Source organism: Sus scrofa, chromosome 2, assembly GCF_000003025.6.
Source record: "Sus scrofa isolate TJ Tabasco breed Duroc chromosome 2, Sscrofa11.1, whole genome shotgun sequence".
NCBI lineage: Eukaryota > Metazoa > Chordata > Mammalia > Artiodactyla > Suidae > Sus > Sus scrofa.
This window is the reverse complement of record NC_010444.4, coordinates 126,531,045-126,598,008: the sequence shown is the minus strand read 5'-3', so window position 1 is coordinate 126,598,008 and position 66,964 is coordinate 126,531,045. Positions and strand designations below refer to the sequence as shown.

Below are 66,964 nucleotides of genomic sequence, written 5' to 3'. Positions count from 1 at the left end.
TCTTTTTGGGACCAAATCTGCAGCTTATGGAGGTTGCCAGGCTAGGGGATCTAATCAGAGGTACAGCCGGTCACCACAGCCACAGCCACAGTAGTGCCAGATCCGAGCCATGTCTGCAACCTACATCACAGCTCATGGCCACACTGGATCCTTAACCCACTGAGTGAGGCCAGGAACCTGTGTCCTCATGGATGCTACTCAGATTCATTTTTGCTGAGTCACAGCGGGAACTCCCTAGATTACTGAAGGTAGCAGGTAGCTGAAATTAGACAGACAATAGCATTAAAAAAGAGGATTCGATAACTTTCCTATGAAAAACCAGGTTATGGGGTTCAGGTATGGATGGATTCAGAAGTTCAAACAACTTCATGAAGTCTCAGTCTTTCTCTTCATCTCTTGGTTCTGCCTTCCTCTAACTCGAATCTCAGGCAAAATCTACTATGTGGTTTACACCCAGCAGCCCCAAGTTGACCTTACTCTTCTAGAGAGCAATCCCAGGGAAAAGATCATTTATTTCCCAAATGTTGCAAAAAAAGTTCTGGAATCTTAACAGGCTGATTTGAATCAGCCAACTATTCCTGAACTAATCATTACAACCAAAGAACTAGAGTATATGGACTGCTCAGATCTGGACATTAGGACACGGACTGAAGATAGGGAGGAAGGGTTTTCCAAAGGAAAGCCAGGGAGCTATCCCTAGAAGAGTAGGAGTGAATGCTGACAGGTAAATGGGAGATGTCCACTTCTCTAAGAAGGTTTTGCCTGCTAATACTTTCAAGTCCATTTTTTTTTAATTACCTTTTTTTTGCCTGCTGTACAGCATGGGGATCAAGTTACTCTTACATGTATACATTTTTTTTCCCACCCTTTGTTCTGTTGCAATGTATCTAGACATAGTTCTCAATGCTATTCAGCAGGATCTCCTTTTAAATCTATTCTAAATTGTATCTGATAATCCCAAACTCCCGATCCCTCCCACTCCCTCCCCCTCCCATCAGGCAGCCACAAGTCTCTTCTCCAAGTCCATGATTTTCTTTTCTGAGGAGATGTTCATTTGTGCTGGATATTAGATTCCAGTTATAAGTGATACCATATGGTATTTATCTTTGTCTTTCTGACTCATTTCACTCAGTATGAGAGTCTCTGGTTCCATCTATGTTGCTGCAAATGGCATTATGTCATTCTTTTTTATAGCTGAGTAGTATTCCATTGTGTATATATACCACCTCTTCCGAATCCAATCATCTGTTGGACATTTGGGTTGTTTCCACGTCCTGGCTATTGCGAACAGCGCTGCAATGAACATGCGGGTGCATGTGTCTCTTTTAAATAGAGTTTTGTCCGGATATATGCCCAAGAGTGGGATTGTGGGGTCATATGGAAGTTCTATGTATAGATTTCTAAGGTATCTCCAAACTGTTCTCCATAGTGGCTGTACCAGCTTACATTCCCACCAACAGTGCAGGAGGGTTCCCTTTTCTCCACAACCCCTCCAGCATCAAGTCCATTTTTTTTTTTTTTTTTTTTTTGTTGTTGTTGCTATTTCTTGGGCCGCTCCCGCGGCATATGGAGGTTCCCAGGCTAGGGGTCGAATCGGAGCTGTAGCCACTGGCCTACGCCAGAGCCACAGCAACGCAGGATCCGAGCCGCGTCTGCAACCTACACCACAGCTCACGGCAACGCCGGATCGTTAACCCACTGAGCAAGGGCAGGGACCGAACCCGCAACCTCATGGTTCCTAGTCGGATTCGTCAACCACTGCGCCACGACGGGAACTCCTCAAGTCCATTTTTTAAAAGAAATATTATCATTGATAAGTCCTAGGCTACTCATAGAAATTATCTACTCATTTATTGGACAGAGGGAAGCAGGACTTAGCCTTCCCAAAGCCATCATGATTGTCTCCTAAGAGCAGAGTCTTAACAAACAGTTTTGGCTCCGAGAGCAAGTCATTCTGTGACACACACCAATAGTTAACCAACTTAGCTCCCATTTGCAACCCTCTTTTCTCTACTTACTTCCTAGGATTGATGTAGAAGTAGCCAATCAAATATAACTAGGAGTCCTTGGGTGAAACTTCTAAGAAATCTTTTAAGAAGAGATATCATCAGCTGCCATGCCCTGTAGATTTTCTACTTTTGTTCTTTGCTTCTTCCTATTTCTTCTGTCCTGGAACACACACACAGTGAGCGGAGGTGCAAAAGATCTTGCACTGCTTAGGAAGAAAGCTACAGGCTAAAAGTAGAAGACCCAAAACATAAAAGGAGCCCCAGTCCCTTGTGGAATCACTGAGCTATAATCCCAGTCTTGGGATTATCAGTGGGACTATCTGTCCCTAGACTTCTGGTCAAGCAGGATGAAAGCCCCTTTACTTGCAGCCCAAAGCCATCTTAATAGATACACAAACTTCCAAATCATTCAGTAATTCATGATGTGGTTTTCAGAAAGCTTTTATTAATTAGGACACCACCTGGTGGCTCCATATATTATTAATTATTCTTGTTAACCAGGTTCTGAGATCATAGCTTCTATACTTTTAGGAGATGAATGCTATCAACATAGGCAGTATAATTAGATAGAAAGTATAGTTAGGGGATATAACACATTCAGAACATTTGGAATCAAACTTAGCTCCAACCTGTAAATTAGTAACTGTGCAACTTTAGATAAGTTACTTAATATTCATTTATCCACAGACCTCAAGTGTAAATCCCTAGTATTTTTATGAGCATCCAATGTATTTAGAACATTGAAGGCACTCTCTATGTTGTATCTTTTTATATACATTGCCTTTTTGTAAACACTGTTTAAGATTTATGTCTCCTACATTTTAGTATCATGGAGGTAACTCTAGTTAACACATATGGCTCAGCAATAGACACAGAGCATATAGACAGAGATGGTTAATTGTTCAGTTCCTTGTCTTCTTGTTTGTCCTTCTACTTCCATAGGGTGGAAAATATTGGTTTCAAGGACAGTTGTCACTTCCAAATTTTTCTTTCTTTTTTTTTTTTTGTCTTTTCTAGGGCTAAACCGGCAGCATATGGAGGTTCCCATGCTAGGGGTCGAATCAGAGCTATAGTCGCCAGCCTACGCCACAGGCACAGCAACGCCAGATCCAAGCCGAGTCTGTGACATACACCACAGCTCACGGCAATGACAGATCCTTAACCCACTGAGCAAGGCCAGGGATTGAACCTGCAACCTCATTGTTCCTAGTCAGATTCGTTAACCACTGCACCACGATGGGAACTCCCACTTCCAAATTTATGCCACCAGTTTCCTTATGAAACTCTTGCCAAAAAAGCAAGGCTTTTGTTTATTTTAACCTCTAAATGTTTATGAATCACAACTCTATCCACGTATCAACTACACTGTCAGAACAGCGTGCCATCTTTGCCATATACCACATCCTTTCTCCTGCAAGTGGATGCCACTCACTTTCAAGACATTCATTCTGATGTTTGGGCTGATCTCTTAAATGTGCATTTACTTGCTTTGGCAGAAATTATTCTCTCTTTCACTGTAAGAAAAAGCTGGATATGAAATCAATAATTATGATTGACAACATATATATTTCACACAAAAAGAAATGTCTCCAGAGAAATATATGCCACTTAGAGTCCATAACAAGCTAAGTAACAGGTCACCAGGTTTTTTTTCTTTTTCTTTTTTTTCTTTTTAGGGCCACATCCACGGCATTTGGAAGTGCCTAGGCTAGGGGTGGAATTGGAGCTCAGCAATAGACACAGAGCATGTAGACAGAGATGGTAACAGCCACAGAAACTCGGGATCTGAGCCATGTCTGTGACCAATACCACAGCTCACGGCAACACTGCATACTAAACCCATGGAGCAAGGCCGGGGATCGAACCCACAGCCTCCTCGTTCCTAGTCGGATTCATTTCCGCTGCGCCACAACGGGAACTCCCAGGTCACCGTTTTGATCATTACGATACTCATCTTAGAGCTAACTGGTCTATACCCTCAGACCCACAATCCCAGTAAATGCTGCTTACCAGGAAAAGGACTAGGATTCAGGACAAAGATAAATACTCTTAGCTAAAATTTATTTTACATACACTGTGTGCTGAGTCATTGATTAAGTGTTTTTCATTTATTATTTCATCTAATATTCACTTTGATATGGGTTACTTTTGAAGGGAAACATTTATTTTTTTTTTATAGTTATACTACCTAAAAGTGGATCTTCTAAATAATATACTTCATTTCACCTGTTTTTTCATTTGATAAATAGACTCATACCAAACACTTTCTTTAGAATCTTACTCCTTTTGGGCAAAATTATATTTGTAAGTTTTATCCACACAGTTGTGTTTGACTCGGATCGTTCATTTCTAGTGTTGCACAGTGTAAGAATACGCCGTAATTTGTCACTATGTCAAATGAAGACATTTGAACTGTTTTCAACATTTGGTTGTTATGAAAAAGGCTGCTATGGACATTCTTGAACCTGTATCCTGTTACATGTATGTATGAGGATCTGTATGGTGTAGATCCGAGTCAGTTTGCTGGATCATAGGATTTGTATATCTTAAACTTTAATGGAAAGTGCCAAAAGTGTTATGTAAAATAGTTATGTTAATTTGTATTCCCACAAGCAATGGGAGAGCTCTTGCTATACCACACTTTAACACTCAGAAATGTTAGTGAAGTTTTTTTTGCACGTAGTTTATGGATTAGAGTTTTGTTTTTTTCATCTTTTAAAGTTTATTGAAGTATAGTTGATTTACAGGGGGAATTGTTAGTTTTTAAGATGTTTGTCTATCTGGTGGCAATTTTTGACATTTTGATGTTAATTTGCATTTCCTTGATTACAAATGAGTTGAACATTACTTTCTATGGCCATTGACTACTTACGGTTTTTCTTTTGTATAGTGCTTCCCAGTGACTTTTGCATGACTTATCTTGGGTTCTGTTTTTTAGATCTTGATCCGCACTTTTTTTTCCCTTTTATTTATTTATTTATTTATTTATTTATTTATTTATTTATTATTATTTTGTCTTTTTGCTATTTCTTTGGGCCGCTCCCACGGCATATGGAGGTTCCCAGGCTAGGGGTCCAATCGGAGCTGTAGCCACCAGCCTATGCCAGAGCCACAGCAACGCAGGATCCGAGCCACATCTGCAATCTATACCACAGCTCACGGCAACGCCGGATCCTTAACCCACTGAGCAAGGGCAGGGACCAAACCTGCAACCTCATGGTTCCTAGTCGGATTCGTTAACCACTGCGCCACGATGGGAACTCCCTTTTTTCCCTTTTAATATAGTCTATTTATGAGTTGTCAATTGTATGCATTGCAGATATATTTTCTCATTCTGTGCCTTATATTTTCACTCCCTTTATAAGGTCTTAATTTTAATATAAAATGTCAATCAATTGTGTCTAAAGCAAGTTTCTGCTGTGGTGCAATGGGATCCACGGCATCTCTGCAGTGCTGGGATGTAGGTTCGATCCCTGGATAGTGGGTTAAAGATCTGGCATTGCTGCAGCTGTGGCATAAGTTGAAACTGTGGCTTAGATCTGATCCCTGGCCCGGGAACTCCATATGCGGTGGGGAGGCCAAAAACGGCAAAGATAAAAAGATGAGGGAATAGAAGACAATGGAAAAGAAGCGAAGAGAAGGGAAAAGAAGGGGAGGGGAGGGGAGGGGAGGAGAGAGGAGAGAGAGAAAAGAGAAAAGAGAAGAAAAGAAAAGAAAAGAAATCTTTCCTTATCCTCAGGTCATGAGTATATTCTATTTTTTTTCTAAAAATTTTATTGAACTTCTATTTCCAGTCAAGATGGAATGACAGGCCTGGATTAGCCCTCTTGTCCACAAGAATGGAAAAACTGGACAAAATGTACATAAAACAATCTTTGTCAGACTATTGAACATGGAGCAATGAAGGACAGTGATTTCTGAGAGGCTGAAAGAAAATGAGATGCCATCTATAACTGCCCCAGCTTGCTACCTTGAAGAAGCTTCTAGGACAAGCAAGGAAGGAGGAAACCAGGTGGAGACCAACAGACTCCCTGAAGTGAGGAGGCAGAGCCAAGATTCTGGGGAGTCCAAAGCAGCTAAAATTTGGAGGACAGGGGGTTCAGAAGGAGTGTTACACAGAGAAAGAACTCAAGAGATCTACAGAGAAGCCCCTAGAGTGTTTGGCGCAGTGCTGATCCGTGTATGCCTAAGAATCACCCCCGTCTCCCCTCAAGGAAATCAGTGATTCTAGTTTCTTAGATATCCTTCCAAAGATATTCAATGAATATATATATATTCCCCCTTTACTCAAGTGTTATATGTCATGCACTGTTATACATCTTAGTTTTTTATTTGTTTGTTTGTTTTGTTTTGCTTTACTTTCTTGGGCCACACCTGCGGCACATGGAAGTTCTCAGGCTAGGGGTCGAATGGGAGCTACAGCTGCTGGCCTACAGCACAGCCACAGCTACAGGAGATCTGAGCCATGTCTGTGACCTACCCCACAGCTCATGGCAATGCAGGATCCCTGACCTACTGAGCAAGGCTAGGGATTGAACCCACATCCTCATGGATACTAGTTGGATTCGTTTCCTCTGCGCCACGATGGCAACTCCACACCTTACTTTTTTTTTTAACTTAAAATATAGCTTAGAGATGTTCCATATCTGTAAATAAGGAGCTTTCTCAACATTTTAAAATAATGATCTAATCATTAATTTAAGCTGTTGTCTATTGATGGTCATTTAAGCTGTTTCAAATCTTTTGTAAGGAAACATAATGGTGCAATTTGATACATATACTCTTTTGTAAATTCTGATGAATATTCAGTGGCCTGCTGGGGCAGGATCATCTGGGCTTCCAAGAGCCATTTATTCAAAGTTCGGATATTTCAAGAGATTGATGTTAGGAGAATAGCTAGAAATTGATCATGGTGGAAGTATTTACACCATTAAAATTAGCAAAGCCGACAAAAAAGTGTTCCCATTCCCTTTTTGGGGGGGCAGAGAGGGGAGAGTTTGTTGTTGAGTATATATGGCTTCCACTGAACTCATTCCCAGGAGTGGAACTGCTGGATCAAAGGGTACATGCATTTATAATCTTGATATACATAAAAAGTCAAATTGCCCTTTAGACATTTTGACTAGCAACATATTCTTGAATTCTCATCAACACAGTGTTATCAAAATTATCGATCTTTGCCAATCTGATGGGTATAAATAATTTCTCAATGAGGTTGTAATACTTATATCACTTATTGAAAATTAACATTTTTATATGTTGAGGGTTTTATTTCTTTTAATAAGAAAAAAATCTATGTATACTCTTTGCCCATTTTCCTCTTTAGTTTGTGGGTTTGTTTGTTTGTTTTTTTAATTTGTGAAGCCTCCAAATATTTTAAGATTAGCCCTTGTTCTGAGATATGAGTTGTTTCTATCTTTTCTCCAGAATATTATGTGCTATTTAAAAATGTTATGGGGAGTTCCCATCGGGGGGCAGTTGTTAACGAATCTGACTAAGAACCATGAGGTTTCGGGTTTGATCCCTGGCCTTGCTCAGGTTTCGGGTTTGATCCCTGGCCTTGCTCGGTTAAGGATCCAGGGTTGCCATGAGCTGTGGTGTAGGCCACAGACACGGCTTGGATCCCACGTTGCTGTGGCTCTGGTGTGGGCTGGCAGCTATAGCTCTGATTCAACCCCTAGCCTGGGAACCTCCATGGCCCTAGAAAAAGCAAAAAGACAAAAAAAGTTATGGTAGTTCTTGCAATGCCGATTAATGACAACCTTTTTACATAACTAAATTAATCATCACTCTCTCTTTATGGCTTTTAAAAATAACAGCTTTATTGAAAAGTGAATTGCACATCATGAAATTCATCTTTTCACAGTGAACAATAGGTTCTAGTATATTCACAGAGTTGTGCAACAACCATCACTATTTCCAGAACATTTTCATCACCCTGAAGGAAACCCATTCTTTTTGGTATGGATTTCTTATTGTGGTTTTGGTTTGTATTTCCCGGACAGCTTATGATGTTAAGCATCTTTTTATGAGCTTATAGCCCACTTGTATATCTTCTTTGGAGAAACGGCTTTTTACATCTTTTGCCCACTTTCAAACTAGGTTATTTGTATTTGCACTGTTGTAGTCTATGAAGTGTGTATTCTGGATATACTCAGTTCCTATCAGATATATAATGTCTTTTCACTTTCTTGATGGTATACTCTGAAGCACAAAAGTTTAATTTTGATGAGGGTTGAGGTCCGCATTGTTTTTTCTCTTGTCACTAGACTTTTGGTGTTGTTTCGTGATCAAGGTCACAAGGACTTACTCTCATTTTTTTCTTATGAGAGTTTTCTAGTTAACGCTTATGTTTAAGTCTCTGCTCTATTTTGAATTATGCTGCAGATGATGTGAGATAGGGGTGCAACGTCATTCTTTTGCATGTAGAAATCCAGTTTCTGAGCACCGTACATTGAAAAGACTGTGCTTTCACAATTGAAGAGTCTTGGCATCCTTGTGGAAAATCAACTGACCATAAATGTTTACTTCTGGACCCTCACTTTGATTCCACTGATTGCCGTAGCTATCCCATGCTAGCATTACACTGTCTTAATTACTGCAGCTATGTAGTAAGTTTTGAAATCAGAGAGGGTGAGCCTTCAAATTTTGCTATTCTTTTTTTTTTTTTTTCTTTGCTATTCTGGGCCACTTGAATTTCCACATGAGTTTTAGGATCAGCTTGTGAAACTGTGCAAAAAAGCCAGCTTAAGTTCTGACAGGGATGGCGTTGAATCTATAGATTAATTTAGAGAATACTGTAATTTAACAACATTAAGTCATCTGATATAGGAACATGAGATGTTTTTCCATTTATTTAAATCTTATTTAATTTCTTTTATAGCTTTCAGTTATGAATCTTGTACTGCTCTTAAATTTATTTAATTTATTTAAGCATTTTATTTTTTTGATGCAGTTATAAGTGGAACTGTTTTCTTAATTTCAGTTTTGCATTATTCATTGCTGTATATAGAAATAAAGTTGATTTTTTTATGTTGATCTGGTATTCTGTCATCTTGCTGAATTTAATTCATTCTAGCAGTTTAAAAAAAATTATTAGTACTAAGAGTTATGATTCCTTAGGATTTTCTATACAAGATCATGTCATCTGCTAATAGAGACAGTCTTACTTCTCACTTTCCTACCTGGATGCCTACTGCTTCTTTTTCTTGAATAGTTGCCTTCGCTAGACTCTCCAGGACAATAATGAAAAGAAGCAATGACAGTGGACATCCTTGTCTTTTTTTCTGATCTTAGGGGGAAAGCAATCAGTCTTTCACCAGGTTAACTGTGAATTTTTCATAAATGGCCTTTATTAGCTTAAGTTCCTTTCTTTCCCTAGTTTTTCAGTGGTTTTGTTTTTTTGTTTACCATGAAAGGTTGTGGATTTTGTCAAATGCTTTTTCTGGTCCATTGAGAAGATCATATGATTTTGTCCTTTCTTCTTTGTTGAATCTATAGATCAAATTAGGGAATATTGTAATTTCACAACATTAAGTCATCTGATATAGGAACATGAGATGTTCTTCCATTTATTTAAGTCTTAATTTCTTTCAATGTTTTATAGCTTTCAGTTACAAATCTTGTACTTCTCTTAAATTTATTTCTTTATTTAAGCATTTTATTCTTTTTGATGCAGTTATAAGTGGAATTGTTGTCTTAATTTCAGTTTTGCATACAGTGTTACACTGACTGATTTTTTTTTAGATATTAATCCAATTTCATATTCGTATAATAAATCCCACGAGATCATGATGAGTAGTCTTTTTTACATTTAGCTGAATTCGGTTTGCTAGGATTTTGTTCAGGATTTTTTCTGTATGAACTACAGAAATAGCTGTTGGAATTTTACTAAATTCAAGTTAATCTTAAAACTGGATTGGCACCTTTATGATATTGAGGCAACCTATTCAAGAACATGGTATGCCTTTCTATTTCCTCATATTTTTTTCTGCATATTTCAGTATTTTAAAGTTTTCTTTACGTGACTTGCAAAAATTTTGTTTCATTTATCTTGAAGAGTTTTAGTCTTCAATTACATCTTCTATCTCAGTAGTTACATTTGAATATTACTAAATTTTATATTTAGTTTTATAATGAGTTGATAGACTGAATTCTTTCATTTATTGTTTACAGTAGTTTTTCTATTGGTTTTCTTTTTTTCTTTTCTTTTTTCTTTTGCTTTTTGGGGCCAGAATTGTGGCATATGGAGGTTCCCAGGCTAGGGGTCTAATCACAGCCTATGCCACAGCCATAGCAACTCGGGATCTAAGCCACGTCTGCAACCTGTGTACACCACAGCTCATTGCAATGCTGGATCCTTAACCCACCAAGCGAGGCCAGGGATTGAACCTGCAACCTCATGGTTCCTAGTTGGATTCATTTCTATTGCGCCACGACAGGAACTCCAATTTTCTTATTGTTTTCCAAGTATAGCCATAGCATCTAAAACAATTATCTTACCTCCTGATTTTCAATGTTTCATGTTTATAATTTCTTTCCCATTACGTAGTTGCATTGTTTAGTATCACCAGAATATTGTTAAATAATTACACTTACAGCGATTCCCTCTTAAACATAATGCTGGTTTTAGAATATAGTTTTGTGTTTTTTGTTTTAGTTTTTGTCTTTTTGCCATTTCTTGGGCCCCTCCTGCGGCATATGGAGGTTCCCAGGCTAGAGGTCGAATCAGAGCTGCAGTCACCGACCTACACCAGAGCCACAGCAACATGGAATCCGAGCCGCATCTGCAACTTACACCACAGCTCACAGCAACGCTGGATCCTTAACACACTGAGCAAGGCCAGGGATGGAACCTGAAACCTCATGGTTCCTAGTCGGATTTGTTAACCACTGCGCCATGATGGGAACTCCTAGAATATAGTTTTTAAATAATTCTTTGTAGATTGAGAAGTAGTAGAAGTATAATAGTTAAGAGCATGAAGTCTAGAGTCTGGATGACTAGGTTCAAATCCAATCTATACAAGTTTTTTTGTTTTTGTTTTTGTTTTTTTTTTTTTTGGTCTTTTTGCCTTTTATTGAGCCACTCCCACGGCATATGGAGATTCCCAGGCCAGGGGTCAAATTGGAGCTGTAGCCGCCAGCCTATGCCAGAGCTACAGCAACATGGGATCCGAGCTGCATCTGTAACCTACATCACAGCTCATGGCAACGCCAGATCCTTAACCCACTGAGCAAGGGCAGGGATGGAACCTGCAACCTCATGGTTCCTAGTCGGATTCGTTAAGCACTGTGCCACAACAGGAACTCTGTATACAACTTATTAAATGTATAAAACCCAATAGCCATCAGTTTTTCATTGTGAAAATTGGAATGATAATAACCTATCTAATAAGGTTGTTTTGAGGACCATATGAATACTATATTTAAAGGGCTCACAACAGTGCTTGGCATATAGGAAATGCTATGTAAGTCTTTAGTATTGCAATATTATATTTGTTTATAGCAAGTTTGTTCTTGTTTAAAATTGTGAGAATTTAGATGTGTTACTCGTGCTAAATGTTTCAGTAAACATAATTTTTTTAAATATGTGAATTATTTGGACATTAACCACAAAACAAATAAAATGATTATCTTCAACTATATGTAAAATGAATGAAGTTATAAATAAACTCCTCCCTCTTCTCCCTGAACCACATCCTTAACCCTCCTCACAGTTTAGTTCTGTGAGCCAGGACATTCTCTTTTCTAAATGAGCCACTGCATAAAAGGCCTTTTCTCACTGGCAAATTCTGATTCAAGCTTACCCATGTAAACTTGTACCAGAAAAGTTCAACATTCCACACAGGGTTAGGAAAATTAGACGTAATTTTCTAATTGCTAGAAATTAGAAAATTTCCTTCTTGCTCTTTTTATCTGTTCCCCTTCTATTGCCTGTTGAGGTTGCCGTGATCAGGCTTCACCTCCACCCTGTAGTCACAGGCTCATCAACTGACTATTGGTTAATGGTGAAATCCTGAACTATCTTTAGTATGTTGCAACAGTACCACATTTATATTCAAGACTACCAGTGGTTCTCAGACCTGGATAGGATAAAGTCAAAATGTGCTCTTTCTTTCATTCCAATTCTTTCATCATTCTGGCCCTGATTTAATTTAACTTTTACCTTGTATAGCTCCAAATACGGCCCCTTTCCTTTTGTCAGAATGGTCTCTCCACTCTCCCCCATAAACATCATTATCATTTTTGAACTTCTACCTTTGCTTATTCTGTGTTTTCTGCTTTGAGTTTCCTTCTCCTTATTCCGTACCCACCAAAGGCCCCTACTTTAGGATCCCGCTCAGGTCCTACTTTATCCAGATAGCCTCATGTTCACCCCCGACACCAGGAACTCTCCTAGCTCCTGTCTGGGTCACTTTTTTGGCAGTGACATTTTGAACTGCAATGCATTTTACTAAACTCTAAAATCTGTGCTAAATTAGTCTCTCAACTAAAACAATAAATTTCTGGAAGATAAAGATTATGACTTAACTTTATCTGTATATAATGCTCAGTACCTGACATGCTACAAGGCAGATAGAGGAGGCTCTTATCAAAGACCACTGAAGCATTGTCAAATGAGTGAGTGCCTTCATGAGTGAATGAATGAATAAACAAGGGTACTCATAAATATACGTACAAATGAATGAATGGGTGATCCTTAAGGCCCCACCAAGTGGAGGTTAGTCAGAGACAAAACCAGACAGGTCAAAGCCAGCAGAGGACTCATGATGTTCAGAGCCCATGGCAGGGGTCAAAGATGGGCCTGGCAGACCTGAGAGAGAATTTGAATCTAGCTCCCCTTTATGTCCGGAGAGCACTTTCTTGTGCCCTAGATATACAGAACTCACTCTCCTCGACAATGCCAGGCTAAGTAGTAAGAGTTATTGCCCCATTCGTTTCTGTCTGTACTCCTTTTTCCTTCCTGAAGAAGAGGGTCTTTGTCTGAGACCCCCATGGGACCAACACATACAGTCCTCTGGACTTGACACCTTCATCAACAGTTCTTCCAATGAAGGAAGGAAAATGAAGGGATCCCTTCCTTCAAAGAGAATGACCGATAAAATGATCACATTACCATTATCTCTTACAAATCTTCCCTCTGGTCTAATAATTTCCATTAAGACCTCATCAGCACAGCAAGAAGTGTGCGGTCCATTTTCTTTTTAATAGGAAATGCCAGCACACATCTGTGGACGGGCAGATCGTGCTCATATCTCACCCTGGAGTGATACCACGGCATTCTAAATGAAGTCCATTGAGTGTAATAATGGTTTGGAGAGATCCAAGTATAAAATATTATTATGATCTAATTGACACAGAGGAAAGAAGTGGGAACTTGGCTGGTTTTAGCAGAGCCTCAAATAATCTGAAAGAGCAATCAAATTCATTTTGAACTGTGTGGCTTTCATGGATTCCACATGAAAATATAGAGCTTGGACGTAGCATAAGCTACATCAGCTCCTGGAACAATGGGGGAAATTTTCTCTCTCTTTTTTTTGCCTCTTTTTCAATTTAACTTAATGTTTATACTATATTAAAATATAGTTGATTTACAATGTTGTATTAGTTTCAAGTGTACAACAGAGTGATTCAGCTATACACATATGTATATCCATTCTTTTTCAGACTCTTTTCCCAGATAGGTTACTATACAATATTGATTGTGGTTCCCTGTCTGTACAAGAAGTCCTTGTTGTTTATCTATTTTATATGCAGTAGTGTGTATATGCTAATCCCAAATTCCTAATTTATCCCTCCCTCCTCCTTCCCCCTTTGGTAACCAAAAGTTTGCCTTCTACATCTGTAAGTCTGTTTCTATTTTGGAAATAAGTTCATTGCATCATTTTTTAGATTCCACACAGACGTGATCTGATATTTGTCTTTCTCTGTCTGACTTATTTCACTCAATATGATAATACCTAGGTCCATACATGTTGCTGAAAATGGCATTATTTCATTTTTTATGGCTGAGTAATAGTCAATTGTGTATATGTACTGCGTCTTCTTTATCTAGTCCTCTGTTGATGTACATTTAGATTGTTTCTACGTCTTGGTTATTTTAAAAAGTGCTGCAATGAATATTGGGGTGCATGTATCCTTTTGAATTATGGTTTTCTCCAAAAATACGCCCAGGACTGGGACTGCCAGATCATATGCTAGTTTTATTTTTAGTTTTGTAAGGAACTTCCATACTGTTCTCCATAGTGGTTGTACCAGTTTATTTTCCCATTCCCTTTTATCCACATCCTCTCCAGCACTTACTGTTTGTAGACTTTTTGATGATGGCCATTCTGACCAGTTGGAGGTGTAGTTTGGATTTGCATTTCTCTAATAATTAGCAGTGTTGAGCATTTTTTCATGTGCTTTTTGGCCATCTGTAGGTCTTTTTTGGAGATAGGGCTATTTACATCTTCTGTTCATTTTTCAGTTGGGCTGTTCGGTTTTTTGATATGAGCTACATGATCTGTTTGTATATATTGGAGATTAATCGCTTGTTCATTGCTTCATTTGCAAAGATTCTCTCCCATTCTGTGGGTTTCTTTTCATTTTGTTTATGGTTTCCTTGGTACAAAAGTCAAGTTTAATTAGGTCCCATTTGTTTATTTTTGTTTTTATTTTCATTACAAAAAAGACATTGCTGCAATTTATGTCAAAGAGTATTGTGCCTATGTTTTCCTCTAAGAGTTTTATAGTGCTCAGTCTTACATTTAGGTCTTTAATCCACTTTCAGTTTATTTTTGTATGGTGTTAGGGAATGTTCTAATTTCATTCTTTTACATGTGGCTGTCCAATTTTCCCAGCCCCACTTACAGAAGAGACTGTCTTTTCTCCACTGTATGTTTGCATCCTTCATCATAAATAAATTAGCCATAGGTACATGAGTTTATTTCTGGGCTTTCTATCCTGTTCCATTGTTCTATGTGTCTGTTTTTGTGCCAGTACCACAGTGTTTTGATTATTGTAGTTTTGTAATATAGTCTTAAGCCAGGGAGCCTGATTCCTCCAGCTCTGTTTTTGTTTCTCGGAATTGCTTTAGCTATTTAGGGTCTTTTGTGTTTCCATTACAAATTTTAAAAGTGTTCTAGATCTGTGAAAAATGCCATTGGTAATTTGATATGGATTGGGTTGAATCTTTAGATTGCCTTGGGTAGTATTGTCATTTTAACAATACTGATTCTTCCAATTCAAGAACATGGTATATCCTTCCATCTGTTTGTGCCATCTTCAATTTCTTTCAATGGTGTCTTCTAGTTTTCAGATTAAAGGTCTTTTGCCTCCTTTGTAGGTTTATTCCTAGGGTTAGTTGGTTTGTTTTTTGTCTTTTTTAGGGCCGAGCCTGTGGTATTTGGAGGTTCCCAGGCTAGGGGTTGAATCAGAGCTGTGGCCCCTGGCCTGGGCATGGCCACAGCAACACCAGATCTGAGCCACATCTGTAACCATAGCTTACTGCAAAGCCAGATCCTTAACCCACTGAGCGAGGCCAGGGATCAAACCTGCGTCCTCATGGATACCAGTCAGATTTGTTTCCACTGAGCCATGACAGGAATTCCTATTCCTAGGTAGTTTATTCTTTTTGATGTTAAGGTAAATAGGATTATTTCCTCAATTTCCCTTTCTAAAATTTTGTTGTTAGTGTGTAAAAATGCAAGAGATATCTGTGGATTCATTTTGTATCCACAACTTTTACCAAATTCACTGATAAGCTCTAGTAGTTTTCTGGTAGCATCTTAAGGATTTTCTATGTATAGTGTCATGTTATCCGCAAGCAGTGACAATTTTACTTCTTTTCCAATCTGGATTCTTTTTTTTTCTTCTCTGATTGTTATGGCTAGGACTTTCAAAACTATGTTGAATAAATGTGATGAAAGTTGACACCCTTTCTTGTTTCTGATCTTACAGGAAATATTTTAATGAGAGACTACCACAAGCACCTATATGCCAATAAGATGGACAACCTGGAAGAAATGGACACATTCTTAGAAAAGTACAATCTTCCAAGACTGAACCAGGAAGAAATAGAAATTATGAACAGACCAATCACAAGTATTGAATTTAAAACCGAGACGAAAAAATTTCCAACAAACTGAAGTCCAGAATTAGATGGCTTCACAAGGGAATTCTATTAAACATTTAGAGAAGAGTTAACTCCTATTCTTCTGAAACTATTCCCAAAAATTGCAGAGGAATACTCCCAAACTCATACTATAAGGTCACGATCACTCTGATACCAAAACCAAAGAAAGCACAAAAACAGAACGTTATAGGCCAACATCACTGATGAACATAAATGCAAAAAAAAAAAAAAATCCTCAAAAATTACCAGCAAACTGAATCCAACAATGCATTAAAAGGATAATACACCATGACTGAGTGGGATTTATTCAGGGATGCCAGGATTTTTTAATATTTGCACATAAATCAGTGTGATACACATTAACAAACTGAATAAAAAACATACAATTATATCAAGAGATGCAGAAAAGGTCTTGACAAAATTCAACACCCAGTTATGATAAAAACTCTTCAGAAGTGGACAGAAGGAACCTACCTCAACATAATAAAGCCCATAAGTGACAAACCCACATCTGACCTCATACTCAACAGAAATTTTCATTTGTTTGTTTGTTTTTTGGATGCATCTGTGGCATGCAGAAATTCCCAGGCCAGGGATCTTACCCGAGCAACAGCCATGACAGTGATGAATCCTTAACCACTAGACCACCAGGGAACACCAGAATTTATTTTATTTTATTTTGTATTTTGGTCTTTTCTAGGCCTGCACCCATAGCATATGGAGTTTCCCAAGCTAGGGGTCTAAGCGGAGCTGTAGCAGCCAGCCTATGCCAGAGCCACAGCAACGCAGGATTCGAGCCACGTCTTCAACCTACACCACAGCTCACAGTAACTCCAGATCCTTAACCCACTGAGTGAGGCCAGGGATCAAACACGCAACCCCATGGTTCCTAGTCGGATTCGTTAACCAGTGAGTCACGACAGGAACTCCCAGAATTTTTATTTTGGTTTTAAATACACCTAATCCACAGATTTCCGAGTCAAAATTGAGCAAATATACACATCAAGAGAAAAAACCCGGCACAGTAGGACATTAGGTTTTAGTCTGGAGTAGGGGATATGATAAGTCAGGGTAGAGGGGATTCTAATGAGGAAAGAAAGGAGTGGGGACAAAAAGCAGAGAATTCCTCTCCCTTCTTTGGGGAACAGAATGTCAGGGCTGGGGAAATTAAGTTAGGAGCCTTCAGGGAAACTTCAATGTGCCATTTCCATCATTCCCCCAACAAGAGGTAGATGTAATATACAGGTGTTATGTGTATATTATTATATACACATAATTCATATATTGTATGAAACCAATATATTGGCCATAGCCAATTCGACAAGAAATGGGAGACTGATCCCGTCACAGCTATTTGCACATGATTAGGTGGCCTTATCACAATCTCTGCCCCAAGGTACATTCTGTGTTAGAGGGGGACTGGCTGACCAATCAGGTCTTTCTTCTTGGATAGTATGAATTCCAGATAAAGTCTTTGGGTCCCCAAGAGCAGGTTCTTTGGAAGAGAGAGGAGAGCAAGAAGCTGAGTCTCCCTGTAGTGGCATGGCAGAGAAGTGAGGAATAGAAAGATGCCAGCTGTTGAAAGAACAATGTGACCATTCTCTAAAGTTGGGTTGTTTCTTAAAGGACAGCACAGCCTTGGTGAACCTGGACTCTTTAAGGCATCCTGAATGAGTTTCCTTCTTTTCCACCTGAGGTAGCAACACACATATTCAGAATTATTCCCTGCCTGGGGTCTCTGGGGGTGCACAGAGGCTGTTCAAGCATTTCTTGCGCTTATTTTGCCCTTGTGTGAAAAAATGCAGCCCCCCCCAACACACACCTAAACAGTGTGTCCTATATTTGTGGTGGGCAAATAAATTCCTTGGGCACAAGGGTAAGAGTGCCTTTTCCCAGAGAGTGGTGTCTGGCACATAGTAGGACTTCAACAGATATTTGTTCAATGAATCAATGTTGGATAAATACACTCCCCTATAATCTCCTTCTCTCTGTTAGAGTCAGGAAAATATGACTCAGCCCTGCTGTCTCAGAGCCGGCTGATGGCTATGAAAGGTGAGTCCGCAAGCAGGGCAAGATGGAAGGTGTATCTCAGAGAAGATGCTGGGTTTCACCCTGGACAGGTCATTTCTCTGTAGGTTCCTAAATGTCCTGCACAAATCTAGACATAGAGCTCTGGGGTCAGAGTGGGGGTGAGCCAGGCTGGGCTGGACAAGCTTGTCCCTCTCCCTCTCTTCCCTCCCTCCATTTCCCTCTTCCTCTTGCCCCCTCTTGTTCTTGCCCCCTCTTCTTCCAACCTTCTTGCTCTTGAGTGAAGAAAAGGGGATCTTGGGAGTTCCCGTCGTGGCGCAGTGGTTAATGAATCCGACTAGGAACCATGAGGTTGTGGGTTCGATCCCTGGCCTTGCTCAGTGGGTTAACGATCCGGCGTTGCCGTGAGCTGTGGTGTAGGTTGCAGATGCAGCTTGGATCCAGCATTGCTGTGGCTCTGGCGTGGGCTGGTGGCTGCAGCTCCGATTCAACCTCTAGCCTGGGAACCTCCATATGCCGCAGGAGCGGCCCAAGAAATGCCAAAAAGACAAAAAAAAAAAAAAAAAAAAAGAAAGAAAAGAAAAGGGGATCTGATTTCATCAAAGACAAAGTCACATCTACTCTCCTTTCCATCATCAGATACTCTAAAATTCTTTCTCTCTCTCTCTCTTTTTTTTTTTTTTGTCTTTTTAGGGCCACACCCACAGCAAATGGAGGTTCCCAGGCTAGGGGTCAAATCGGAGCTACAGCTGCCAGCCTACTGCCACAGCCACAGCAACACTGGATTGGAGCCTCATCTGTGACCTACCCTACAGGTCACAGCAATGCCAGATCCTTAACCCACTGAACAAGGCCAGGGATCGAACCCCAGTCCTCATGGATACTAGTCAGATTCATTTCTGCTGAGCCACAATGGGAACTCCTAAAACTCTTGCTTTTTTTAAATTCTGGAAATAAACTTTTCCTTGGGACATCCCAAATGCATTACTGCTGAGGTTTTTGCACAACCTCATCTCCTTCTCCTCTCTTCCTTGTCACCTGTGCTCTGGCCCCACTGGCCATTTCACCTTTCCCCAAACACATAGGCTCCCAGCTCAAGACTTCTGCACTGGCTCTTTCCTCTGCCTGGAATGCTTTTCCGTAGAGACCCTCATGGATCAGCCCCTTCTTCTCCTTCAGTCCTTTATGCAAATGTCACCTTCTCAATGAGGCCCGCCTTTGATTTCCTCCTTCCTTGCTTATCCACCTTCCTCCATTTGTCTCCAAGGGGTATATCATAATTTTATGCAGCATGTGTTCAACTTACCCATCTTATTCAGTACCTGTCTCCCACAACTGAGTGTAAGCTCCTTGAGGGCCCCAAATTTACCTGCTTTGTTCTGTACTTTTACCTGGTGTCAAAAACAGGGCTGCTCTCAAGTAACACTTGTTGAATTTTTCTTTTTTTTTTTTTTGTCTTTTTAGGGCCACACCTGCATCCTATGGAGGTTCCTAGGCTAGGGGTCAAATCAGAGCTATAGCCACTGGCCCACACCACAGCCATAGCAATGCAGGATCCGAGCTGCACCTGTGACTTACACCACAGCTCATGGCAACACCAACTGAGCAAGGCCAGGAATCGAACCTGAATCTCCATGGATGCTAGTCAGATTCATTTCCACTGAGCCACGATGGGAACTCCACTTGTTCAGTTTTGAAGGGACATGCAATGTAGTGAGGTGCAGATGTCACGGAGCTACATCTCCCCCTGTGCAGGGCCTCCTTCCCAAAAGTGACTTTGAACTCAGGCACCACTCCTGCCAGGTGGCAACAGTAGGGTGCCACTGGGTAATCACAGGATGGCTGCATGGGATCAAGGGCCACCTGCAGACTTTGAGTGACTCAGAACAAGTGACTGCATTTGTCCTAAAATGAACTCAAAACTGAGTGGAGGTTTGTCCACTGAGGTTAAGGGATCAGCTAGATGCCAAAGGCTTAGCCAGGCAATTCCACTCAAATGTTGTACAACGTGGGAAGAGGTAAATGGTAGCAAAGACAGACGGACATGTCATTGAGTGTTTGAATCCTAATATGTAGTCTCTTCAGGAAGTGGTTATATACAGTCAAGGAGAGACTGTGGACAGATGCAAGACCAAAAGGACCCCCAACACTTCAATGCTGAAATCTTGCTAATTATGAGAAAAACAAAAGGAAGGAAGTTCGATTTTCTATGGGCGGAAATGCTTCATCGTTTACCTCTTGGTCTCAACTGAAATGTAATGTACAGTCCATAATATTCAAGACATCCCTCTATCACCAAAATTAAATTAATGGTGGGCAAAATGACAGAGATATGAGAAAGGAAAACAATTGTTAGTGTTTTTCTAAACTAAACAACTAGCGAAGTTAGCAGAGAGTTTTCGACCAACAATCCCCCACCCCCAAAAGGTGAGATGGTCGAAATGGGCCTGCTTGAAAATTATGACAATCGAGGATTTGTGATTCCAAAGTTGTAGGTACCGGAAGCTTAGACTGAGGCAAGCTGGTTTTAATGATCCATATTTTGTCCTAGAATTGGTTCGTAAATTCCCCGTAATTTCTTTTCATGGAGCACATCTGTACTCTTCATGGAGCATGAACTGCATTAGACTATTTTCTGACTATAAAAACCAGGGCAATTTTACAAGACAGCAGGGCAGGGTGCCTGTCTGGCATGGAATCTGAGCACTAAGCTCATCTGGTGTGTGTCAAGGCAGCACCTCTCCACATTTATGCGGTCGGTGCTTTACATCTGAACGCGTACCTGGGATCTAGAAGACTCAGATCATGATTCCCTTGCAGCTCACACGCTCTTTGTTAGAAGGGCGTGAGAAGAGCAATAGCTGTGAGATGGAGGGGTGCCTCACAAGCTAACATATTAGCAGAGGTACCAGGAGAGGCCATGAGGCAGGAATAGCAATTGAGAGGATAGGGAAATCCTCGAAAGTAGACTAGCACATCCAATTAGTGGAGGAGGTAAAATCTTTATCTTTCTCACAGAGAGAATTCACTCCTCCAACAAACATATGGGGTTTCTCTTGTGGTGCAGCAGGTTAAGGATCCAGTGTTGTCCCTGTAGCCGCTGGAGTCGCTGCTGTGGCACGGGTTTGGTCCCTGCCCAGGAACTTCCACGTGCCATAGGTGCAGTCAAAAAAACAAATAGGAGTTCCCATCATGGCTCGGGGGAAGCAAATCTGAGTAGCATCCATGAGGACGCAGGTTCGATCCCGTGCTCAGTGGGTTAAGGATCTGGCATTGCCATGAGCTGTAGTGCAGGTCACAGATGCGGCTCAGATCCCACGTTGCTATGGCTGTGGTGTAGGCCAGTGGCTACAGCTCTGATTCAACCTCTAGCCTAGGAACCTCCATATGTTGTGGGTGTGGCCTTAAAAAGACAAGAAAGAAAGAAAGAAAGAAAGAAAGAAAGAAAGAAAGAAAGAAAGAACCCACAAACATGGGACTGAGTACCATCTCTGCACCAGGCATGCTGTCAAATCTGGGATGTGCCAAGATGAACAGTGGCAGTACTTGCTCACGAGTTGTATGCAGTCTAGTGACAATGTGTACGCTGCACAAAGGTATCTGGCAGATTCCTTCAGAGGCACTGAGGCAAACTAAGAGATATACAATGTATTTAGACCATGACAGATGTGACAAGAATATACCATATTTAAGAAAACGCAAAATTTTCTAATAGTGAAGGAAAAAGGTTTAAGACAAGACTTCACAGTTCAGGAGCTGACACAAATTGAGAGCAAATTACAAAAAGAGTAATGTTTCAAATTCCGTAACTCTAAAAATCAAATCACTCAAGTAATATATCTACCAAACTTATTTTATTAAATAATGAATTAATTTATTTATTTTTGCTTTTTAGGGTTGCACCCATGGCGTATGGAGATTCCCAGGCTAGGCATCAAATTGCAGCTGTCGCTGCCAGCCTACACCACAGCCACAGCAATGTGGGATCCAAGCCAAGTCTGTGACCTAACACCACAGCTCACCGCAACGCTGGGTCCTTGACCCACTGAGTGAGGCTAGGGATTGAACCCACATCCTTATGGGTCCTGGTTGGGTTCATTTCTGCTGAGGCACAACAGGAACACCCCGAACCTATTTATTTAAAGATTGTTTTTTTTAATAATAAGAGAAGAATTTTTCTTTCTAAAGACATCTCCTGATTGTGGTGATGGCAAGAAGTGACTCTGGATAGTTTTAAGGCTCTCAAATATCCATCAGAACCTCCTACCCTTCAACTCCTATCCATTGAAAAGGAAATGGACTTTTCTCCAATCTCATAAAGAGTTATGCAATATAAGGTCCCTAGCTCTGGCTCCATCCTATTTCTTATCATGAGAGTGTGGCACCCAAGACCCTTCCCATATGGGTATTCCGATGATGTTTAACTATGTATCATGCCTTGGTCAGAGCACAGAAGTGTGATTTTGTGAGAAGTAAAATGATGCCGGGTTGTGCTGGGTTGAATAGTGTCCTCGCAAAATTCATATCCACTTGAAAGCTCAGATTATGATCTTATTTGGAAATAAGTTCTTTGAAGATGTAAGAATTTAAGATAAGGTCATACTGGATCATAGTGGGTCCTAACTCCAGTGCCTGGTGTCCCAATAAGAAGGCCATGTGAAGACAATGACACACAGGAAGACAACCACAGGAGGATAGAGGCAGAGATTGGAGCTGTGCTGCCAGAGGTCAAGGAACATCAAGAACCAGGAAGGTAGACGCTCCAAGAGGCTAGGAAGGACTCTCCCCTAGAGCCTTGAAAGGAGCATGACGCTTGATTTCAGATTTCTGGCCCCTGAACCATGAGAGAATCAATTCCTGTTGTTATAAAGCACTCAGCTTGTGGTACTCCGTTAGAGCAATCCGAGGAAATTAACACAGAGGTCACTAGAAGACTCATGATTATAAGCAAAAAGCGGTAACTATCAGTTGAAAGAATGAATGAGCAGGCGTGGAGAAAAAGGGACTCTCTTACACTCTTGGGGGGAATGTAAATTTGTACAGCCACTATGGAGAACAATACGGAGGTTCCTTAAAATACTAAAAATAGAATTACCCTATGATCCAGCAATTCCACTCCTGAGCATATACCCAGAAGAGGCAAAAACTCTAATTCAATAAACTCCTAGCACCCCAATATTCATTGCAGCACTGTTTACAATCACTAAGGCATGGAAGCAACCTAAGCGTCCATTGACAGAGGAAGTGATAAAGAAGATGTAATACATGTCTATAATGAGATATTAGCCATAAAAAATGAAATAATGTCATTTGTAGCCATATGAATGGACCTAGAAACTGTCACACTAAGTGACATAAGTCAGATAAAGACAAATATCACATGGTATCATTTATATGTGGAATTTGAAAGAGTAATACAAGTGAACTTATTTCCAAAACAGAAACAGCCTCACAAACTTTGAAAACAAATTTATGGTTACCAAAGGGGAAGGGGGGTAGGGATAAATGAGGAGTTTGGGATTAAAATATACACACTACCGTATCTAAAATAGATAAACAACAAGGACCTACTGCATAGCACAGGGAACGGTATTCAATATGCTGTAATAGCCTATAATAGAAAATAATCAGAAAATATATATATGTATAACTGAATCACTTGCTGTACAGTGGAAATTAATACAGCACTGTAAATCTGGTATACTTCAATAAAATTTTTTTAAAAGAAAATAATTACTGAACTCCTACTCTCCAAATATTTTCTACAAAACTTGCAAAATTCACTCTCCAAACTGAAAAATTACATTGGGTAGAATGGCCATGTATCTCATTTTGGCTCAGATAGTTCCAATTTCAGCTATTATCCCAACATAGTTATTAACTTCTGCTCTTTTACTCGCAAAAACTATCCCAACTTAACCATGAATTATATGGTCACCCAAGTTTTGAGGAATTCTCATGGACACGGCAGAGAAACAGTTAATTTACACCCCTGAGTCACAGTCATACCTCAGCCATTCTCCTAGAGGGTCAAACTTTGTGATATTTACAATTTATGCTTTTTTTTTTTTTTTTTTTTTTTTTTTTGGTCTTTTGTCTTTTTAGGGCCACACCTGCAGCATATGGAGGTTTCCAGGCTAGGGGTTTAATTGAAGCTGTAGTTGTTGGCCTACACCACAGCCACAGCAATGCCAGATCCCAGCCGCATCTCGACCTACCCCACAGCTCATGGCAATGCCGTATCCTTAACCCACTAAGCGAGGCCAGGGATTGAACCCACAACCTCATAGTTCCTAGTCGGATTTGTTTCCACTGCGCCACGATGGGAACTCCTGTTTACTTTCATTATAGTTCATTTCAGTGTAGAATGAGAGTCACTATGTGATATGGTTTAGTATTGTGTATCAAACTCAAAATACCCACTGCTTAGCAATTAGGTGACTGGTATTCTTGAGACTTTATATGACACAGAAACCCTTGATAGATTGTTAAATAGATATTTAAGATGTTTGGTGATATTTGGAGCAAACTAATTGCATTTTTGGATAAGCCTGGAAGTCACCGTATTTTTTTAACATTTAAAATAATGAAATACTCTCTTATTCCAAAAATCCTCTATCTGGCATGTTTTCAGGGACAAATTAAATTGATAATGAGGTGTACTCACCTCACTGGGTTGTGAAAATGAGCTAGAACATAACACATATAAAGCATGCAACCTACAGTGGATGGCCCACTCTCCAAACTGGAAATGAAAATATTATTTAGAGAGTAGGAATTTTGAGCCCCCAAGCTCAGTGTGCAAGAATAATCACTTCCTTCATTTATATTTTAAGTGTTCATTTATTTTTTAAATGCTTTTAATTTTTTCTATTGTAGTTGGGTTACAGCGTTCTGTCAATTTTCTACTGTACAGCAAAGTGACCCAGTCACACATATAAATATATACACATTCTTTTCTCATATTATCCTCCATCATCATGTTCCATCACAAGTGACTAGATATAGTTCCCTGTGCTACACAACAGGATCTCATTGCTTATCCACCCCAAAGCCAATAGTTTGCATCTATTAACCCCAAGCTCCCAGTCCTTAAGAGCTCATCTAGGCTGGGTGACAGAAAATGTCACTTGGTAGGAGCTTCCAGCCTTCCCTAGGATTGAGACAGGAGGTTTTGGGGTGCTGCTGTCATGCCAAAGCACGGGGTGGGAAGCCCATTGGGTCCTCGGTCAGCCGTCCATACAGTCAGAGCTAGGGCCTCCCTTGCCCCCATGTATGGACCCTTTAACTCTCCTCCTGGCTCCCTGCTGCCACTGGGCCCCACCTGTGGTGCAGGTGGCTTGAGGCATGGCCTCCAGGCCTCCCTTCCTCCATCCTAGTTCCCAAGTGCTGCTGTAACAAAGGACCCCAAACTCAGTGGCTTAAAACAACAACAAAGTATTATCTTACAGTTCTGGAGGTCAGACGTCCACAGCAGGTCTCATGAGCTCCAAGCAAGGTGTCAGCAGGGCCAGTTCTTCCTAGAAGCTCTTGGGGAGAATCCACTTTCTTGCTTTTGCCAACTTTTGGAGGCACCCAGCATGCCTCGGCTTTTGACTTTTACGTCCATCCTGAAAGCGGGCAGTGGAAGGTCATCACGCGCCTTCCTTCACTGATTCTGCTCACCTGCCTCCCTCTGGAAAGGCCCTTGTGAATGCAATGCACCCACCTGTGTGCTCCAGGATATCTGCCCCCATCTCAAGATCCTGAACTTAATCTTATCTGCAAAGCCCCTTTTGCTATGGACGGTAACATACTCACAGATTCCAGGATTAGAATGTGGACATTATTCAGCCTGGCACACCCCACACACGTAATCTATCCCCTCTCTGGGGGTCTCCCAGGCTCTCCCGGAAAGCAGGGCACAGTCTCTGCTCTGGGACCCACACTCCTCTCTGTGTCCATGCCCGTGGAGCCGCCTTAGGTCTCCCCACTCCTACCCCATCCCAGGAGAATCTTTCTTCAAGTTTGAAGGCAAAAGGAAAGCCCTTCCCTCACCCACCCATCTGTTCAAATGTAGAATTTTCTACGTTCCCCTAACCATTTGGGCTTTCAGAGCACTCACAGGAAGTAACTTCGAGTGAACTTCTATTTTTTGGCCAGTCACCTCCTTTTCCAGAGATGATGGACCAGAGCCAACCATTTGATTAAACGGAGGGAGGTGAAAGGGGAAAATATGAGACAAGTCTGTAAATTTACTTCTCAAAGTACTGTCCAGTTACATTTGCAGAAGAACATAGGCTCCTGTGACGGATAAACACTGAGGCGTGTGAGGGAGGGACCCCAGAGGACACCAGCCGGATGCCTGGCTCCCAAGAAGCCTCTGTCTTCTTCTGGTACCTTCTCACCTGATTTCCATGGCAGCCACCACCTCACCTGGTTCTGAGAGCTGCTTCTCCTTTAAAACATTAGACCAAATCTGCACAGCGCCTTTGTTCGTGTTCCCCTTAGCACACCTGAGACAGGTTGGCCCTTTTACAAAGAGCTGTACTCAGTACCAAGACAGACAGAAAGACAAGAGTCACACAAAATACAAACAGCATAAAAATTTAGATCACGATTGCCCTGGGCAACTAGCTGACCATGAAAATACACTCGACGCAGGAGGTTGCTGCAGCCATGTATGAAGACCGTCTGGCTTTCTTCCTTCGCTCCCACCCTGACTGCCACCCCATCCTGACCCTTCACTTCACGGGAGGGGCTGCATTACTCCTTGACACAGGGCTGTGAACCAGGCAACTTTCTGGTCCAAGTTCAATAGAAGTCCATGTTCCCAATTTGGCCATCCACCCTGGCTCCTCATCTGAGAGGTACCCCAGCCTGAGGACAGCACCATGATGAGTGACAAATGGATGACCTTAGCCTTCATAGTAGGTTATTAACTCTACCTCCTCTGGTGAATTTTAGGTCGTATTCATTCATAGGTAAGGATGATCCCCGATCATACACACACACACACACACACACACACACACACCAAAGTATCTCAAGATTGTGTAATGATATTTTCCCTCCGTAATCACACACTAATGGAGCTGGTAGGTAAATTTTCCAAGAGAGCAAATGTGGACTTTTAGGGGGGAAAGCATAATTTATTATTATTTTCAGACACAGAAGCAACCCAAATTAAAAATGGGCAAAGGACTTAACAAATTTCTCCAAGGAAAATACATAAAGAACAAACAAGGGAGTTCCCGTTGTGGCACAGTGGTTAACGAACCCGACTAGGAACCATGAGATTGCGGGTTCGATCCCTGGCCTTGCTCAGTGGGTTAACGATCTGGCGTTGCCGTGAGCTGTGGTGTAGGTTGCAGATGTGGCTTGGATCTGGTGTTGCTGTGGCTCTGGCGTAGGCTGGTGGCTACAGCTCTGATGTGACCCCTAGCCTGGGAACCTCCATATGCCGTGAGAGCGGCCCAAGAAAATGGCAAAAAGACCAAAAAAAAAAAAAAAAAGAACAAACAAGCATATGAAAAGATGCTCAACATTGTTAGTCATTAGGGAAATGCAAGTTAAAAGTACAGTGAGAACACACATGCACACAAAAAAAATTTGTATATGAACGTTTATAGCGGCATTATTCATAATGGCCAATGGAAACATCCAAATCTCCATTAGCAATAATTAGCATTATTTGAACAAATATCCAAATATTCTCAGCATGACCTGTAACAAAAATCAAAAGGTGGAAACAATTCAAAAACTCATCAATGAGTAAAGAAATTTAAATACGCAAAAAAGGAAGAAAGTAGGAGTTCCCGTCATGCCTCAGCAGAAGCCAATCTGGCTAATATCCGTGAGGATGCAAGTTCGATACCTGGCCCCATTCAGTGAGATAAGGATCTGGCATTGCCATGAGCTGTGGTGTAGGTCACAGACATGGCTCAGATCCTTCATTGCTGTGGCTGTGGCATAGGCCAGTGGCTAGAGCTCTGATTTGACCCCTAGCCTGGGAACCTTCATATGCTGCAGGTGTGACCCTAAAAAGACAAAAATAAAAATAAAAAAAAGGTATGAAGTACAATGTGGATGAACCTCAAAAACATGGTATTAAGTGAAACAAACCAGACACAAAAGATCACATATGATTTCATTTTTATGAACTACTCAATAGAGGTAAACCCACAGAGAAAAACCATATTGGTGGTGCCATAGGCTAGGAGTGACTGCTTAATGGGTACAGAGTATCCTTTTTGGGTGATGAAAATGTTTTGAAACTGGATCAAGATAATGATCTCACAATATTGTGAATGGACTCAATGTTACTGAATCAAATACTTGAAAAGTATTAACTTCATGTTGTGTGGATTTGACCTTGTTCTTTTTATTTATTTATTTATTTTTATTTTTATTTTTTGTCTTTTGTCTTTTTGTCTTTTTGTTGTTGTTGCTATTTCTTGGGCCGCTCCCATGGCATATGGAGGTTCCCAGGCTAGGGGTTGAATCGGAGCTGTAGCCACCGGCCTACGCCAGAGCCACAGCAACGCGGGATCCGAGCCGCCGAGCCGCGTCTGCAATCTACACCATAGCTCAGGGCAACGCCGGATCGTTAACCCACTGAGCAAGGGCAGGGACCGAACCCGCAACCTCATGGTTCCTAGTCGGATTTGTTAACCACTGCACCACGACGGGAACTCCCTGACCTTGTTCTTTTTAAAAAGGGAAGAAGAAATGCAGAAATGGGAGTAAGAGGGCCAGAGATTAAGTCCTGATTTTAGTACTTATTAGCCATTTCACTACAGGCAAGTGACTTAAATTCGCTATGAGCCTCGGTTTCCTGAGGCTTACTTATCTGTAAAATAAGGATGATAATATTGGGACCATCAGCTTCATAGGGTAATCATAGAAACAAAAGGATATACTGCTTACTATGTATTTATATCATGTAACAGTGATAGAATGCTAGTTATCATTGCCACTGAGGTAGTATGTTAAAATGAACACTCAGTAAGAAAATTTAAAGCTTTTTTTCATATTTTATAAAATCCAAGTTGCAGTAAATGTACTCATAAAGTTCCATTTTTTTAATTTTTAAAAAAGTTTTATCGAGGTATAATTGATTTACAATGGTTTTTTTGGTTGTCTTTTTGTCTTTTTAGGGCCGCACTCTCGGCATATGGAGGTTCCCAGGCTAGGGGTCGAATTAGAGCTGTTGCTGCCGGCCTACACCACAGCCACAGCAAGGCCAGATCCAAGCCACCCCTGTAACCTACACCATAGCTCATGGCAACGCCGGATCCTTAACCCACTGAGTGAGGCCAGGGATAGAACCTGCAACCTCATGGTTTCTAGTGGGATTCGTTTCTGCTGTGCCATGACAGGAGCTCCTGATTTACAATGTTGTGACAATTTCTTTATTTTTCTTTTCTTTCTTTCCTTTTTTTTTTTTTTTTTTTTTTCACCATCCCATGGCATATGGAGTTCCTGGGCCCAGGATCAGATCTGAGCTGCAGTTGCAGCCAGGGATCGAACCTGCGTCCTGGTGCTGCAGAGACGTCACCGATCCCACTGTACCGCAGCAGGAACTCCACAAAACTCTATTTTTAATTAATTCGTATATTACAAGCAAATAATTAAAATAGATAATTCTTACCCAAATAAGTTAGGCAACATCCTAATATTTAACTTTGATATCAAGTCTCATTATAGAATTCACCCAAGAGAAGGAAGATAAAATACACCTCACAAATTCTTTCACAGAGAGGTGACAGAAATATGAGTATTTTCAATGTCCAATAGGCATGAATCACATGATTATTTGTGGTATATCGTCTTCTGTGGTGCAAATTTTCACAATATTTTCAATTGAGTAGTGGCAAAACTATGAGTAGGAAGAATATAAACACCTTAAGTTTAAGAAATGTAAACAGGACTTATGGTTGTAATGGCTTAATGTTTAATTGTCCTGTTAGTAAAAAATGTTTTCCCCCAAATTTCAACCTGGCTTCAGTCTAGTTCAAATCCAGATAATGCAAAGTTTGACTTCACAATACTTAAAATAACATAAAAATCGTACACATAAAGAAGTTGGGAAATAGCACCCAAAGATCAAAAGATCTCACTCTTCCTCTGTTTTTCTTTCTTTCATACCATAAGCAGTCCCGTGGGAATTTGGGAAGAATCTGGTAATAAACAAGGGAAGTCTGATGAAATCATTAGGATTTTTATAACACATTTATGAGGTTAGCAAATAGTCTCTCCTCTCTGTTTTTATCTCTCTGTACCATCTCCCCAAAGTACACTAGCTGATACTTTCTTGAAACATTTTAGAGGGTAAAGTACAAGAGAATTGAGGGTTTAGAGGATTTCACAAATTATTTGGACTATATAAATATAACTCTATTTTTCTTTAGACTCCTATAGTCATTTCATGCCCCTGTGAAATTCTGACCATCCAGTGATAAAAGCCTGTGGGAAAATTATTCATTATCCACAATTTAGTAATTTGCAATAAAATCCTCTAACACAAACTAGACACATGGAGTTGTTGTGAGCTTCAAGAAAAATTATAACAGCTCAGTCTAGCCAGCATATGTGTTCTTATTGTTGTGATTCTGGCTTGTGATTACTAAACACACTTGAAGTGCCCAACAGCAAACACTTTAGTCCCTGAAATTCTGTAAGCTCATTATAAATTCTTGAGTTGAAGGCAGGCCCAAAACACATGCTTCTGAATACCCAAAGATCCACTGTAGCTGCAAGTAACCAAGCACACCTTGTAAACTCCATATTTTTTTTAACACTAAGTCACATATATGAATAGTTCATTTTCTCATTTTTAATTAATCTGAGACTGACTGTTCCAAGAGAGACTGCTGGCTAGTGTGAGACAGCAAGTTGACATCGCAAAAGCTTAATATTTTCATTACTGTTATAACAATTCTATTAGCCTTTTTCACTATTAAAAATAGTTTGCAGCCCTTATTACTAGTTGTAAGGAGTTCTACACATAAGAAACTTAGTCTGTGTATGGAAGAGGTCTAACGTTATTGAGTACTTACCAGCTACTAGATTCTAGCTGAAAGAGAGAGATGATTGATACTAAATTATACATATACTATATGTTATGTATATATCATATATTTTACATAATAAATTATATATATTATAGAAACATTATATATCACATATTATTTATATTTATATATATAACATATAATTACATATATATGTAACTTCATTTAACCTTCACCAAAATCTTGTGAAGGTATTATTATTACTTTCTTTGTAGCAATTAAAACACTGAATCTCAGAGTGCTGAAGTCAATTGTCCCATAGTCAATAGGCCAAATTGGGGCTCAAACCCAGGGTCTTCTGACTCCAAGGGCAAGGCTTACAAACCCAAGCAGATGTGTTAAACCTAAGGAACCTAGCATCCTGACATCAAAGAAGCCTCCCGGGTGGTGACAAGAGAAAACCAGAACCAAGTCTGCTCCTCTAAAACGTATTTCCAAGTGCCTGCCATGTGCCTTGTGCAGGGTGAAGAGACAGACATGGTGCCTGCCTCCACAGAGCTGATGCTGCAGAGGTGAGCTGAGATACGGAGCCCGAGTGCCTCACGTGACTCCGGAGAAGTGTGGACGTGGCAGTGATAACACGCCACAGGAGAAGGGCCTTCTGGCTCCCAGGATGGTGGGGAGGAGGTGAAAATAAATCTTACCACTCTGTCAAACGTAATAAGTTTAACATGAGACCTTCCATTGATTTAACAAGCATTGATAGAGCACCAACCAAGTGCAAGGCACCAAGCTGAGCCCCCACCTTTCATAAGAAACTCCAATATTTCATGCTTCTCCTGTTACAGACACACAGGCATCTCCTGAGAGAAAGTTGCACTTCCGTTGAAAGATCACAAGTATTTATTAAAGATCTCATTGATTATTCTAAAAGTGGCATGGTGATAAGAGCCTTCTCCATGTGGGGAGCCTGGGTGGAACTGAGGGCGCAAGGGTGGGGTGTTTCAGACCAGATTACATGCAGGCAATGACCACAGAATTGAAGCATTCAGGCCCTGTCTCCCTCCAATGCATCTAACTGTGGAAACTCAATCAGGTCCAGAAATGAATCAATTTCCTTTGCCTGTGTCCTTAAATTTGATGAATAGAGCCTTTACTTAGAGCTACTGAAGCTGCTATTCATCTCAGTTAGTTGCTAAATAAAACGTTGTTCTTGGATGTAATTCTGGCGAATATGACTTTGGAGATTTTTTGTTTAACTATGTAAGTCCAAATTATTCCCCAAGTGATTCTACGTTTGAGCTATTTTTGTTCCACAGGCTCCATATTTTTTTCCATGTCAGAGACTAGGAATCTAGGAAGACCAAGTTTCTTGTTGACGGTGAAGAGGATAAACTCGAGTCTAAGTGCAAATTTTTTGTGACAAACAGCTGAACCCTTTCTGTGATGCTCATTAAGAATTACTTTTCTATTCAATGACATTTGATAATCTGGGAAGAGTTGTAGAGCTTTAGACATATATAGTTTAAATGGATGAAGAAAGACAAAGTTTAAATAAACAAATAAACTTGTGTCTAATGAGAGACCCAATGGTTTTGATTTGAAGGACAGTGTCTAGTCAAACTTTCTTCATATAATAGTTCAGAACCCCGCAGTCTTCTACAGATAATGACTTGCCCATGGTCATGAAACTAGTAGTGGTAGAATGTATTTGGGTCCATGAGTCCTTTTTTCCTTTCCTTTCTTTAAATTTCTAGATAAATGTTTACTTTTATCTAAGTGAGGCAGGCTCATAGTTTAGAAAGTCAAAGAGTAAACAACCAAAAGGCATCACACCAAAACCGCCAGTCCCTGACCCACCCCTCACCACAGCCCTAGTCTCTGCCTTCAGGGGGATCTGTTCTGAGCTGCTGCTTCCAACATTTATACATCATCATTTCTCTATATCATAAGTTTCTCTCCATAAGTTTTTATTATGAAAAATGCCAAAAAGCATATATACATGTACACATAGAATTAGTTATACACACATTTTGGATATTTCTTTAGAAAGCTGCAAATATCGGGATTCCCATTGCTGCTCGGTGGTTAACGAACCTGACTAGTATCCATGAGGATACACACTGGATCCCTAGCTTCGCTCACTGGCTTGAGGATCCAACGCTGCCGTGAGCTGTGGGGTAGGTCACAGATGTGGCCCGGATCCTGAGTTGCTGTGGCTGTGGCTGTGGTTGTGGTCAGCAGCTACAGCTCTGATTCAACCCCTAGCCTGGGACCCTCCATATGCTGCGGATGGGGCCCTAAAAAGACAAAAAAAAAGTTGTAAACATCATGACACTTCACTCCTAAATACTACACAGCCATACAAAATGTAAAATTATGCTTTCTTTGCCTCCCTTCTTTTAGACATTTCCATGAGATTTTCCATTTTGGTTGTGGAGGATTTAGTTTTCTCACACCATCATTCTTCTGTTTCGCAACTCCCATCCACCCAGTATCATTATAGTACAATTTCTGGTTAAATGTATTCAATGTTGTACAATCTTTGTTTTTCCTGAAATCAATAATTGCCCTGATTTTTCATTTGCTCACTTTTCCAGCTTAGTGCAGGAAACATTCTTTCTACACCTTCCAAAGACTTTTTAAAACATTTATTCGCAGATCTCTATCTCTTGATTGACTTGTTTTTTGTTTTTGTCCTTAGCCGTCCTGCCTCAAGCTCCCCTCTCTCCCTTGGCTTTCACCCTCCAAGTCCCTCTGCCTGTCTCCATGTCTAGATTCTGGATCTCCTGGGTCTCGTGGTTGGTGCACTCCCTTGTCTTGGTGGGATGCAGCCACTAACAGGTTCATGAGGAGAGAAAGGGCAGCGTAAAGGACGACGTCTACCTCTTGCGTCTCGCTGCTCCAGTCAGGACCCATCTCCTTCTGCACCTGCTGGGGAGCTGTGCCCATTTTCCCCTCATCCTGACGACTCCTGTCACCAGCTCCTGGGATTGAGTTCCAAGCACCATGTAGCATGTCTTCCTCTTTATTGGCTTATTTACTCCCTTGCTTTGGTGGAGTGGGCTCCAAAAGCTTCCTGAGAAATGGCACATGGGAGGTAAAAGTGTATGGAACTTGGGAGTTCCTGGTGTGGCGCAGCGGAAATGAATCTGACTAGGAACCACGAGGTTGTGGGTTCGATCCCTGGCCCCACTCAGTGGGTTAAGGCTCCAGCATTGCCATGAGCTGTGGTATAGGACACAGATACAGCCCGGATCTGGTGTTGTTGTGACTGTGATGTAGGCTGGCAGCTGTAGATCCGATTAGACACCTAGCCTGGGAAACTCCATATGCCATGGGTGCCGCCCTAATAAGACAAAAGACAAAAACAAAAGTGTTTAGAACTTTCATATCTGAAACTATCTTTGATCTATGCTTGGTTGATATTTTGGCTGACAATGTATTCTAAGCTGGAAATAACTTTCCTTCAGAATTTGGAGCCATTCCTCCATTGTCTTTTAGCTTCCACTGAGGCAGATGAGAGGTCTGAAATAATTTCGATCCTTCATCCTTTGTATGTGACTTGTTTTCCCTTTTTTGAAACTTGTAGAATCTTCCTCCTATTTTGAAATTTTAGCATGATGTGAATAACTGTGATTTGTGTGATGCTGGGTATCAAGTGGGCCCATTCAGTCAAAATTCACTTCAAATCTGGGGAAAAAAATTTTTTTTATTCTTTGTTTCCCTTCTCTTTATATTTCATTGTCTCTTTCCCTTTATTCTCTGGAAGATTTATTCAACGTTCTTTTTCAACATTTCTAATTCCAACCCTAACACCATTTTTCTATCATGCTTTTAATTTCTAAAAATTTGTCTTGGTTCTTTGAAACTGTGGGGCTTTTTGGTTTGTTTTGGATTTTCTTTTTCCTAATAGCATTTGTTCCCCAGATGCAGTATCTTCTCTTAACTCTCAGAGGATATTCATGATCTTTTTAGTGTTTGGTTGTTTTCTTCTCTCTGCCTTGCTACTGTTTTCTCCAGGTTGCTTTTTTTCCCCTGTTGGTTCATTTTAGCTTCTACCTTCAAGGTTAGTGATCTCCTGTGGATATCTGGCAAGCTCTGGCTGTCTGCTTATGTTTAATATGGGGAACCAGAAAGCTGATGGGCAGTTTTGAGATGTTTGGCTTGGGCTCACCCATGTTGTACTTCACTGTAGAATGATCTGGTTGCTGAGTCTGTCGAACTGTGGATAAAAGTAGATTTAGTTCTTTTCTCTAGGGCTGTCAGTTTCCAGCTGGAATACTTTTCTCTCTCTCTTGTCTAGAAGGTCAAAAATCTTGCTTCTTGTGTTGTGAGAGTTAAGTAGGGAAGAAAAGGTGAAATGAATCATCACTTAGAGCTTGATTTCCCTGTTTTGATATGGTAGCCCCACCTTTAGCGCTTCCTGGCACCTCCCAGTCCAAAGAGCCTCAGTTTCCCCTCTGCAGGGAACCACCTCCAGTGCCCTGGGGGGCTGGGAGAGGGGCTGGTTCCTAGGGTGGAGGTGACAGCCAGTCAAAGAGTCTATTCACCTCCACAAGGGCTCTCATCAGACTCTTTATTTTGCTCTCTACTTCCACCCTCCTCCACCAAAAGTCCCTGCTGCTGCACAGAGGGCCAGCTGAGCACAGAGATCAGGCTGGTTCTCAGCTTTCTCCAGTCCAGGTTTAGCATTTGGTTTATAATATTTGGCATGTGTGTTACCTGTAGATTTCTGTAGGATAGCTGAAATCGACTGCAGTCAACAGCCATGCTATGAGCATGCATGGCTCCTCCTGTGCACAATGGAAAGAAGATGGTCCCCAAAGCAATGACTTGTTCAGCAGGGATTAAAAGGTGGAAAATGCCAAAGAACTGAAATCTCTAACACCCTGCACTTCCTCTTAGGTCTCTCTCCACTACGTTTTGCAAAGAGACCTATTAGAGACTCAGTGTCAAATATCTGAGCCATTGGCCATGGCAAATGGCATCTCAGAATTAGCTAGAAGAATTTGGGCTAAGATATGAAAAATCTTCAGTCAAATATATTTTTTCAGAAAAGCGCTGTTATGGGCAAAGATGATAAAGGGGAAGCCGCAGGAGTGACCGTCTCAAAGTTTGGACATTTTCCCTTCAGGGAGATGCAGCCAATGCCAGGCATGACGTAAAGAGGTACCTCTCCATGGTCAAGTGCCTGGGCTTGTCCCAGGTGATGCCATGGGGACCGGGTTGGGGGTCAATGCAACACTTACACAAACAAGCTGTGTTTTAGAGCAGTACTCTCCCTCACCCCGAGAGGCTTCCTCCCCTCTGAAAACCCCACCCCCACGTGTCAATCAGAGAAAGGCTGGTCCTTGACAAGTCCTCTGGACAGGGTTTACCTCATCAGAAGCAATAATTTAACTTTGGTTTGCTTTTGTTTTTTTCCCATTGGTTCCACTGTATCTTACTTATAAAGTAACACTTGGAATGGAAATATTTTTTAAGGATATACTGGCTGCCTGAGATAAATTACCCCGGATCCATTTCACATCTTAAACCAAAATGTATTATGATCTGACATTAGCTGATTCATAATGAAAGTTACTTCATTCTTAAGGTAAGAGATCCAAAGAATAATCTCAAAAAGGCTCTCTGATATCTGGGTAGAGATACCATTTCCTCATTTCTTCACGCCACAGGGGGCAAAGGACAATTACATCAAAGACATCTCCTGTATATTGCGCCACTAAAAGGATTATGTGCAAGCCTGTAGTAGGAGGCTGGGGTTCCTTGTAAAGGGTTCCTGACTTGGTCAACTACTGTTTAGGAAGCTCAATTGGGACCTGGTTTCCTGGCTTTATTTCTCCCACCAATCAGATCCTGCTTCTCAGATGTGGATTCTTTTGCTCATTTTTGCTGACTTGAGGTCTCTGTGGGTTGACTCCATTGCTGGCTCAGCCTATCCCTAACTCAACATTTGTTATTTGAGCCAGTTGGCCTCATTCCTATTCTCCCCAGCGTGACCTCTATATTTCTGCTCTGACTTTGAAGCTGGCAGGTGGAGACTGAAATCAAAGGGAAATGTCCTTTGCAGCTACTCATATGGGAGGTGGGCTACTGTGTTGCAAAGGGTTTTGTTTGTAGGAGGCCGCTCTTGTGGTTGGGGTGCAGTAACACCTTAGAGTGATCAGGCTTTTTGACTGCAAGCATCAGAATCCATGTTAGCTAGTTTAAGCAGAGAAGACTATCACCAGGTATCATGTATTTTATAGAATTTCTGGGAAGGCTAGATAATTGGGTTTAGTTGTTAGCCAGTTTCAAAGCAGCCAGGAGAAATGGCCAACCTCTCCCTTGGAAGGTTCTAGTGAAACGTCCCCAACACTATCATCTGCCACACCCTGAACACCAGGGACAAAGTCTAAAACCTCCAGCAAACCTGAACCAGGAAGTCCAGGTGCCTCACTCATGGTCCTTGTCACATCTGCTCTCTCTGCAGAGCCATTACTCACATTGGTCATCTCTGTCTCCTCATCCTAAGCAGTGTGTCCTCTTGGGAAAACCTGGTCACATCTGAGACTACAAAGGAATCTCTGGGGAATGTCATCTTAGTACTCCAGCTTCCCGGCACAAGAAGGAAGAGTAGAGGGAAGTTAGAAAGAGTGTTGAATAAGGCATTTGCAATACGTGGCCCATCCTAAAGAGAATGGGGATTTCACACATGACTCATCTGGGATGAGCAGGGTCCTGGGGTCTAGACAGGAGGATGTTCCTCGGTGTTGGAGGGAAAGCAGTGTCTGGCCAGGGAGGCAGGCCAGGAAATAGATAAGGAGCTAGTGCAGCAGGGAATCTGCTCAAATGGTTTGATACCTGAGGGCTCCTAATAGTCACATCTAGAAGCTACCATACATGACTCTGTGGCAGTGGAAGGCAGCTGTTAACAGTACAGATTCTAGAGCCAGTCTGCTGGGCATGAATCTGAGTTCCACCCTTATAAGCTATGGGATCTTAGGTTGTATATATGTACATGTGCATGTCCTATGTGTGTGTTTGTGTGTGTGTGTGTGTGTGTGTGTGTGTGTGTGTGTGTGTAGGTTGAGCTTTCCCTGAGGATAGGTCCATATTCATGCCAGGGTGGTGACCATAATGAGAGAGAAAGGGAGGAGTATCCATTCCTATATGAATGCTCTCTAAGATCAGGCTATTATTAAGAAATATATATTAGGAGTTTGGGATTAACAGATACACACTACTGTATATAAAACAGATTAACCACAAGGACCTACTATATCGCACAGGGAACAATACTCGTATCTTGCAATAATCTACAAGGGAAAAGAATCTGAATAAGAAGATATGTGTGTGTGTTATATATACATGTATGCATATTACTGAATCACTTTGTTGTACAGTTGAAGCTAACACATCATAAATTAACTATACATCAGTTTTTTAAAATGTTAAGAAAGAAAGAGAACAATTTTCCATACATAGAGCCTGCCTCTCTGCCTGAGGAACAATGGACCATTGCAGAGGAATTACAAAGTACTCCCTTAAGCAAATGAGCTCCTATACCATAATTATGGATTAAAATGTTTGAGTTTTATCCGTTATCTATGACTGAGTAACAAATCACCCCCAAAACTTAGTGTCTTCAATCACAATTTATTATCTCTCACACTTTGGTGAGTTGGCTGGGCAGATCCTCTGCTGGTCTTGTTTTTCCTCACCCACAGCTGCAGGCAGGTGGCTGGGTGGGCAGTCTAAGGTGGTCTCCCTTGTGTGCCTGGCAGGTGGGGCTGGCTGAAGTTGCCTGATTCTCCTCCATCAGTCTCTCAGTCTCCTGGAGGCTAGACCCACTGCCTCAGGTTGGGAGTGATCCATCTTTCTTGGTGCTCCAGAAAGTGCAGGCAACACTGCCAGGCCACTGAGGGCCAAAGCTTAGGAACTCAAAGCACCTCATTTTGACTGCTTTCTACTGGTCAAAGCAAGCAAGGCCAGTCCAAATTCAAGGGAGTGGAGAAATGGACACGACCTCTGGATGAGATGAGGCCCAAAGTCACATTAAAAAGGGTGAGCATCCTGGGATATGGGGGGTAGGGGAGCGGAGGGAGCAGGAGAAGGGGACAGGATTTGTTGTCATTACACAATCCATCACACATGAATAAATTCAGGACTGGCACAATTAAGGATTCAGCGATGATACAGAAATCCCAAGTTCAATACCAATCTTCTAACAAGGCAACCACAACCATCATCGTGATTAATATTTTGCCACTGTTTTTTGTTTTTTTGGCATTCAGAAAAACTGAAAAACTAAATTTTGCAAAAACGGTAGTTGAAGGCAAGACTTTTCAGTAACCGCTTCATAAAGGAATTAATAACCCCTTAGCTGTTTTGAATTGTAGCTTAAAAGTCCTCCACTCATAACAGAAATATCACCTTTACGAAGCCCCTCCAAGCCATGAGAGTCAAGAGTTCCAGGATTTACATTAAGCCTTAAAGGACTTCATTGGCTGCTGTTAACTGTTTTCAAGGGTCTCTGGCATGTTCCCCCTACTGAACGGAAAACTTAGAGGCTTTTCAGATCATGCAAATCAGTTTAGGATGGGCCCTTGGAGAAAGAAAGGTAAAACTTCTCCCTTCTGCCCTATTTGAAAACTCTCACCTGGCTTAAGCCTGAGAACAGGTGGAGGGTGGCTGCCCTTGCAAGATTCCTCTGCTGGCAGCCCCGGTGGCTGTTCCTTTTCATTCTGCTGGTGACCTTGCATAGAGTTACTTCCCTTTCTCAGACATCACCATTCTTGTCTGTAGAAAGACAGAGTAGAAAAGGCACTGGATTAAAGCAAAGCCTGGCTGGAGGCAGCAGCACGGTGGGGGCACTGAGGTTTGCAGGGTGTTGGTGACCCTGAGAGCAGGTGGGCTTGGAGGCTCCGCTGAGAAGTGCGGGACTCTCCACACCTGTGCCCGCCTGAGCTGGGGATTCTTTTTCCTTCTTCCCACTTCCTTTTCAAATTCCATTTTCAGTTGCTACTTTTGAGAATAACTGTGGGATGGCTCTAAGTCTGAAGATCTTTTCTTTTGAACAATGTTTTTGCTGTGACGGGAGAGACAATATCTAACACGTTTTCATGTCTGTCAACCATCCTCGGTCTTCCAAAAACATGTGCTAAACTCCTAACGTACATATCATCATACAAGATACCCCAGAGAGCATCATACTAATTGAATTCCATGAAAAACTGAAATGTAAAGTTGGATGAGTGGAATAACCAAAAGGCTGAAAGCGAAAACAAACATTAAAAGTATTTATTTGAGGGGATTGGGACTTTGAAGATTTTTTTTTTCTCCCTTTTTTTTTTGAATTTAGCATTTTTTATTGTAAAAATAAATTTGTACAAAAAGGAATTTTAACACATGTTTAAGGAGCAATTAAGATTTTTGTTTTCACTTCTAAAATAATACATGAGCTTGTTTGTATAGATGGATGTGAAAACAGTGGCTTGCCGTTTATTTTATATTTGACTCTAATTTTATGGCCGTGGATTAGCCCTATGACAGCAAATACAGGCTAGATTTACAACATCAGTGTCTGTCCTCTCCAAGGAAAGCATATTAAACTGCCACTCTGGTGCCCAGGGCCATCTCAACCTGAAAGCTCATTAAGTAGCCTTGAGACCTACCTGCAAATAGAAAGAAACAAACAAACAGAACAAAGAGAGGAGGAATGTTTTCTGCAGCAATTTCAAATATGTACTATCAGCTCGCTTTCTTGAGCAGTGCTCTTGACCAGAAATCCTAGGAGCGACGGGCTTATCAGTTGATGAAGGAAAGATATTTAAGAAGAAATCCATGCAGACACTGTTAGCCAGTAGCCAGCAGTGAATGCACAAAATGATAAGAATGCCAGTGTTTAAAAGAGCTGGAACTTTTTGAAACAGAGCTGTACATGGACTTTGTCAACCCGATGTTTTAACGAGGAGATAGGTGGCACCATTTAACGTTGCCAACTTTTTTTTTGGTGGGAGGTGACGTTTGTTTCTGAAAAATACTAATTATAATTATCTTACGTTGCATCCAAGAAAAAAAAACTGCCCTCTAGACTACCGCGGCTACCAGGGAGTGGGCTCGGAATTGAGTATTTTTGTGAAAGTCTTTCAATATCACTTAAAAATACGAATAATTTAAGCTTTCCCAACTTTCCAATTTTTAAAGAAAAATCATTAAGGCAATTTTATTACTAAGAATGCAAATGATAGCGAAGTATTTAAAAGAGGATTTCTCTCTTCTGCAATAGTAGGTTTCTTTAAATACAGTGACATATTGTTACCAATAAATGCGAGTCAATTTGTATTTTACCTTTTAAATTAACCATAACATACAGTATGATTCAGTTCTACAAAACATGTTTTGAAGTAGATAAATCTGCTTGTAGTAACTTCACAAATGTTCTTTTGACTTTGGATTTATTATTTCAACTGTCTCTGGCGAGGGCATTTCATACGCTTATAAATCTCTTCAGTTTCTTTTTGTGTTTTAGTGCTTCATGTTAATGGACTCCATAACTGTTACATAAAACACATCTATTCTCAAAGGTTTAGGAACAAACATTTATACCAAGACTGTTTAAAAGTTGGCAGCCTTGGTGAATAGTAAATAATAGTGAATAGGAGCGAACATAAATATACAGATCAATTAAATAACAAATTGTCTCCAAAGAATTTTTTAAAGGTTGCCTGACCTGTCAAGGTAGACATATCCAGGACTCAAATCAATACTGCATGAAGTAGGAATCATGAGGGTTTCCCAGCACTCAATTTTAGTTCTCTTGAGTAAATGGATTTTCCCTAATTTTTGGAATATAATCAGTGTTTAATCAATCTCCTACTTCACTCTAAGTTGCAAGAACCATATTCACTTGCTTACCACTTCTGGTCACTTCTCAATTAACATACTAAAACCCAACTATGCTTCTACGTTCCCTAAATTAGCTGTTTTTGTTTGTTCCTTTTGCTTTTTAGGGTTGCACCCATGGCATATGGAGGTTCCCAGGATATGGGTTGAGTTGAAGCTACAGCTGCTGGCCCACATCACAGCCACAGCAATGCCAGATCTGAGCTGTGTCTTTGACCTACACCACAGCTCAGAGCAATGCTGGTTCCCCGACCCGCTGAGCAAGACCAGGGATCGAATCCGCATCCTCATGGATATCAATTGGATTCGTTTCTGCTGCGCCACAAAGGGAACTCCCTAAATTAGCCATTTGACCACTGATTTTAAGTTAGATACTTGCAAAATCCCCATGACCCTTGAACTTCATAGAAACATTCATATTAAAGTTGCAGACGGATTTCAACTCCTCAGTTTTATCTGCTTCTAACAATACCAAGCTCACAGGGTTAAAGGGGAATCTGTAAGCAAGCCTCTGCACATAGTAGGACTCAACGAAGGTTAGATTTCCCTTCTGCAGTCTCTCTCACCGGACAGAATCTCCGCCTCCACTCACAGGGCAATTGACTGGCATGAAACAAAAGTCACTTGACATAGTGCAAACTCGTTTCATGTCTCATGAAACCCTACCTCTCAAGCCCCTTGAAGGCAGGAACCACGCATCTTCGAATCTTCATATCTGTACTCATTTGGTACCCATATTCAGCATGGGTAAGTGTCAACAAAAGCCAATGTTACTGCTTTTTTTCTGGAGAAGGAGCCCTGGCAGGGCGAGAATGAAGGCACCCCCTGTCATTAAGAGTGTTGGTCAGTTTTGTCCATGTGAGCAAATGAAAGCAAGATTACTTTTTAATTCCTTGAAGACTCTGTCACTGAAGTTTGGCACCCACAGTTCATGAAGGGAGGACATTTGAGTAAATGATTTGCTCCAGAAAAAAAGTGCTGTGCACACTAAAGTTGGGGGCAATGAGAAAACCCCAGTAGTTTCACTCTAATACCTTGAGTCCTAGCCAGTGGACTCCAGTGCCTCTCAATGAGCTAAGGTGATTGCATACCCAATATAACACTCGAAAGAAATTTTCTGGGCAAAAACTCACTATTCAAACAGCTAGTAATTTTATATTTTTGGCCACAACCTCAGAATGCAGAAGTTTCCAGGCCAGAGACTGAATCCTTACCACAGCAGCGACATGAGCCGCTGCGGTGACAATGCAGGATTCTTAATCCACCATGCCACAAGGGAACTCCTCAAACAACTAGTAATTAACAAAACCCTTGGGCATTTATCTGATAAATGTATTATTATTATTATTATTTGCTTTTTTTTAGGGCTGCACCCACAGCATATGGAGGTTCCCAGGCTAGGAGTCAAATCGGAGCTGTAGCTGCTGGCCTACACCACATCCACAGCAATGTGGGATCCGAGCTGTGTCTGCAACCTACACCACAGCTCATGGCAATGCCTTAACCCACTGAACAAGGCCAGGGATTAAACATGCATCCTCATGGGTGCTAGTCAGATTCGTTTCTGTTGAGCCATGATGGGAACTCCCCTGATAAACACAAATTTAATTTAGCAAAGTTTCATTGTGGTCTGAGAGGAAGGTAGCATTTGACTCAACTGAGATGTTATCTATATAAATGAGGAAAAAACCTAACACGCTGGATAAAAAATAAAGGGTTTTGAAAGACAATGAAATATAGCTTTGAGAAGCACATTATTTCAAAGGCAGCAAAAATCTAAATGTTACTTTTTATATACTAGGGAAAAAATAAATATGATAAAACTATACTTTCTAGTACTCATAAATCATTAATAAATGAAACACAAGCACTCTTTCTTTGTGATGAATCAAAAGTACAACGAAAGGGGGAGTTATATTAATCTTATATTTTATCTATAATTTCAATTGTATAATTTATATTATGATTATAACACACAGATGCTTTTGAAATATGTGAAAGAGACTATAAAGGAATGCACACAAGTGAAAGTAATTAGATTAGGTAGTGAGACTGATTCTAAGTAACTTTTGAATAGTTAATGACTAAGAATTCCCCAAAGCTGATAAGAGACATCAGGTCACAAAGTTAAGAAGCCTTATGAATCCCAAGCCAGGATAAATAAAAAGAAATCCATAATTAAGCAAATTCTGGTAAAACTGCGTTAAAAGCTCATATAGAGAGGAGTTCCCACTGTGGTTCAGCAGTAAAGAATCTGACTAGCATGCATGAGGACTCAATCCCTGGTCCTGCTCAGTGGGTTAAGATCCAGCATTGCCATGAGCTGTAGTGTAGGTCACAGACGTGGTTTGCTGTGTCTGTGGTGTAGGCCAGCAGCTGCAGATCCGATTGGACCCCTAGCCTGGACACTTGCATGGTGAGAGCCTAAAAAGAAAAAAAAAATAAAATCTAATAAAGAGAGAAAAATATTAATATCATCCAGATTTTCAAAAGATAGATTTCTTTTAAAGGACTTATAGCAGGTTTCTCAATGGAGATGACACAAGCTAAAAGTCAAAAGAAATGACATGTTCATACTGCTGAAAGAAAATAATTTTATACTGGACAAAAATATCCTTCAGGAATGACATTTTCAGGTAAAAATAAAATAACTTCTCACCAGCAGACTAGCACTTAGGGAAATACCAAATGGAGTTCTTCATGCAGGAGAAAAATGATCAGAAATACAGAAAGTAATGAAGAGTGAAGGTGATGCAAATATGTGGATAAATCTAAATGACTTTACTAGGCAGCACTGATTATGTGTTGTAAGGATAAAAACAAAAAAAAAATGACAATAACTGCATAAAATTCCACAGAAGGCAAATAGAAGTAAAGTGTCTTGAGGTTTTATATTACGCACAAAGAGAATAAAACTAACAGGTAATACTGGGCTTTGTAAAATCAAGCAATCTTGAAAAATCAAGTAATCTTTAGTAAAACTACTGATTAAAACCCAAAACTCTGACAACACCAAATGCTGGCAAGGATGTGGAGCAATAGAAACTCTCATTCACTGCTGGTGGGAATGCAAAATGGTACAGCCACTATGAAAGACAGTTTGTCAATTTCTTACAAAATAAAACCTTCTCTTACCATATGACCCAGCAATCATTCTAACGATTATTTACCCAAAAGAGTTGAAAACTTGTACCTGCACAAAAACCTGTATACAGATGTACTGGTATCTTTCTTAACTCCATAACCTAGAAGCAATCAAAAGATGTCCTTTGTACGTGAATGGATAAACAGTGGTACTTCATACAATGGAGTGCTATTCAGCAATAAAAAGAAATGTTAGTAAGCCACGAAGTGACACAGAGGACATGTAAATGCATATTGCTAACTGAAAAAAAAAAAGTATATTTCAAAGAGATAGAAGGTAATAGTAAATTAAACTCAAAGAAAGAGGAGGAAGGGAATAATAAAGTTAAGAACATAAACTAATAAGAAGATAAAATCAAACATGTAATCATCATCAGCCCCCATGGCAAAGCTGTTCAAGGAAAAAGAAAAAAGGAAATATTCAATGTGAGGAACGAAAAAGAAGACCTTACAATAATTCCAACAGACTTAAAATCAGAAAATCAAAAAAAAGATATATTAAACAACTTTATATAAGTAAAGTTTAAAATACAAATGAAATTTCTCAAAACATACATGTAAAAATTGACAGAATATAAAATTTTAAATAATCTTCCAACCATTTGAAAAATTAAGCCTATAATTTAAAATTTCACAATAAAGAAAACATCAGACAGATACGGCTTCTAAGAAACTTTAAAGGCAGAAATGATGGCAATCTTTCACAAACCCTTTCAGAGCACAGGAAAAACACCTACCATTTGCCAATTCATGGTAAGGTGCCAGAATAACCCTGATATAAAACAACAGAAAACTCCAAAAAAAGAAAATTTTAAGCTGATCTGGCTTGTGAATATAGATATAAATATCCTGAACATAGGACCAGCAAACTACCCATTTGGAAGGTTGATCTGTTGATCTGAACTGGAAAGACAGAGTCATTTTATTTACTGTTTTGTTTTTTTTGTTTTTTTTCCAGAACTTCAGGAGAAATGCCTTTTTTGAGTCCTTGGTAAGTATGTTTTTTAAAAATGAGTAAACCATACCCACCAATATTAAAAAAAAAAAAAAGTCAACTGCATGTTGGGTGTATTCCAGAAAGCAAGGATGGGTTAAGATTTAAAAATCAATGTAGTTTACCACATTAACAGACTAAGAGAAAATCATCTGATCATTTTGGCTGACTTCAATACAAGATGTTGATCAAAGTCATGATAAAAAAACCTCTTAACAAACTAGGGCGAAAACAATTTTCTTAAACTGAGAAAGAGTACCCTCATCCAAAAGAACATTCAGCAAATATCAGACTTCATGGTAAAATGCTGACAGCTTTCCCTCCGGCATTATGACAGACAAGTTTGTTATTAGTTTCCTAGGGCTGCCACAACAAAGTACCACAAACTGGGATCGCTTAGAACAAGAGAAATGCATTGTCCCACAGTTCTGGAGGATAGATGTCTGAAATTAACCTGTTAGCAGGGTCATGTTCTCTCTGAAAACCTTAGGGGAGGAGCCTTCCTGGCCTCTTCCTGGATTCTGGTGGTTGTCAGCCATCCTAGGCATTCGTTGGCTCAGACATGCATCACTCCAATTTCTCTCTGTCTGCACATGGTATTTTCCTCTGTGCGTGTTTTTATCTCTCCTCTTTTCATAAGGACACCAGCCATACTGGAGTAGGGCCATCCTACTCCAGTATTATCTCATCTTAACTTGATTGTATCTGCAAAAAAAAAAAAAAACCTATTTGGAAATAGGGTCGCATTCACAGATACTGGGGTTTAGGACTTCATATACCCTTTTGGGTTAACTCACAAAACAAGTACTCACCCTATTGTTGCTTGTTTTTGTGCTGAAGGTACTGGCCAGTGCAATAAGACAAGAAAAAGAAATAAAAGATATAAAGATGAGAAAGGAAGAAATAAAAACTTCATTATTCATGAATGATGTATTGCCTATGTAGAAAATCCTAAGCAATTCACAAATTATTAAAATTAATAAGTTTAACAAACTGGTCTATTCAAGATTAATATACAAAATTAATTTACTCTGATATAATAACAACAAACAGGAAAATAAATGTTTAAAGACACAATTTACATAAAAATCTACATTAAAAAAACTCAGACACTTTGAAATCAACCTGTCATAATATATGTTAGACCTTTAGACAGACAACTATGAAAACTTACTGAGTGAAATTAAAGGAGATCTAAACAAAGAGAGGAATATGCCATGCTCATGAACTGGAAGATTCAATATTACAAATATGCCAAGTCTCTCCAAAATGATCTGTACATGCCATGCAATTCTGATCAATATCCAAGTTTATGGAAACTGACAAGCTGATTCTCAAGTTTATATGGACACAGAAAAAATCAAGAACAGCCAAGAATCTCTTGAACAAACTGAGGGGACTTGTACTACTAAACATGAAAAATTATTATAAAGCTATTTTCATTAAGACAATGTGGTGCTGGAGTTCCCGTTGTGGTGCAGCAGAAACGAATCCGATGAGGAACCATGAGGTTGCGGGTCCAATCCCTGGCCTCGCTCAGCGGGTTAAGGATCTGGCGTTGCTGTGGCTGTGGTGTAGGCTGGTGGCTACAGCTCCGATCAGACCCCTAGTCTGGGAATCTCCATATGCTGTGGATGTGGCCCCAAAAAGACAAAAAAAAAAAAAGACAATGTAGTGCTGGCACAAAAACAGACAAATATATCATTGAGACAGAAAAGAGGGCCCACAAATGGACCCATGCATGTAGAGATATTTGTTCCATGACAGAAGTAGCCTTTCAGAGCACCAAGTAAAGACATTTTTCAATAAACTATCCTGAGAAAAGTGGAATTCATATGGTTAAAAAAAAAAAAAATCAACCCCTACCTCGTGCTATCAAAACAACTACAGGGGAGTTCCCATCGTGGCGCAGTGGTTAACGAATCCGACTAGGAACCATGAGGTTGCGGGTTTGGTCCCTGCCCTTGCTCAGTGGGTTAATGATCCGGCGTTGCCGTGAGCTGTGGTGTAGGTTGCAGACGTGGCTCGGATCCCGAGTTGCTGTGGCTCTGACCTAGGCCGTAGGCCGGTGGCTGCAGCTCCGATTCAACCCCTAGCCTGGGAACCTCCATATGCCGCGGGAGCGGCCCAAGAAATAAACAACAACAACAACAAAAAAACAAAAAAAAAAAAAAAAAAAAAAAAAAACAACTACAGGTAAAAACATGGATGAATTTCACAAACATAAATTTGAGCAAAAGAATACATGCTATCAGATTCCAATCACATAAAGTTAAAACGAAACTAAACCACACTAAAACAGAAAGAAAGATAAAGGAGTTCCTGTTGTGGCTCAGTGAGTTAAGGATCCAGCATTGCCAAAAGTTGCAGCAGAGTTCACAGATGCAGCTCAGATCTGGTGTGGAGGTGGTCGTGGCACAGGTCTCAGCTGCAGTTCCAATTACACCCCTATCCTGGAAACTTCCATATGTCACACAAGTGTGGCCCTAAGCTGGCAGAGGTGGGGGACTAAACCACACTGTAAGAAATTAGGATTGTGGTTAACGTAGGGAGAAGAAAGTGTTAGCGATTCTGAGAATGGGTACAAGGGGAGTTTCTAGAGAGCTGGTGAATATTTCATTTCTTTGGATGGATAGGATTCTAGCTGTATTTGCTTTGTGATAATTTGATGATGTGTAGATTTACATTTTGTGCATATTTCTTTATTGGTATTAATCTTCCCAATAAAATGATTTTTTAAATGTAGATAGACACATGCACTGAACAAATATTTATTGAGAAATCACTATACCCCAGACACTGTACTAGATCTGGATCAAGAGGAATAGATAAAGGCATAAGTGCTCTGACACCCATAGCTTGCTACAAAAGGAGGACTCTTTATTTGAGGGTGGGGTGATGAGGAAGTCCATTAGATCCTGCACTGGACTGAAATATCAAAATAGTTCAGAAGTGTTCTGCCCATCCCTCAAAAGTGGTGGATGCTTCTTGAAAACATAATACATAGTTCCAGGGTAATTGTACATCTATACTTAGTAATACACTGAAATTCTATCTGCTTACCCAAGGAAAACCTTGGCTTGAAAGTCATGGCACCAGCCCCTAAGAAAACCAAGAGAATACTATTATTAATTTGTAGTGAATTTTGGAGCTATTACAGTAAAATAAAAAATTCTTTGAAGTCCTAATTCGAAAAGCATTGTTTTAAAATAACGTTTTCCTGACTATAAAATACTTAACATGCTCAATGAAGAACATCTGGGAAAACAGAAAATTACAAAGAAAACAAAAACCCATTATTCTATCACCACAGCTACTGTAAATGTTTTGATACATTTCTTTCCATCTTTAAAACACCTTTATATATTTACTTTTACAGTTGAGATCCGAATTTCTGTGATTTTGAAACCCGAGTTTTCCATTTAAAAATATGAGAATTTCCTGATGTCATTAAATAATTTTCCTAAACATGATTCTTAAGTTTGTAAAAATTAAATCTCCAACTTGAATCATCTCAATGAGAAGTCTTTAATCATGCGTAATTTAGTCTAAACATCCGGGGTCCCAAAGTTCTCAGAGGGGTCCAAAACTTTGCTAAAGCCTGTGATAGAACGAACACTGGACCCTGGCAGGCGCGGCCAAGGCTATGTCAAGGGCAGCTTCGGTCACTGAAAGGGACCATTCTAGAGAGTCCCCTGCCCCGCGGCGTGCAAGTGGACCAGCCCCGGAGAGTCCTCGACTTTCCAGTAGGTTTAAAACCCATCCACGAGGTAAGTTCCTGGAGACGCTGCAGCGCGTACCCCTCAGCTCCAGGGTCGGGGCCAAGCCTGCCGCACCAAAGTAGCGCGGGAGCGCTCGCCATCCCGGTGCCCAGCGCACCCTCCGCCCGCGTGGGGAGGTTGGATCCGGGTTATGCCCTCAGTGGCGCGCCTCTCCTTGTCTCTAGTTTGGGTGGCTGGGCTGAACTTGAGAGGAGGCGCCCAAGGTTCCGAGGCAGCCCTGACCGCCCTATTCCCCCCCCCACCGCGCCCCGCTCCCCGCCCCAACCCAGAGCGCGCAGGCGCAACTGGCCAGGAGTCCGGCCAGCGGTCCCCGAGCCTGCGGTCGCACCGGAGCCGCTGCCGCCACTGCCACCGTTCACCATGGGCCTGGGTCCCCGGCTGCTACCTCTCGTGCTTTGCGTGGGGCTCAGCGCGCTCCTACCTTATGCGGGAGCCTCGGGCGTTCGCAAGCGAGGTCCCTCTGTGACGGCCAAGGTGATCCAACGGCGGGAGGCAACTTACCCTCGTGCCGGCCGGGGTGGGGGGGTGGGGGAGCCTTGGGGACTGGAATCCCGTGGTCAGGAGTAGCGATGAGAGGGCTTCTCGGGCGCCGAGGACAGGAGACGGCCGAGGGGCTAGGGGGAGGGGGCTGCCCGTGCAAAGGGGGCCGCGGTCTGCGGGGAGACTTGGGGGACGAGGGGCGCTGAGCGGAGTCCCAGCCCGCCCCCTCGCCGGCTGTCTGAACTTCGTCTCCCGGGCTGGTGGTCCAATGTGACCAGCCTGGGAACTGGGAGAAGCTTCCGGAACCAGTGGGTCCTTTCTCCAGGAAGGACACAGCTGAGTACTTCCTTCGGCGTGGCGGGGAAGAGAAGCAGGAAGAATGCGGGAGGGACGGGGATGGGCGGAGGAGACACGCTCCGAGCTGGGCCGCCCGCCGCGGATGTCACCCAGACTGGCAGTGCCTAGGTCCAGCCCCGGTCGCGGTGGGGTCGGGGCAGGCGATCCTTGGCCATGCTTAAACAAAGGGCTGTCCTCCTTCTCTAGTTAGGAATCACTGTCCTCTCCCGGGGAGGGAGAAGTGCGCTTTGCAGACTTTGGTGGCTGGTAAGACCTGGGCTTGGGATAGTGCTTGCCGGGCGTCGTCAGCACAGGCCGCCCCTGTGTAAGAGAGGCCAGCCTTTTAATCTCAATTGTGGCCGCCTTGGGAGCGGGGTGGGGAATCTACCGTGGACTGCGTCTTTACAGCTTTAGGTCTTTTTTTCCCCGCATATGTATCCAAGGCTAGAAGATAATGGGAGGGTGCAGGGAGAGACGGAGGAAGGGAATGATTTGGGGCCCTTGATCACCACTTCTAGAAAACCCACCGGCAGTAGTGCCTTGGAATTGGAAGGAGGGGCAGCTGCAAGTGGTCTTAACAGTCAGTTATGTGTCTGCCAGTGGAAATGATACCCTTGAACCTAGTAGCAGGACGGGCAAGTCCTCTGCCACAGACCCCAGCAGAGGTGCGGGGAGGTGGGGGGGGGGGGAGTTCAGCCCAATATCTGATGTAACCAAAAGGCTGCTGTGGTGATAAACTGAGCTGAAGTGTTTTGAGCACTGATTCTCGTCCTAGCCCCTTGATCTTTGGGGTGTATCTAGTTTGGGGAACAGATTTATACAAGGCCAGGGGCTGAAGCTGTAGGGAAGGGGGGAGCTTCTTTCCACCTGCAGATACTATTTGGGTCTCACGGGATTCAGCCATAAACATAAAATTCAAAGAATGATGAAGGAAATAAACCCTAAAATAGACTGGGTGACATTTAAAAATACCCAAAGGATAAGAAAAACCAGTCTGGCCAAGACCTATGTAGCAAAGGGAATGCATAGGCAAAGGCCTCCAGAGAGAAAAGAAGGGACAGTGTAGCTTCAGCCAGGGATTAGAGGGGAGTGAGTTGAGATGAAGTTGGAGGGGTGAGCAGCAGCAAGATCAGGCAGGGCCTTTGAGGCCACAGTTAGGAGCATGGGTTGTGAAGCAGTTATTCTCATAATTTGAGGTCTTATTCTAAGTGCAGTTAGAGGCACTGAAAGGTTTGAAGCATGGAATTGACAGGAACTCATCTATGTTTTTAAACAATTACTGTGGTGGCTCAGTAGAGAGTATACTGGGAGGCCATTCAGGGCTCCAGGTCAGAGTCTGGATGGTGGTGGCTTGGATTTTAAGGAGCTAACTGTGGAGAAGGGGAGCCAGGGAGGAACTAGAAATAGATTTTTGAAGTATAACTAACAGAACTTTCCAATTGTTTAGTGAGGGGTGGGGGAAGGGGGAGGATTGCCAGATGCCCAGTTAGATATAAATTTCAGATAAGCAATGAATAATTTCCTAATGTCAGAACATCACCTATAATATTTGCAAACAAACTTCACCTGGGAGGCTCTTAGACCTGCCAGAGCAGAGACCCACCCCAGAGTAAGTCATTGCTAAATACCATCTCTGGGAGGGTGTGCAGCCCCTGTTGAGAGCCTTTAGAAGAAGTGGGGAAGCTGGGAGTTCCCATTGTGGCGCAGCGGAAATGAATCTGATTAGTATCCATGAGGACCAGGGTTCAATCCCTGGCCTCGCTTAGTGGGTCAGGGATCCAGTGTTGCTGTGAGCTGTGGTGTAGGTCGCAGACACAGCTTGGATCCTGTGTTGCGTGATTTCCGACCATGGAAAAGTAGATCAGTTGGCCATCAATCTAGTGTATTATTTTCCCCAGAAGTCTTTACCTTTTCCTCTGATTTCCTGATTTCAGAAATGGGAAAAAAATGGGCATCTGTAAACATGAGAGGTGTAAAGTGCTGCCTCCACCCAAGGCCCCTTCATGGCACCCACCTTGTCCATGAATCCTGCTGTCAGCTACCATCTCAGCCTCCTGCCCAGCCATGGAGCCTCAGGTCAGGGCTTCAGCTCACTGGTCTCAAAATCCACTCAATTGGTATTGGTGGCATTTTCCAGCAGATGCCGCATGGATTCTGTGCAGGGTCAGGCACTGAGAATGTAGAAAATAATGCTGCCATCATTCCAGCTGCACTCATGTCACAGCTTGCTGGCACTTTCCACAGCTCAGAGTGGCCAAGAGGCTCTGGCTGGGATAACAGCAAGTTCTCTAACATTCGAGGCTCTTCCTCTGTAAGTGAAGATAGAAATAATACATACCCAGAGAGTTTTGCACATCAGATGTGATAAAGCAGGTAAAGTTTTTAGCCCTGACTTAAGAGGTCAGCTGTACTTGTTATTTGTGTTATCTTATTTTTTTTTTTTTTTGTCTTTTGTCTTTTTGTTGTTGTTGTTGTTGTTGCTATTTCTTGGGCCGCTCCTGCGGCATATGGAGGTTCCCAGGCTAGGGGATGAATCGGAGCTGCAGCCGCCAGCCTACGCCAGAGCCACAGCAACGCGGGATCCAAGCCGAGTCTGCAACCTACACCACAGCTCACGGCAACGCCGGATCGTTAACCCACTGAGCAAGGGCAGGGACCGAACCCGCAACCTCATGGTTCCTAGTCGGATTCGTTAACCACTGCGCCACGACGGGAACTCCCCTGTGTTATCTTATTAATCCTCCCATGGCAGTGCAGCCCCGAGGGAAGTCCATCATCTGTGTACAGATGAGGAACAGGAGCTCAGAGCTGCCCAAGGTCCCGGGACCAGCTGGCAGTGAAGCTGGTTTTGAAGACAGTTTCTTTGACCTCACAGCTCACATACTTGCTCTCTTCCCCAGGAACTTTGGAACTGGAAGCAGGATTAACTCTACCAGTGTCTGGGGCAGGCTGTGTGAATGTCTCTTGCCTCTTCCCCTGTCTTCCCCCACATCCAATGCCCCATAATTTTCAAATGACTTTCAAGGGCAGCCTCAAGGGAAAAAAGGAGTGACGGAGGGGCCAGTTCCTGAAGTGCAACATGGACTCCAAGTACCACCTTTTCCAGGAAGCCCACCCTGATTCCCACAGATAATCGCCACCTCTGTCCATGATGTCTTACCTGTACGCGTCACCTGATAAAACCTGACTTCCCATTATAAGAGCTGCCTATAGATGTGCTTTCTCTTCTGTGGGACCATAAGCTCCATAAGGGGAGGGACATTGCAGGCCCCCTCCCTGTCCAGCACAGAGCCTATGCCCAAGGGCACACAGCAGAGTCAGAAACAATCTCGGGGTGAGGAGGTGTGCCTGGCAGCTGCCCTGGGGCCCCATTTACCTCCTGTCGAGGTATGTGTGTGCCCTGCTCTTTCACCTGACACTGAACTAGTATTTTCTGAGTATCTGTTTGAGTGGACACTGTGCTGGGCACTAGGGATCTAAAAACACTCTTTCTACCCCTTAGGGGCTCCCTGCCTAGACAGAGAGTCCTATTAATGATAAATCACAGTCCAGGTGAATGCAGCCGCAAATGGAAGTTTTGGCTTTCACCCTCCTAGTGCTGTCTAACAAAACCTGGGTCTCTTAGCCTGCATCCTTCCTTGGCCTTCTGGAACTGGTGAGGGTCTCCTTTCCCCTCCTGGTGTGGTCAGGAGAGTTGTGTTGCTTCTCTGCACACAGCTCACACTCCCTGCCTTGGCACTTTGGTTCTGGAAGGAACTCTGCCAGGTGGGGCTTGTGCCCTCCCCTGCCCCTGGAAGCTGCTCCCTTCCTCCTGCCTCCCATCACACCTTCGCTAGGAGGCCCTCCCTCAGCCCGAACAATCCTCCGGAACATGGTTTTCAGGGTTTTCAGTGTTTTGGGGGCACCTGTCACAGGCGGCCTTGTCCTGTGGTTACTCGTGCACTTGGCCTGTCTCTTTATATAAGTTCCCTTAGGACAGGGACTCCCTGCTGTAGCTTGGACCTCACAGTGCCTTTTTCAGAGACCTTCGATAAGTACTTGTCGACAATAAGATTTGATTTTATCATTTCCATTAGAGAATGGGCAACTCTGCTGTATTTTCTTGCCATCATTCACGAAGTTGAAGGATGCTGCAGGTTGGGGAAAAAATCATATTAAAATGTGTGCTAGGCCACATGTAAAAAATAAAATTTTGTATTTAATTTAATTTTTTTGCTTTTTAGCCCTGCACCTGTGCCATATGGAAGTTCCCAGGCTAGGGATCGAATTGGCCTACAGTCACAGCCACAGCAAGGCAGGATCTGAGCCACATCTTCAACCTACACCATAGCTCACGGACACCCAGGTCCTTAACCCACTGAGTGGGACCAGGGATCAAAGCCATGTCCTCATGGATACTAGTTAGGTTTGTTACCACTGAGCCACAATGGGAATTCCTGAAAACAAAACATTTATTGAAGAGTTATGCTGGGTGACAGACTCTTTTTTCATCAGTCCCCACCCCCTCCCCCCCTCCCCCGCCGCCCACACACACATTTTTTTTTTTTTTTTTGTCTTTTCTAGGGCCGCTTCTGCGGCATATGGAGGTTCCCAGGCTAGGGGTCTAATCGGAGCTGTAGTCACTGGCCTACGCCAGAGCCACAGCAACGTGGGATCCAAGCCACGTCTGCAACCTACACCACAGCTCACGGCAACGCCGGATCGTTAACCCACTGAGCAAGGGCAGGGATCGAACCCGAAACCTCGTGGTTCCTAGTCGGATTCATTAACCACTACGCCACGATGGGAACTCCCTACACACATTTTATTATCTTTGCTGTCACGACATTCCCAGGCTTTATATTCTCTTCTTCATTTTAAAAGTCTGGCAGGCTTTTCTAGTGTCTTATATGGTACTTCTCTATAATGAGGTCCCTGATTCTTTTCCCGGTGCTGCTCCATTATTACCTGTTACTGAATTTACTCCTTGGCTCAGAAATCCCTTTGAAGAAACTGCTTCTCTTTGACCCCAGCTCTGCACACTGGGCTTCTGCTCAAATGAATGCAGCTTCCTGAATTTTTCTCTTCCACTGCACTGCCCCATCTCCAGGGCACGATCCTTTATGCATTCTATAAAATTCTTTCGTATAAATAATAATACCGTTTTTGCTACTTTGGCCATGTAAAATTGCACGATGCCACATGAAACACTAAATATCACATCATCCTGTGACAGATGTACTGATGTATTGGCAGACGCTCTCGTCTTCAGCTAAAGCTTGACAGTCTTTACTTCATGATTTTTCTAAACTGTACGATATCTTTTTTCTTTGACAACCCTTCTTCTATTTTTTTAAAGCCATCTCTTGAATGTCTTTTTTTTACCCATTCAAACAATACACTGGTTCATATAATCTAAGCTCACTAATAGAATGCCCTTCGACTCTGTGGCCTTTTCAAGCGTTCGGACTCAGAATCATCTGAACACAGTGATTTGTGAAGCAAAATGTATTATAGCATTTCATTTTAGGTGAAATGGTTAAAAAAAAAAAATCCAAGAGAACTTTCAAGGTTTATCTGCAAAAAAATGACTCACACTCAGGGGTTCCCATCATGGCTCAGCGGAAACAAATCCGACTATCATCCATGAGAATGAGGGTTCGATCCCTGGCCTCCCTCGGTAGGTTAAAGATCCAGTGTTGCTGTGAGCTGTGATGTAGTTCACAAACATAGCTTGGATTCCGCGTGGCTGTGGCTGTGGCTGTGGCGGCAGCTGCAGCTCTGAATTGACCCCTAGCCCTGGGAAGCTCCATTTGCTGCGGGTGTGGCCCTAAAAAGACAAAAAAAAAAAAAAAAAAGTAACTAACCCTCACTTCTGGATGTGTCCTTGCTTCCTTCCTTGTTCTAAAATGTGGTGACAGAGAAAGGACGCATTCTACTTGTGCAACTTCGGGAACATGGCTACTGAATTTGGTGTCTTAAGTTTACAGGGTAAATGGTTCTGTCAGAACCCGATTATAATGTTTTCTGTACTCGGGCCACGGCTGGAGCCCTGGGGCCTTCGTGCATTTGGCCGTGACTGGCAGGCCTTCTTGGAGCAGTGCTATGTGTTTTGATCATCTCTCACAGTCCCCATGACAGCAGACATCTATTGAGAACTCATTGGGAATTTGGCACCGCTCGAAGTTACAAAAAAAAATGAATCTGGATGGTTAGACTATTTCTCTCCCCACCAGTTCTTTTTCTCCTGCCAAGACTGGAGAGCTTTACCTCTCAGAGCAACAGCCTCCACTATAACTCCATGTCCCCAAAGCTAGGAAACGGGAAACGACAGCAGGGTTGGCCTTGGGTGTGCAGGGGAGGGGAATTATTGAAGATTATGGGCTGACTCGGCCAGTACAGAGTCAGACTTTAAACCCAGTTCCTAGTACAGTGCCTGGCCCGAGCGGGTGCTCTGTAAATGTTCGATGAATGAATATGTGTGGTGAAATGCACCCACAGAATGGTTTCAGAGCTCCTTTAATTTTTTTTTAAAATGATTTTTATTTTTTTCTATCATAGCTAGTTTACAGTGTTCTGTCGATTTTCTACTGTGCAGCAAGGCGACCCAGCCACACATACATACAATTCTATTTTCTCCCATTATCATGCTCCATCGTAAGTGACTAGATATAGTTCCCAGTGCTATACAGCAGGATCTCATTGCTTATCCATTCCAAAGGCAATAGTCTGCATCTATTAACCCCAAACTCCCAGTCCCTCCCACTCCCTCCCAGAGCTCCTTTAATTTATATCATGTTCCTTCACATCTCCTTTATCGAATTCGGGCAGGCAGGGCCCCCACGTGTGGATCGGCTCTCAGACTGTCGTGTTCACTTACCTTGCATCATGGCTCGTCCTCCTTATAACCTTCTGCTTGGCCTTTCATCCACACGCAGGTCTTCTTCGACGTGAGGATTGGAGATAAAGATGTTGGCAGAATTGTGATCGGCCTCTTTGGAAAAGTTGTGCCCAAGACAGTGGAAAATTTTATCGCTCTGGCAACAGGCGAGGTGTGTCTCGGTTTTCTTCTTTCTACCTGTGCACGCAATTGATCTTCCTTCTTTTAAGCCAAGCGTAAAGGTGTCTTCTGGGAAAAGAAGTGTTAAATTAGGTGAGATGAACCCAGACATCTAACAGGATTTTACTTTATTTGCCCATAAAACCTGTGTTCTTGGAGTTCCCTTGTGACACAGCAGGCTAAGAATCTGGCCTCGTCACTGCAGTGGCTCGGGTTGATTCTGTGGCATGGGTTCGATCTCTGACCCAGGGACTTCCACATGCCACAGGTGGGGCCAAAATAAATAAATAAATAAAAGCCGTATTCCTTAGGCTTTCAGTTTCCTGAGGGTTCTAGAAACTGAGGGGAAACAGCCATCAAGTGAAAATGCAGATTGCTCTTTTTTTTACTTATTCACATTAATACTGCCATCGTTTATTTATTTGTTTTTTTGATCAGCTCATTTCCTTCAGTAAATTCTTGCAGGGACCCATCTTGTTCTGTAGATATTTTGTGTCATTTTCTCATTTTGTCATTTCCAGATAAACATGGGGGGGGGTATCTTTCAGTATGGGTTATAGCTACTTGTATATTCAACTGACATAATCTCTTTAGAGAGGATACGGATATAAAGGAAGCAAGTTTCATCGTGTCATTAAAGATTTCATGATTCAAGGAGGAGACTTCACCCATGGAGACGGCACTGGTGGTAATGTTCTTTCAGTTTTCCTTTCCTGCTTATGGGTTGAAACCTAAGATTAAGACGGTATAGGAGTTCCCGTCATGGCACAGTGGTTAACGAATCTGACTAGTATCCATGAGGATGTGGGTTTGATCCCTGGCCTCAGTCAGTGGATTAAGGATCCAGCGTGGCCGTGAGCTGTGGTGTAGGTCACAGACATGGCTCAGATCCTACGTTGCTGTGGCTGTGGTGTAGGCTGGCAGCTGTAGCTCCAATTAGACCCCGAGCCTGGGAACCTCTATATGCTGTGGGTGCGATCCTAAAAATAAAATAAAATAAAATAAAGACAACCAAACTAATTCTTTAATAGGGATAGAGTTTGGGGGGGGCTCCTTTAATAAAATCTTGGTAGGGGCCAATGAGTGAGGCTTCCTACATTTTACAGGTGAATTTATCTTCTTCTTATGAAACACTTTCATTTTATTCTCAGCTTTTTCAATAATTAAAAAATGTAAGTAAATGTAACACAAATTAATTTTTATCAACAAAATTCAAGTTCTGTAAAGTACAAATAATTCAGTTTATAGAGTCTCTAATATCCCTGGGTTTATTGTTTCTTATTGAGGAAACCAGCTACCTAGCTCCCTGGATCATTCTTCCTTAGAAATGAAGTGAGTTCTTTTCCTGAACACATACAATATAGAAAACTACATAGGGAGTTCCCGTCGTGGCGCAGTGGTTAACGAATCCGACTAGGAACCATGAGGTTGCGGGTTCGGTCCCTGCCCTTGCTCAGTGGGTTAACGATCCGGCGTTGCCGTGAGCTGTGGTGTAGGTCGCAGATGCGGCTCGGATCCCACGTTGCTGTGGCTCTGGCGTAGGCCTGTGGCTACAGCTCCGATTCAACCCCTAGCCTGGGAACCTCCATATGCCGCGGGAGTGGCCCAAGAAATAGCAACAACAACAACAAAAAGAAAACTACATAGAATTTAAATTTACTTTAGGCTTAAGGTTTTTAATTCAGCAAATACTGGCTTTGGTGGATATTAAACTGCTAACTTTTTAAGGAAACTTGGGCTATTTTCAAGCACTATTGCTAATTTTAGATTTATGGTAATGGTCAATTCATAACAAAATGACTACAATTAAATGCTTGGATTTGCCAGTCACTTTGGTAGGATTATCCCTGCAGAAATGTTGGAGGTATGGAAATGGGGAATGGAGCAAAGGGACATGTCCAGGCTACTTAGGGTAATGGAGTTGGTGAGGATGCTCAGGGCAGCAACTGTACCTGCTCAGAGCTGGGTCTCACTGGCAAGGCCTGCAGCTCCAATACTGGGCCCCACAGGGCTGGCACTCCATGTCCTGCCCTGGGTGCAGCAGGAATGATGACAGAGCTTTATTGTGTCCTCTTTCCTGTGTCTCTCTCCCCCACTACCCCACCCCGGTTTCCCTGCATGTGCACTCATGTGTACGCAGCATGCACAGAATTAAAATTCTCTGAGTCTGGGAGATAGGATCTCCTTTTGTAGCCAGGCTTTATTTTGAATGCCTTTTTTTTTTTTTTTTTTTTTTTGCTTTTTACAGCCACACCCATGGCACATGGAAGTTCCCAGGCTAGAGGTCGAATTGACAGCTGCCGGCCACAGCTACAGCCACAGCCGCAGCCACAGCCACACCACATCCGAGCTGCATCTGCAACCCACACCACAGCTCTTGGCAACGCCAGATCCTTAACCCACTGAGCGAGGCCAGGGATCAAACCTGCATCCTCATGGATACTAATCGACTTTGTCTCCACTGCGCCATGATGGGAACTCCCCCCACCCCACCCACTCCCAGGGCATGTGGGTCAAGGATCAAACCTGCACTACAGCAGTGACTCAAGCCAATGCAGTGACAGTACCTGCCCCTTAACCTGCTAGGCCATCTGGGAACTCCTTTTGGATCACTTAAAGTTAGCCTAGACCTCTCCATAAGCAGACTTTCCTGCCAGGCCACCTCATGTGTCACTGACCAACCAGCTATTAATTGCTTGGCTTTGGTATCCACTTCTGGTCCTTCTGACTGAGCCAGGACTTCAAGGCTGGCTGCCAATGATTAAGGGGCTCTAAGTAGAGGAGGTGGGTGTGACAGGCACTCAGGGTGTTATAGGATGGAGCAGATACTTCTCATGGTCCGTACTGCTATTTTATAGGAAAAATGTGTTCTTCTCTCCCTGCGCCTGCGCTAGAACTCCAGCCCACCTGCCTGCCTTTGGGTCTTCTTCCCAAGGCCGCCTCCCTGAGTGCTCCCAGCTGCCATCAGCCTCTGGATCCTGATGAGCCCTGGAGTCATCAAGCCCAGTGACTTCCAGGCGATGCTATTTCTCCATGGGTGGAGGCAGGAGAGAGCACTGGAGTTAGAGCTGGAAAGTCAGATGTTCAAGTTCTGCTCTACTGTTTTCAAGTTTGATAATCCCTGCTTCCCATTCAAAATGGGAATGAGAATACCTGTTCTATAAGAGGGAATTAGCTAAGGGCCATTTTAAGTGTGGGCTGCATTCTGGTTGGCTGCTGAGGTAGGAGTGACCCAGGACAAGTGACCTGAACCTCGGGACAGAGATGGAGCCACTAGGATGGCTCATCCCCCTTTCCATCTGACTTCATGGTGTCACCCTGCCCTTCAGTTCCTTCTCATCTCAGAGTAAAATCGCCAACTTTCTTGGTCAAGGTTTGCGTCTCGGTTTGAGGCCAGAGGCTATCCTGTCATCTTGAGTCATACTTAAGGCTTTGGTTTGAGTCCCTAGTACCCTGTTTCCTTAAGGAGTTAATTTGATGTCCTGCTTTCTCTCTCCTTATGTTTGACCATCTTTTCCCCACTCCTACTTCCTAGAGGGTTCTATGAACCCATTCTACTGAAACTTTACATTTCCCTTTAAAGAATTGACTTTCATAGAGTATCTGTGGACTCTCCCCTTTTTGTTTCGTCTCGTCCAGGTATAAGCATTTATGGAGAGACTTTTCCAGATGAGAACTTCAAATTGAAGCATTATGGCATTGGGTGGGTCAGCATGGCCAATGCTGGACCTGACACCAATGGCTCTCAGTTCTTTATCACCTTAACCAAGCCCACCTGGTTGGATGGCAAACATGTAGTATTTGGAAAAGTCATCGATGGAATGGTAACTTGATCTATTATCTTATTCTCGTTCTAAGCTTTATATTTATAATGAGAGTATTTTAGTGATTTAATCTCAAAACGCCCTTGTTAGAGAGCCATAATTATATACTGATTGGCCTCTTCAAAGGTGAATTAATTCTATGTGGTATGGTATTTTAATTGTTAAGAGCACTGGGACAGAAGCTGGGAAGTTAACGTGGAGAAGTTGTGTACGTATCTCACTACTTGATGTAATTGGAAGCTCATTTTAATGTAACCAAAGAAAATCCCATACGTACATGCAATGGAATATTATTCAGCCTTAAAAAGGAAGGAAAGCCTGGAGTTTCCATCATGGCTCAGCAGAAATGAATCTGACTAGCATCCATGGGAACACAGGTTCAATCCCTAGCCTCGCTCAGTAGGTTAAAAGGATCCAGTGTTGCCGTGAGCTGTGGTATAGGTTGCAGATGTGGCTCGCATCTGGCATTGCTGTGCCTGTGGTGTAGGCTGGTGGCAACAGCTCTGATTCGACCCCTAGCCTGGGAATCTCCATACGCTGTGGGTGCGGCCCTAAAAAGACAAAAGAAAAAGAAAAAGAAAGGACAAAAAAAAGGAAGGAAATCCTGTCATATGCTACAACATGGATAAACCTTGAGAATGTTAAGTAAAATAAGCCAGTAACAAAAAGACTGGATGATTCCATTTAAAGAAGGTATCTAAAGCAGGCAAATACATGGAAACATGAAGTGGAATGCTGGTTGCTAGGGGCTGGGGAGAATAAGGAACTGGGGAGCCGATGTTTAATGGCTACCCCTATAAATCTTCAGTTTCACAAGATGAAAAAGTTCTGGATATTAGTTGCACAGCAATGTGAATATGCTTGAACTAAGGAATCGCTGAACTACTTATCCAGAAATCGATAAGATGGTAAATTTCATATCACATGTTTCTTACCATAATTAAAAATAAAACATTTGGGAGTTCCTGTCAGGCTCAGTGGTTAGCGAACCTGACAAGCATCCATGAGGACACAGACTCAATCCTTGGCCTCTGTCAGTGGGTTAAGGATCCGGCGTTGCCCTGAGCTGTAGTGTAGGTCGCAGATGTGGCTCAGATGCCGTGTTGCTGTGGCTATAGTGTAAGCCAACAGCTACAGTTCCAACTGGACCCCTAGCCTGGGAAACTCCATATGCCGTGGGTGCTGCCCTAAATAGACAAAAAGACCAAAAAATAAAAAAAATAAAAAAAATTTTAAACCCTGAGCCCCATGTGGTTCAGTATAGACACAAGTCACCTTTCAAGACACACAGTATAGCAACCAAGATTTCTAAAGAGAGTTCAAGTTTATGCTGCTCCGTCTCAAAGAATATCAAAGAGGCCCAATTCATGATCCAGAAGAAGGCTTCTTGAAATCCTCATGTTCCTCCCAACATCTCGCCTCCTCAGCAGCCGCCCAAAGATGCTCTCCCAGCTCCTCAGCTGGCACCTGTAAGATCTGCCCACCACAACCCTGGACCATCCTGATTCCCTGGCCCTCTTCCCTGTTTCCTTGTTTTGTTTTCATGTGAACTGTTCTGCCTCCTTCATCCACACATAAATAAACCACCCTTCCTTACTGCAGTTCTTCCACTACTTCTACCTGTTTTTTCTGATTCAACCCAACAGCAGGCCAGGAACTGAGTCGGCTGACTCAGAACCTCCTTTACAAGGCAAGGAGGTGTTCAACCTGAGCTGTCAAATAATTGTCATGAGCAAGTGGGATGAGAGGGAAAGAGAGCCAACACCTGTCACTTAATATATATTACTTTAAGTCCCATCACAATGAAGGACATGTCTCTGTTTCCATAAGCCGCAATGTCCTCTAAAGAATCTACTCCTAAATGGTAACAGTTTCTAGCACTCCTCAGGTCTCTTCCTGAACTCTGCTTTTTAATGAGCTCAACACGGACATGCATGGGTTAAACCAGTCTGGGCTTTTGACCACTGGGCCTGACCAGGTTCTAAGATTAAATGTAAACTGATTCAAACATTCATTCAATGAATAATTGGTTTGTTGTTGTTTTGTCTTTTTTTGTCTTCTTTTTTTTTTTTTTTTTTTTTTTTTTAGGGCTGCACCCTCAGTTTATGGAAATTCCCAGGCCAGGGGTTGAATTGGAGCTGTAGCCGCTGGCCTGTACCACAGCCACAGCAACTCGGGATCTGAGCAGCATCTGTGACCTATACCACAGCTCAGGGCAATGCTGGATCCTTAACCCACTCAGTGGGGCCGGGAATCGAACCCCATGGCAGCATTGATACTAGTCAAGTTCATTACTGCTAAGCCACGACGGGAACTCCTCAATGAGTAATTTCAAATACAACATTGTGCCAGGCTCTAAGAAGAAGGAAGAGTACATACGCAGGGCTTTCTTCTCCTGGTCATGGTTTTTCTCCTAGTCTTCTGGATCTTTCGTCCCGGTGTCCTGGTTGACTGTACCAACCTCCGTCTGCCACTGATACATATTCAGGGAGATCCGCTGCCTAGTCCCAGATGAAAGGACCTTAAAAAAATTTTTTTTTAATGTTAAAAAAATAAAATGGGCAAACCCAGAACTAGCTCCACTTCTAAATCTGCTTTCTGGCCCATTTTCTTATGCCTACACCTCATATAGATTGGAGCTGAAATTGACTCAAATTCCATGTTAACTTTTTTTTTTTTTTTGGCTTTTTCAGGGTCGTACCTGAGGCATATGGAAGTTGCCAGGCTAGGGGTCGAATCAGAGCTACAAGTGCTGGCCACAGCCACAGCCACAGCCACAGCCACACAGGATCTGAGCCACGTCTGCGACCTACACCACAGCTCACAGCAATGCCGGATCCTTAACCCACTGAGTAAGGCCGGGGCTTGAACCCACATCCTCAGGGATGCTAGTTGGATTTGTTTCTGCTGCGCCACAATGGGAACTCCTCCATGTTAACTCTTAAATTGGGGTATAACAAGTGAGTAGAAATACTTTTTATTAGAGCTAGATGTTTGCAAAAACATCTCTTTTTTTTAGACTATGGAATGCAAATAAAGACGAGAAGAAATACACACATATGCTCTCTGACTAGCAAGGTACTGGGGTAACTGTTATTTCATTCTATATAAATTTCCTGAGTATTCTAAGTTTTCCATACTTGGCTTGCATGGTTTTTGTGATCATTAAAAAAGCAACCACATGGAGTTCCTGTTGTGCCTCAGCGGAAATGAATCCGATTAGCATCTGTGAGGACACAGGTTCGATTCCTGGCCTCGCTCAGTGTGTTAAGGATCTGGCATTGCCATGAGCTGTGGTGTAGGCCAGCAGCCACAGCTCTGATTCGGATCCCTAGCCTAGGAGCATTCATATACCACAGGTACAGCCCTAAAAAAGACCAAAAAAAAAAAAAAAAAAGCAACCACAATGTATTTCCCACTTGGGCTTTCAGCGGTCACACTGATCTTATGTCTCAATCACCATAGTTGCTGGTCAGAGGTGAACCAAGGGTCTACCTTTCTCTCACCAGACAGTGGTCCACTCCATCGAACTGCAGGCAACTGATGGGCATGACCGTCCACTCACCGACTGCTCCATCATCAACAGCGGCAAGATAGACGTGAAAACGCCCTTCGTGGTAGAGGTTGCTGACTGGTGATCCAGCTGGCAGAAAACAAAGAACAACACATTCTGGTGGGGCGTGTGTGTGTGTGTGTGTGTGTGCACGTGCGCGTGCACATACACCTGTCTTTTGATTCCTCAAAGTTAGTGTTTTCCTTTGTTCTTTAACTTTCTTCTGTTTTCCACCCCAGATCACAGGAGAGGTAGAAAAATCAACCACTGAACATTTAGTTCCCATGACTTTTGGTATATCACTTGTTGAGGAGTTTCCCACTTTAAGATACATATCCTTTTCCTTCAATGGTGCTATTTATAAACTAGCAAACTTTGTACTGGCTATTTTCTTTTGAGAAACACCGTTATTACTCTGCTGAATTTATCGTGATCCCCAAATTGAGTCATGCTAAAGATTATCTGAAGAAGATGGGGACAAGAAGCTTATTGTTTTGTATTCAAACACAAATTCGTTTCCAGAAAAGGGAGATCTGATTAGTATTATCTGATGTATGTCACAGGGACTTTTGCCTGATGAAAGGTGCTTTGGTGTCCTCTATTATTAAATACTTTTTACGTAGAGGAATTATTTTTGCAGGGCTTTTTTTTTTTTTATCCTCATGTTCTTTTAAAAAAAAATAATGTACAGGAGTTCCCATAATGGCTCAGTGGTTAGCGAATCCAACCAGGAACCATGAGGTGGCGGGTTCAATCCCTGGCCTTTCTCAGTGGGTTAAGGATCTGGTGTCGCTGTGAACTGTGGTGTGGGTTGCAGACGCGGCTCAGATCTGGTGTTGCTGTGGCTGTGGTGTAGGCCGGCGGCTACAGCTCCAATTCGACCCCTAGCCTGGAAATCTCTATATGCCATGGGAGCGGCCCAAGATATGGCAAAAAGACTAAATAAATAAATAAATAAATAAAAATAAAAATAAATAAAATTTTAAAAATTAAAAAATAAAAATAAAAAAGTAATGTACAAAAATACATGCACTCTATAATGTTGAAAGTGAACAGATTAGAAAGGGTTCTGTACATCAAAATATGAACACAACTGGATAACTTGGGATGGGGATGCACAAAAGTCATGCCCAAGTGCATCCCAAATATTTAAGCTGATAATTCACTAATTTTTCCTCAGTGTAAGAGGTTTAGAAAGTTCCCTTGAGTCCAGGTGCAACAAAAAGGAATCTTTTCTCACTTGCATAGTGGGGATAACGATTCGGGCTGTACTTACACTAGATGGACAGCAAATCCTATTGGTGGGGACTTGGGCTTACCTGGCTGTAACTGAGTGGGCCTGGTTTCTGAACAGATGGGCACGGGGCTGTTAGACAACAGCCCCGACACTCCTCCTCTAGGTCCAAAAAAATTCCAGCTTTTGAGTTATGTTCTAATAAAGCTGCTTTAATGAGAAATGAGATAAAATGAGCATCCTTATGGCTGATGGCGGTGTTATAACCCTTCTGAAGATTGGTGTGGTTTTTTTTTTTTTTTTTTTTGTCTTTTTATCTTTTTAGGGCTACATCCATGGCATATGGAGGTTCCCAGGCTAGGGGTCCAATCAGAGCTGTAGCCACCAGCCTACACAACAGCCACAGCAACGCCAGATCCTTAACCCACTGAGTGAGGCTGGGGATCGAACCCGCATCCTCGTGGATGCTAGTTGGGTTCGTTAACCACTGAACCATGACGGGAACTCCTTTTTTTTTTTTCCCACAAAAATTTATTA

At 42.1% G+C, this 66,964-nt stretch overlaps 1 protein-coding gene and 2 long non-coding RNA genes across 5 annotated transcripts; 1 reads left to right on the top strand and 2 right to left on the bottom strand.

Moving 5' to 3' along the window:
* LOC102158973 lies at window positions 34,436-49,848 on the bottom strand. Of its 2 annotated transcripts, XR_002341870.1 has the most exons (5): window positions 49,243-49,848; window positions 46,992-47,022; window positions 46,634-46,884; window positions 39,796-39,935; window positions 34,436-35,473 (listed from the first exon to the last, which is right to left on the bottom strand). It is a non-coding gene; the product is annotated as an uncharacterized LOC102158973 (long non-coding RNA). The 2 variants fall into 2 exon arrangements; XR_002341869.1 differs by having other exon boundaries at window positions 34,436-39,935.
* On the top strand, window positions 50,234-66,653 carry PPIC (peptidylprolyl isomerase C). The gene is made up of 5 exons (XM_003129041.5): window positions 50,234-50,435; window positions 57,695-57,808; window positions 58,411-58,504; window positions 61,456-61,640; window positions 65,150-66,653. The coding sequence occupies exons 1-5, from the start codon at window positions 50,322-50,324 to the stop codon at window positions 65,276-65,278; spliced, it is 636 nt and encodes a 211-aa protein (XP_003129089.2). The 5' UTR covers window positions 50,234-50,321; the 3' UTR covers window positions 65,279-66,653.
* On the bottom strand, window positions 50,459-64,401 carry LOC110259457. Of its 2 annotated transcripts, none has more exons than XR_002341872.1 (3): window positions 57,637-58,404; window positions 52,792-52,948; window positions 50,459-51,098 (listed from the first exon to the last, which is right to left on the bottom strand). It is a non-coding gene; the product is annotated as an uncharacterized LOC110259457 (long non-coding RNA). The 2 variants fall into 2 exon arrangements; XR_002341871.1 differs by lacking the exon at window positions 50,459-51,098 and adding an exon at window positions 64,020-64,401 and having other exon boundaries at window positions 51,497-52,948; window positions 57,637-57,885.

Excerpts from the sequence above, each read along its gene's own strand:
- PPIC (XM_003129041.5), top strand. The coding sequence starts at position 50,322 with ATGGGCCTGGGTCCCCGGCTGCTACCTCTCGTGCTTTGCGTGGGGCTC. Across the intron at positions 57,809-58,410 it reads TCGCTCTGGCAACAGGCGAG|AGAGGATACGGATATAAAGG; the intron begins GTGTGTCTCGGT and ends TAATCTCTTTAG. Across the intron at positions 61,641-65,149 it reads GAAAAGTCATCGATGGAATG|ACAGTGGTCCACTCCATCGA; the intron begins GTAACTTGATCT and ends TTCTCTCACCAG.